We start from the raw sequence: 72,089 nt of genomic DNA, 5'->3' as shown, positions 1-72,089 counted from the left end.
TGTCTTAGAGCATCCAAACCCCTGTTCGCCTCTACTGAGTGTTAAAGCCCTACAGTCCTTCCCTTGTCAGAATAGGCAGAATTCTAGGGTTCCTGCCTTGCAAATCCCAAATCCCTGCTCTCCTTTCATCCACAACCACCCACTTTCCCAAGTCCAGGCAACTCCCCAAAGGCATGGGGATCACTTGGGGACTAGCTGACCATCCTCATTCCCCTCTGCCTCCCCCCTTCTTTGGGATGGATACAGAAATCTCATGGTGGAAGCTCTCCCTCCCTGCCCTGTAACTTTCCCAGTCCCTGCATTTCCCTGGCACATGGAACTCCTCCTCCAGCCCATCCTGCAGGCTGGCGCCAAGATCCGAAATGTCACAAGCTGTTAATAGACTTCTTGCAGGTATTTTCAGTGCATTAATAGTCTAACAAATAAACAAAATTCTAATCCAAATTGCTTTTCTCAAGCTCTAGCACTTTCCCCCCAGTATCCCTTTGACATTTCTGTAGACATAACAGTGCACAGGTTTCAGTCTTGCCTTCTCCAAATCCTTTGGATTCTAGGGCAGAATTCTAGGTTTCTCCTCATTGCTCACTCCTTCAGACTCCTCCAGACCCCTAAACCTTCTGTGTATCCTAAACCCCCAGGTCACGTCTCTCTTCCCTCCCTGTGCCCTTTCTGTTCTGTCCATCTCTGTTCTGTTCTGACCACCCCTTCAGGATCATGGCACTCAATTTCCTTCTCCAAGATGAATGAGTATCTTCTTGGCCAATTATGTGGTCCTCCTTTTGTCCTTTTTACTGATAGGTTGGGTTCCAAGTTAATAGCAAATAAGGCATTAATAGCTGTTCAGTTGAACCAAGGGCCTGGATCATATCTACCAACTCTATTAGATTGTATGCTCCTAAGCTCTATTTACATTGTTCTACACGCAGAAAGAGCTCAATGAATACTAGTGACTGATTGATTAGGAGGAGTTCATCTCCTTCATTCCTCTTTCCCTTCTTGAGTATGGGGGGGCCCACAATGTCTCTCTGAGATATTGTTCACCAGACTGTGTCCACTCTTGACTGATCCTACCAGGGCCAGTTTAATGAGTACAATTTAGAAATCAAGAAATATTTACAGCAAACAAGCAATGCATTGCCAACACACTGAAACTCTTTCGTGATGATAAGATTATGATGGAATTTCCCATCAAAAATGGTGGTTGAGCCTTAATCCCTCATGACCATGACCCTGTGAGAAGGAATTAATTATAGTATAGTGCTAGTAGCTTGAGTAGCACCACTCATGTTCTTGACAAGAGGGATGCCTTATAATAATTATGGTATTTGTGTAAGTACTTTAAGTACTTGTTTTTCTCTCCTGGGATCAATAATAATAAAGGAACTAGTAGCCAAGAAATATGCCGAAGATTAATGTTAGGAAGACTTGCAGTGAAGAGCCTGGAAAAAAGTCGTGAAACATGCTGATGCCACAAAAATACAGATTGTCAACTCTGTGGTGTTTCCAGTGACAGTGTATGGATCCAAAAGCTGGACAGTGAAAAAACAGGATAGAAAGAACATTAAGTCTTTTGAAATGTGGTGTTGGAGAAGGTTTTTGTGAATACAATGGACTGCCCAAAAGTCAAACAAATGGATTTTGGAACAAATTAAACCAAAGCGGTTTTTGGAAGGCCAAATGACTAGACTTAGATTAGCACATTTTGGACACATGATCAAGAGGACTAATTCTCTGGAGAAGACACTAATGCTAGGACGAGTCCAGGGAAAATGTGGAAGAGGCAGATCAGCAGCTAGATGGATAAAGACCATAACAATGATAACGGAAGAACCGTTAGAAAGGTTGCAGATTATGGCAGAGGATAGGATGTTCTGGAGAAAGTATATTCAGAGTTGCTATGAATCGGAAATGACTCGACAGCACTTAATTATTATTAAGTGCTTACTATGTGACAAAAACTCTTCTAAGCACTGAGGTAGATACAAGTTAATGAGGTTGGACACAGCTCCTGTCCCACATGAGGCTCACGGTCTAAGTAAGAGGGAGTAGGATTGAATCCTCATTTTAGAGATGAGGAAACTGAGGCACAGAAAAGTTAAGTGACTTACCCAAGGTCACACAGCAGACACATGACAGAGATGGGATTAGAACCCAGGTTTTCTGACTCCCAAGCCTAAGATCTTTCCACTACACCACACTGTTTCTCTTTTATCAGGTAGAGAGTTACCTTACTCAGAGGTCGGACCCCAAAGCTGAAGAGATGCATGGCTATGCCTATTGCCTTCAAACCTAGGACTTTTTTTATATCTTGAAAAGCCAAATTAGCTGAGATGCATACAGTATTCCATATCAACGAGGAGCTTAGGTAATTCCCCTTTAATCACAGGTGAGTGGGGAATCATGAAGAAATGGCACCGGTACATTATCTCTTTTCTAAATTTATCTTTCTCCTCTGAGGATGAAGTCTTACACTGTCTCTCTAGACTGTAAGCTCATTGTGGGCAGAGAATGTGTCTATTTATTGTTATACTGTACTCTCAGCACTGAATACAGCGTTCTGCACACAGTAAGTGCTTAATAAATACAATTGAGTGAACTGAATAAAGCATAGAAAGCTTGCTAACCTGTTAAAACATAGTCCTAGTTTCAGCTATCAAGGCAGTGATTACCACAGCCAGGAAGAGTGGGAAAGCTCTTGATTAAACCCCTATGAAGCCCAGTAAATTCTACAGCTAGGCTGTAGATGAAGTTGTTAAGGAAGTAATGTACAGTCACATTTCTAGAAGGAATATAATTGGAATGGAAAACTAAAGGTTATAAAGGTCTCCCTTATTCAGGAAAGATCAGGCCTTAACAAAATACGGTCTCCATACTGGATATGGGTTGATATTATGGAAGATGGTGAGAGGGAATGTGAACAATCACAGAGATGAGAGTCTATCAACTCACAAAATAATTTTAAATAAGATACCACAACCTCCCTTGATAACCCATTCTGAATTTTCACAATTCTTAATTTGTCTAATCTGAATCCTCCGCGGTGAAGTTCAAGCCTTTTGGTTCTAGTCCCTGCCAGTATCTTAATCTATAATTCCTAATGATTCAGCAGCCTCGATGCGGATTTCTTTTCTGCTTCAGGACTTCTCCATGTTCCTTTCATCCCAACCCTTGGTGTCAATACAAATTTATCTCCACTTGTGCAGTGGTGGCCATCAGAGGGCCTGATTTTTTCCTATTATAACTACGAGGATAGATGTAAAAGATGGTGAAGTTTTGAGTGGGTTGAGCAAGAATACCAATTGAGAGTCGTTAAGAGATTCTGTCTTGCACACTTGCATATGACAGCACACAGTGATGTGCTCTTCACCTAGGAGCTACTTAGTACATTACCACTGACTGTCTCCCCAGAGTTGGAGTGAGTTAGGTGCCTTTGGTGTCAGACATAAGTGTGCTACAACTGCTGTGGACAACAACATAAATGGACTTACTTTTTAGAAGTGGATGAGGAGGAAGAAGAAGAGGGTCTCTTCTATACCCATGATCCTGTAATTTTGCTTTTTAACTGCAATTTATAAAATGCAGGGATAATCAAGTATGAATCACTGGTCCTCAATATAATATAGAGGAAAATGTCATAGAACAAACTGTACCTATAATTTAAATATGCATTGTGATCTGTTTTTTATTTTGATTTTTTTTGGCCACTTAGGAAATAAGCAGCAGCAAAAAACTGTTAAGGTCACCACGTTGTGGAGATTTTGTGCCTGAACTCAAACACAAGCTAACCCTTCCTTCATGTTACTTGTTTGAATAAAACATGGATTCATGGTGGGGACAAAACTAAACAACATTCTCAACTGACTTCCCTTTTCCCCCCTAGATTAGTGAAGATAAAACAAATAAGATCTCATTCAAACACTTTAATAAGGGAATGAATAGAGATAACCCCTGAGAACAGTGTATATCCTAATAAACAAGTCAAGTATGAAAGCCTCCCTAATTTTCAAAAATACACCAAGAAAAATAAATTTATATAGGCCTAAATTCCTAGAATTCCAGAGGGAATCACTTTGAGAAAGGTAGCTACACATGTGGAGCAAACTATCAGAATATTCAGTCCCAGTTTCTCTTCCTAGTACACATTTGTAGAACCAAGATGTTTACCTGTTTTCATTTGCTCTTTTAAAAATGGAAATAGCCTTATATTGTGTGGAGTGAGGAAATTTTATTATTTGTACTAAACATTTACTTTGGGCAAACACAGTGTTGAGGAAAGGTCCATAGATATGAAATCTGATATGACCACAGGTCCTCAGGCAACTTAGTCCAAAAAGTGTTGCCCAGTGGATAGAGCTTGGACATGGGAATCAGAAGGATCTGGGTTCTAATCCTGGGTCTGCCACTTGTCTCCTGTGTGACCTTGGGCAAGTCACTTCACTTCTACTGATTCCTCTTCCTTTAAGCAGAAATAGAAAAAATGGCAAGTACCTATATTGCTTTCCGGTCATTGTGGAACAACCACCCAAACTTACAGCTTGATGGAAGTTTACTACAACAGTTACCTCATCTTTAAAATGAGGATTAAGACTGTGAACCCCATGAGGGGTGTGGACGGTGTCCAACCCGATTAGCTGGCATCTACCCCAGCATTTAGTACAGCGCCTGGAACATAGTAAGTGCTTATCAAATACCGTTAAAAACGAAACAAACAAAAACTGAGGGAGAATTGACACTTCAGGAGAGAAACAATGGTAAACTTGGTGAAAATAATGAAGTAAATAAATAAAACTTCCACACTTTAAGCACATTAATAAGAAGTAAATTAAAAAAATGCATCACTATTAGAAGAGAATTGTCCCCAGGCTACTCATCACTTCAGTAGAGGCTGCCTTTGGTCTCAACAATCACAACCTTCCCATTGAACTAAATGTTGTTTGCAAGGGCTTCTGTTTGCTCTGTTTCCACAGGGCCAGTCTTCTCCCTGGGGTGGCAGGCAGGCAAGGAAGAAGGAGGTGCTGTGATTTTAGCTGCTCCCCCAGAGCTCCATGGTGGAAAACTTGGGACTACAAGAAGTCCTCCAGTTTCATCCTTATCTTGCTGCCCTTAAAAGAAAAATTAATCTTAGCCTAAAATTACCAAGCAGGAGTCAAAACACTGTAAGTACTGTGGTTTAGAAGCAAGCACCCAGGACTGGGAGTCATAAGATCTGAGTTCTAATCCTGGCTCTGCCACTTGCCAACTGGGTAAGTCATTTAACCTCTCTGGGCCTCAGTTTCCTCAACTGTAAAATAGGGATGAAATATCTGTTCTCCCTCTTATTTAGACTGTGAGCCCCATGCAGGACAAGGACTATGTCCGGCCCGATTAACTTGTATCTGCCCCAACACTTAAAACAGTGCTTGACAAATAGTAAGAGCTCACAAATACCATAAAAAACAACAAATGAAGCAAGCAACACAAACTTATAGAGTGACAAGTGGTGGTGTTTTGATGTCTTTGTGTTCACACTATGTTCTAAGAACTGGGATCCAAACCTTGTTTTCATTTCATTTTCATTTCATTTTCAACTCCTTAGAATCATAGTATAATTTGCTCAATTAAAATAATAATTATGGTATTAAGCTCTTACCATGGACTGAACACTATGCTAAATGCTGGGGTATGTATAAGATAATCAGGTGAGATGAAGCCCCTTTCCCATATTAGGCTCATGGTCTAAGTAGAAGGGTGAATTCCCATTTTACAGTGAGGATGATGAGGCCAAGGGAAGTTAAATCACTTGCCTAAGGTCACACAGTAGCCAAGTAGTGAGTGGTCTAGTTGTAAGAACTGAAGGATCTGATTCTTTAGTTACTTCTCCCCAATTTAGAAATTTGGATTATGGATTTTTCCCCCCTGGATAGGGTTGGGGAAATTCATGGGAGAGGGAGAGAATAGGTAGTTTGTATTGTTTTTTCTTGGGGGATGGAAATAGGAAAGACTTTCTAAAATTCTGAATTTAAATTTGGCCCTGAGGTCTTTACAGGATGCTAGCATACTTCCATCAAGCTGTAAGTCTGGGTGGTTGCTCCAGAATGTTCTGTTTCTGCTTAAAGGAAGAGGAATCAATAAACCAATGTTATTGATTTATTATTCCCCTCTAGACTGTAAGCTTGTATGGGCATCAACATGTCTGCCAATTCTGTTATATTGCACTCTCCCAAGCACTTATTACAGTGCCCTGAAAATAGTAAGCACCCAATAAATGCCATTGATTGATGGATTGATTGAGTGCTTACTGAGTGCAGAGCACTGTACTAAGGGCTTGGGGGCTTGGGAGAGTATAATGCAAATAAGTCAGGAGACATGATTCCCTATGTACAAGGAGCTCACAGTATAATAATTATTGTTATTTGTTAAGTGCTTACTTATGTGCCAAGCACTGGGGTAGATACAGAGTAATCAGGTTGGGCACAATCCTCGTCACTCCTGGGGCTCATAATCTTGATCCCCATTTTACAGATGAGGTAACTGAGGCACAGAGAAGTTCAGTGAATTGCCCAAGGTCACACAGCAGACATTTGGCAGAGCCAGGATTAGAACCCATGACCTCTGCTAGCACCATTCTGATGTCCCTGGGTTTATTCATTCATTCAGTCATATTTATTGAGCACTTACCGTGTGCAGAGCACTGTACTAAGCGCTTGGGAAGTACAAATTGCTATGGAAAGGGAAGTAAGTCTTTTTCAGGGTAGAAAATTTTGTTGCATTGTAGTTGCAAACCTTGAACCTCTCTTTTTCTGGATCAAGCTCGGGAAATGTTCATTCCAACACCCCACACCGCCCAGGTCTCTTAAATCCCCAACCTTGTCCCTGTGCTACTGGAATGCTGTCCTATCTGCCAGATAATTATGTGTGAGTAATTTTAGGGGGAGTCAGCTTGAGTGCATGAATGTTAGTCCAATTTTGAGGGCACCGTGAAACCATCTGCCTTGCTCACCTCCAAAACTAGTCCTTGCAAATGACCTATGGCAATAAACTACAAGAAATTCCAATGGTAAATGTCATGGAATTTCATTAGCATTTTGTGAATCCCTAGCACCCACCCAGTGATGAGGGAAAAAAAGAAGAAACATCCTAGTACATTCAGCTATTTTGAGTTTACTTCCTAGTTGAGCTTGGTTAGATTTATTTTACTAATAAATGAACATTGTTTTCTTTTTTCCCTGAAATTGCATTGTTTATTTCCAGTGGTTTTGGCTGCAATGAATTGTTCTGTGCCCAGTAGATTTGTTTTCTATTATTTTCAGAAGTTTTGTATTACATTAATTTGTTTCTTAATGATTGTCAGAATGCTAACACCCAAAATACTGTATCTTATTTACCCCATTTGGAAACATTTCACGTAATGTCCATGAAAGATGCCCAGATCCCGTCCAAAGTGCTATAATCAAGCATTAGTTGGAGTGTGAGGGGATTGCTAAAAGAGGTAATGAGAAGGGTCCAATATTGCAGCAAGGAATTGGGTTTCTGGGTGTGTAAAGTGAACCAGATGTTTTTTGTGTGGTTTTTTTTTTAAAGATAACAGGATGCACATCAGTTTCCAATTATATTAAAAAATGATGGACCCAATTTAGAAGAAAAACATAAAGTGCAATAAAATATTTTTAAAATCAGCAAAATCTGCATATCTGTGGAAGCTCAGTATTAGTCTCCTTTCTTATATACAAATTTCTAACTTTACAGATAATATCCCCAAATCAGACCAGATTTAGGTTTCGAGAAGCCAAGGTTGGGCTGTATATCCAACCTCCTCTGTATCACATGTATCTGCTGTGTGACTTTGGACAAGTCACTTCTGTAATTCTATTTATTTATTTTGATGCCTGTTTACTTGTATTGATGTCTGCCTCACCACCTCTAGACTGTAAACCTGTTGTGGGAAGGGATTGTCTCTTTATTTGCTGTACTGTACTTTCCAAGTTCATAGTACAGTGGTCTGCACACAGTAAGCGCTCAATGAATATGATTGAATGAATGAATGAACTAGGCACTTGGCTGTGTGCCCCTTAAGCATTCTGATACTCACGCCAGCCCTGCATCACTTAATGCACATATTCTTATACACTATTTCCCTTATCTGTAATTTATTTTATTGTCCATCTCTCCCTGTAGGCTGTAAGCTTCTTGTGGGCAGGGATCACATCTTCTAACTCTCTTATATTGTACTTTCCCAATCACTTAGTACCACACTGCACAAAATAAGTGCTCAGTAAATACCATTAATTGATTGATATTACAAACTACATAATTGAAAAACATTTAGAAGGAAAGGAAAAGTCAGCCATAAGGAAGCAGCTTGGCCTAGTGGAAAGAGCATGGCCCTGGGAGTCAGGAGACCTGGGTTCTTGGTTCTGACACTTGTCTGCTGTGTGACCTTGGCAAGACATTTAACTTCTCTGGACCTCAGTTATCTCATTTGAAAATTGGGAATTAAATCCTGCTCTCTCCTACTTAGACTGCGAGCTCTATGCAGGACGGGGACTGTGCCCAACCTGATTAACTTGTCTCTAACCAAGTGCTTAGAATAGTGCTTGGCATATACTGAACACATAACAAGTACCAGAATTATTATGTTATCATAGACAAACACCATGTGTATAAGTCACTAGGGCATGCAAAAATTTTCAGTCAGTAAGATTTCTGGCCTCACATTTTGACATCTTCTTTACGTGACAAATATGGTCTTCTATGTAAGTCCATGCCACTGTCAGGTCTTGGGTGGGTTGGAAAGAGAAATCTTTTTTCCCCCCCAAAGATATTTTAGAATACAGAGGACTCTAAATAAATTAGCAACTGTTTTTGACAGTGCCTTTCTTGGAGTGTCATCCATTCCCGGTTTCAATACCCTCATTTTAACTAGACTCAGATGGCTAACAGAATGGCATGTTAATGGGAAAAGACATCATTTGGAGCAGTTATTAATTTATAAAAGGGATAATGTTCCTAAAGGGTGAACCATTAAGCAGTCTGATTCAGTAAGGCACTATTAAGATTGGGTTGCCTCTCTTCCTTGGAACTTTTATATGTGGATTTATTTAAGAGCAAAGAAGGGAGACCAATTTTTTCTGAGTACCTTGCTTGGATGATTGAAATAATTAATTTTTAACTGAGCTTTATTTTATATATCTTTCTGGTCATATTCTTAGCTTGGCTATATTTTTAGTAACAGATTACTTTTATATAATGTCAAAATAAAGGATACTCTCTCTCTTGCTCTCACAGATTATCCTCCTGATATGTTGCTGAGCCCACATTTTTGTCTTTTTTTTATGGTGTATGTAAAGTGCTCACTATGCACTGGACACTGTACTAAGTGCTGGGGTAGACAAGCTAATCAGGTTTGGACTCAGCCCAAGTCCTATATTGGGCTCACAATCTTAATCCCTATTTTACAAATGAGGCAACTGGGGCTCAGAGAAGTTAAGTGACTTGCCCAAGGTCACACAGCAGACAGTGTCAGAGCTGGGATTAGAACCCATTTCCTCTGACTCCCAAGCCAGTGATTTTGCCACTACGCCATGCTGCTTCATAAGCAGAGGAGAGGATTTGAGACATGGTAAACTTGGGGTGCCAGAGGGATATTGATGAAAACCTGTCTGGAGGCGGGAGGAAATAAGTTCTCCAAGAGAGTAGGTGTAGATGGAGAATAGACGAGGTCCCAGAAGTGAACCTTGGGGGACTCTTACAGTTACGGGGTGGGAGGCAGAGAAGGAATCCACAAAAGAGACTGAGAATGAATGGCCAGGGAGATGAGGAGATATGGGAATGGACAGAGTTAGAACACCCTTCCTCCCTTCCTCCCCAAATCTGACAGGCCACAGCTCTCCCCCCATCCAAAGCCCCCCATAAAATCTCATCTCCTTAAATGAGCTTTCCCCAGTGAATGCCCAGTCCCCTAAATTGTATAAACCCATCAGCCATCTCTAGCCTTTTAAATGTTTCTCAATCAATCAGTGTTTTATTGAATGCGTACTGTATGCAGAACACTGGAAAAGAACGTTTCAGTAGAGTTGGTAGACATGATCCTGAACCACATACCCATCCTCAGTACTTCTGTTTATCTGTTTATTCAATTATATATTCAATCATTTATCTTAACTATTCCATGGACTGCCTGAAAAACAAACAAATGGAGTAAATTAAACCAGTGTGGTCTTTGGAAGGCCAAATGACTCCACTTAGATTAGCATATTTTGGATGCATCATCAGGAGGACTAATTCTCTGGAGATGACACTACTGCTAGGAAAAATCCAGGGAAAATGTGGAAGAGGCAGACCAGCAGCTAGATAACAACAATAATGGAGGGACCGTTAGCAAGGTTATGGATTGTACCAGAAGATAGGACCTTCTGGAGAAAATACATCCATAGAGTCAACATGAATTGGAAATGACTTGAAGGCATTTGATAATAATAATACTCTATTTGTATACATTTTATGTCTAACTCTAGAGTGTAAGCTACTTATTGGAAGTGTTTTGTACTTCTCAAGTGCATCACTGCATGCATTGCATCAAATGAGCACTTAAAAATATTACTACCTCTCTCTCTCTCTCTCTCTCATTCTCTCTCCTGTCCTTTCTACATTTTTCTCCCACAAAAGAATTGATTTCCAGCATTTCAACACGGAGAGTAACATCCTGAATAGTTTATCACAAGTGGGCCTGTACTATATGTATGTTAACTAAATGCCTTATTCTTTCTCTGTCTTGACTAAGTGGTTACTATGACATTATTTAAAATATCTTCTTACGGAGCATATTTTTTGGTCTCCCCATGGGAAAAAAGAATTCCTGCAGTTGGAATGTGTTGAGAGAAAAAAGGTTTTCATTCTCAGTTCAGTTTTCAATCTCAATTAGGATCAAGCCCAAGTCAATAATTTCTTCCATACTCATCACTTTTTGATGTAAGAATTAGAAAAATTCTAATACATTGAGGAGTCTAAAATGAGTTTTAAATTATATTACAAAATAGCACTCAACTTAAAATATTTCAGAGGCATTGTTTTCAGATACATAACTTTTATTATCAATACTTCCAGGAAAATCCTTCTTGAAGGGAGCTTGAGAAGTTGACTATCCACCAGTCCGTTTTAATATGATCAAAAGGATCATGGCTTTGAATGATATTATAAATACCAATATTTGTGCTTCTGATATCCAGTTTTACAACAAAAGAGCCTTCTTCTGTGTTTGTTTCACAAATTAAAAAAAAATCAGCAACGCTTTATTCGAGTATGGAAAAAGTAATTGTCTTATTGCCAAAGTTTAAGTGCTACATTTTTCATTAGCGTTTAACAAATGTTCATCTTAAAATAGAGTGACAGTGGGTCAAACTGCTACAGTTTATCTCCTGTGAACCTAAATGCATTAGAGCCAGGGCTCATTGTGAGATCAATGTGCTTTCTCACTTCAGGATTTAATTGAATGCAAGATTATGGGGCTATCTTTTTCCTTTTAGCTGCACTGAAAACCACTGTAAATTTAATGTAATACCATTCGTAATTATTGTTCTGCAAATATGGACATGCTAACTGCAATTCCTGGTCAAGGCATAAGTAAACTATTTCACTCTGCCTAAAGTTTTGATCTTTGGGAACATCACTGTGCAGCAATGATATTTATTGTGCACTTATTGTATGTACTCATTGTACTAATCACTTGGGGATGTACAGTACAATAGAGCTAGTAGACGTGTTCCCTTCCCACAAGAAGCTCACAGTCTAGAGGATTTTTGTCAAAATTAATGATTTTGAGGGGGACTTATCTCAAATATCTTAGCAGTAGGTTCAGCAGGTTTTGCAATTCTGAGGACTTCAGAGTTTTTCTAATAAATGTTAGGTCAGGGTCAAAATAGAGCCCAGAACTTCATTTTCACTGTGCTCTTTCAAGTTGATTGCCAAAGTCAAATGGGAGGAAAAGGCTACTAAATCTCTCTCCTCTCAACCCAACAATTCTGAAATGCCATTAGAAAATTAGTTTTTTCATATCTTTTGTAAAGTAAAGTAATTAAAATGATTACTGCCACTTTTGTAATGAACTGATGCGATTTTAGAAGTCTGTCGCTGATATCTTTCATGATTTAGACATCACACAAGCTGTAATTGTGCTATTAAAGGAAAGAGAGCTAATCTTTTTGCATTTGAAGTAAGCCCTCGTCATCAGCCTCGACAAAAGCCAGACAGATCAAAAAAGAGCAAAAGAGAGCATTTAAGGAAATTAGTACAAGTGTCAGTTAAAAGGTAAAAATTAATGCACTTATTATTGAAATATGGCTGAAACCTACGTTCTTTTCATTTCTTTGATATTACTAAAGCATAAAACATTCAATTAACTTTCCATTGTGTTAAAAAAGAAAAGGGGCTAGGATTGTCAGGGAAGTGTTAGGTGTGTAGGTGATGTGCAAGGCAAAAATGATGACATGATGAGACAGAGGTGTTCTCAAGGCAAGGATTCTACATCTTGGTCTCAAAAGAAACTAGCTGCTTAAACTCCTTTAGGGTCTTCTTGTGTTCCAGTTTTTAAAGTGCTGAAGGGGCCATTTATGTTCTTATAATACATGGCACATTGTTTTAGTTGATTTAAAGAAGTATATCTAAACTTATTTCTCATTCAAAAGTAAATAGATCAATCAGTAGCTTTTCACGCTAGACTTTGAGTACCAGATCCCTTCCCCTTCACCTTACATTATAAGGATGGATCACATTTTTTTTTTCAGGCTAATACAAATAAGGAAGATTTGTAAGACCTGTTTGAGGAAACCAATTAAGGAATTAACTTTATAATGACACAGCAAAGGACAATCCTTGTCTTAAACTATGGTGTGGAAGATTGTCTGACTATCAGTCACAACTATACACATAGATAAAATCTCAATAACAGTAATATCGATTGGCACCCAATTACAATTTTATAATGGAAATTTGAGATCCATAATCATAGTTTTATTCACTATTAATTTTTCCAGACTTTGTGTGTATCAGATGGAAACAGGGAAATTTTCTTTCTAACTTTCTCGCTTCCTTCACTCCCTCCTGTTTTTTCTTTTCTTTTTCTCTTTTTTCTTTCTTCAAGCTCTATCCATGCTTTTAACAAGTGAAGACCTTGAAAATGAAACTGTCAGGGATTATGCAAATCAATTTAACTCTACTGTTAATGGAATCTTTTTTTTTCCTTGAGGATAATAATTCGGTATTTAGAAAATGCATTTGTACATGTAATATAAGTCCACACTGTACTTTCTTTAATGTAAAAATCCATTGTATTTAAAATGTCCACTTCATCAGATTATAATTTTCCAAAAGAGTGCAGTTGCCTATTTTCTTGATCTGATTCTAATCAATCAACTTTATGTAGGTTTCCAGAGTTGGAAATGATGCATTGCAGATTTGCTCCAAAGGAACATTAGAGCATGACAGAGTAATGTTCTTTTTTGGTACTTTTTACCCAAAAATGGTGCTAAGTTAGGAAATAAATCTTTAATGAGAACTCCTTTGCAATATTTGTGCTACTCCCAAGCCAACTCTCTACTGGCACTTAAGGAATATAGCTCAGTTATAAAATCCAAAAATCACTGATGTTGTGATTATTATTCCTATTAATATGCATATGATAGAACTTAATGCCAAACTGACAGATTTAGCGCTTTGCAAATGTAGTGAATCAAATCAGAAAGGTAAAAGCAGCTATTACCCTAAGACCTAAAAGTGAAAGGCTAATCGGATTTTTCCCCTATGCATGTGACTGCAAATGCAGTTTCCTTTAAACATCAAGTATAACCAGAAATAAAATAATTCACCATTGAAAAATGAGGTATCTTCATCCCTTTCCTCTACCCTGCTGAACGTTAAATAATCTTTATGGTATTTGTGCTTCCTTTGTAATAATAATAATGATGTCATTTATTTAGCGCTTACTACGTGTGAAGTACTGTTCTAAGTGCTGGGGAGGTTACAAGGCAATCAGGTTGTGCCACGGGGGGCTCACAGTCTTAATCCCCATTTTACAGATAAGGTAACTGAGGCCCAGAGAAGTTAAGTGACTTGCCCAAAGTCACACAGCTGACAATTGGCAGAGCTTGGATTTGAACCCATGATCTCTGACTCCAAAGCCTGTGCTCTTTCCACTGAGCCATGCTGCTTCGTATTAAGCACTCTACTAAACTCTACTAGATACAAGGTAATCAGGTCAGACACAATCCCTGTCCCACATGGGGCTTAGAGTCTAAAAAGGAGGGAGAACAGATATTTATATCCATTTTTAAGATGAGGAAACTGAGGCCTAGAGAAGTTTCAAGTGACTTGCCCCTTGTCGTGTAGCAGGCAAGTGGCAGAGCTGGGATCAGAATTACAATGATACTACTGATGCCTGTTTATGTGTTTTGATGTGTGTCTCCCGCCTTGTAGGCTGAGCCCGTTGTTGGCAGGGATTGTCTCTATTTGTTGCTGAATTGTATTTCCCAAGCGCTTAGTGCAGTGCTCTGCACACAGTAAGCACTCAATAAATACAATTGAATGAATGAATGAATCAGCATCCAGGTCGTCTCATCTCCTGGTCCATGCTCTTTCCACATGGCCTTGCAGCGTGGCTCAGTGGAACGAGCACAGGCTTGGGAGTCAGAGGTCATGGGTTCTAATCCCAGATCCGCCACTTATAGGCTGTGTGACTTTGGGCAAGTCACTTAACTTCTCTGTGCCTCAGTTACCTCATCTGTAAAATGGGAATTAAGACTGTGAGCCCCTCATGGGACAACCTGATCACCTTGTATCCCCCCTGCACTTAGAACAGTACTTTGCACATAGTAAGCACTGTACCTTGGCCTCAACTGTCTCTCTGCTGACTTCTCACTCACATCCTGTCTCTGGCCTGGAACGTCCTCCCTCCTCATATCCAACAATTACCTTCCCCCGCCTTAAAAGCCTTATTGAAGGTACAACTACTCCAAGATGCCTTCCCTGAAATCAGCCCTCATTTCCTCTTTTCCCACTCCCTTCCGAGTCACCCTGACTTGTTCCCAGCCCTACAAAACTTACGCACATATCTGTAATTAATTGATTTCTATCGATGTCTGTCTCCACTTCTAAACTTGTGAGCTTGTGGGCAGGTAATGAGTCTGTTATATTGCTGTGATGTACTCTCCCAAGAGCCTATTACAATGCTCTGCACGCAGAAAGCATTTATTAAGTACAGTCGATTGATTGATTGACTGTGCTTTTGATTGACTGACTGATTGACTGTGCTAATGGAGGTTTGGAAGGGAAAATGGTCTTCCACCCCACTTCTTCTAGAGAAAGTGGTTGGTTAGGCCTGTGAGTTACAAGTCTTCCCAGAGCCCTAAAGCATTTATTGCTGGCCCCCAGTCAAAAAGAGTTGTCTTTTTTTTTTTTAATAGCCAAGGCTAGAGTTGAAAGAAGTACCACACCTCTGAATTGTTTTAATTTACTTTGGAGTTCTTGAAACACAACTACTAGAAAAAAAATACCACTGAGAGACAAAATTCATTGGAGGCCTACAAATTCAGGACATGCATATTTCCATAAGCTCTCCTATGTGTCACTGTAGGTATATCCAGGAAATTTATGTGGGCTCCACACAATATATTCAAGGATGATGAAATGTGCATTCTTCAATTCACTTAGCAGTAAAATAAAAACACACATCCTGTATTGCCATTCCTGCATGTGAATGCTTGTTAAATCAGCGATCAGCCAAACTTCAAAGGAATGGAACATTATTGGAAATTATTTTAAACTGTAAAAGTTATCTGTTATTTCTGTGGATTTATCCCAGGAGCAAGACTTCAGTTTAGATACCTATTTTCTTGGAATATGGATTCTGGATTCTTATTACCATTAATTGGAATTTTCTTTTTCCATGCATAATCTGGCTTTAGGACAACTTTTTGTTCTTATTAAGACTCCCTGTTCTGTTTTAGCTGAACATGGACCTTTTTACTACTCTGAAAGTTCTGCTATTCAAGTGCAGTATTAGGCTACTGCAGAGCACAGGCTTCGGAGTCAGAGGTCATGGGTTCTAATCCTGGCTCCACCAGCTGTGTGATTTTGGGCAAGTCACTTAACTTCTCTGTGCCTCAGTTACCTTATCTGTAAAATGAGTATGTGAACCCCATGTGGGACAACCTGATTACCTTGTATCCCCCCAGCACTTAGAACAGTGCTTGGCACATAATAAGCGCTTAACAAATGCCATTATTATTATTATTATAAACTGTACATCAGCTGTTTTGTAATCTGGAGAAATGATTCCCTAGGAATAAAGTGACAGCATCTACTCTCCTTACTTTATGTCTACTTAAGAATATGAAGAAGGAAATCCCAATGTTAAAAGTAAATCAACTACTTGCTCTCTCACTCTTTTTCTATTAGTTTAATATCCAGGTTAAGGTTAGGGTTGAGTCTTTCTGCACATTAGCTCCAACTGTCTTGATTTGCAGCACACTCGAACTCTAGTGTTTTTATAAGGATTATGGCATTCATTTATTAGAATTTTAATTCAATGGAATGAGGAGGCTGAAGGGAGGATATTACAACAGGACTCTCTTGCACTTATGTAGACTACAAATTTAGAAGAGAAAGAAACGTAGTTGACAAGTCAAGTTTTAAATAAAAACAGAAAAAATAAGGACAAAGTATTTTCAGACTGTCATGTTTTCATGTTTCTAATTTTGTTAGAGTTGTGAAAGAGCTTGCAGGATGAACAAAATTACGACTTTTGGTTTTGGTGTGATTGATGAAAAACTGTTGGTTAACTTTTAGATACACAATACTGTGGGTTTCATTTCCCACTGATTTGGCTCATTTTTTTCCTCTGGGCAGTAGTCCTTTAGTGTCCTCTGTGCGATGAAAAGTTCACGTAGGTGCCACAACCAGTTCTGGTTAAGCCAGAAGCCTAGAAAGGGCATATTCCTCTGCCTTAACTTCCAGTCAGAGAAAAATAACGCACTATTTTGTGGATACAAGCATTAAGGTATTAGCAAACAAAAACCGTCCCTGCCTTTTCCAAATTCCTCGATATTAAATGGTAACGTGCTTCACTTACTAATAACATGACTAGGAACTGCCCTACATGGAATGCGTTTTTGAAATGCTTTCTGTTCTCATTCATAAGCCCCACCCACTAAGTGTCAGGAACCTCAGTTTTGTTTCGTAGTGTTCATTAATTCAAAATGTAGAACAATGTAGCCATCTACACAATACAATGGCATTGCAAATTATAAAAAGTTGTTGTCTTTTATTAGTCCTGGAAAGCTGAAAAAAGGACTAGCCGTGAGAAGTTTTAAAACATAGCAAAAATACATTAAACTATTTTAAACAACTCTGCGTTCCATAAACCTATTGATGGGATTGTTTGCAGACTCACTTTACGCAAGCATAGTCGTATTTATATCCAGTAATAGGGTTTTATAAGGCATTTTTCCCTTCTGGTTTTCCAGTTACTTGCTCTAAAAAAATGCTTTTCCTTTTCAGTTTCAGAGTCCTGCCTAAAACATTATGTAAGTCATTAGTTTACAAATGAAATGTTTGCCTTACACTTACTGGTCTTTTTAGAAACAGATGCCTGTTTCAATTTCTAAAGATTTATTTCTTAAAAGGTCAATTTGGAAGTTGTCTATTTGGCTATGTTTTAAGGAATTGAAAATATATGACTGATTCATTTAACAACTGCATTTACAAGCATATCTCATTGTAAAATACCAACTTAATTTTTTTCATTCTTGAATGTAAATATTTATCTGATAATTAGTAAATCTTTATTTTGTGTATTAAGCATAAGACAGAGGTTAGAGAAAGAAATATTGCAGTTGGAAGTAACTTAGGAGTAACGTCTTTAAAATATAAAGAAATCAGTGCTTAGCAACTTCAATATTATCAAACACCATTTTTGTCAAATAGTCAATTTTGGTAATTTTTATGTTCTACTAGTTTCTTAAAACACATGGAAAGCTAGAATTAACCTGTGATTTGTTTTATAACTTGGCCATAGTATCATTTTATTAATAATAATCATACTGTTGAGGTCATTTAGCACCTTGAGCTTTCTAGGTGGCAAAGCAATGTCATTTTTTTTCCATTCTATTTGTTTTTTGCTTACCCGTTTATGTGCTATGCCTGAACAGAGGCTGCAAATGGAAAGATGAGACCCTAATTCCTCAAGGAAAAAGAGCATTTTTTTTTCTTTGATTGCATTCTTAGATGTTTCTTGTGGACAGGGGACATACCTACCAGCTCTGCTGTATTGTACTCTCCCAAGTGCTTATTAGAGTGCTCCGCACACAGTAAGTGCTGACTAAATGTGGTTGATTGATTGATAATAGTCTCACATTTTACCTTTCATTCATTCATTCAATCATATGTATTGAGCACTTACTGTGCAAGAGCCCTGTACTAAGCGCCTGGGAGAATGCAACAATAAACAAACACATTCACATTCCCTGCCCACAGTGAGTTTATAGTCTAGACGGGGGGAGATAGGCATTATTATAAGTGAATGAATTACAGATGTGTACATAGGTTCAGTGGGGCTGAGTGGATTAATTTTCTTAATTTTAGTATTGTTAATTCTATTTTTTATTTCATTCATGAACTGTGCTGAACAATTGACAGAAGACATTTTTAAAGATGTTTCTCCTTCCCCTGAGCCAAGCATGCACAGGGAGAAATAAGAACCTTTCCAAAAGGAAAAATGAACTTCCTAGTTGAATCAATCCTGGTAGTTTAGCATTGGACATCAGAGGAGGCATATCTCCTGTCAGTTCATCTTCCTTCCACTGACTGATCCTAGGAAAGGTGTCTTTCACATATGTTACAAATGCCATTTGATTGATTGATAGTACAGTGCTCTGCACACAGTATGCGCTAAATAAATACGATTGAATGGTTGATTGCCAGACTGAAAACTTGGAGGAAGAGATTGTAGGTCGCTATGGTGACAGTCCCAAGTGGCAGCAGAGACAGGTTGCCTACTTTTTTTTTTAATGGTATTTGTTAAGCGCTTACTACGTGCCAGGCATCGTACTAAGCATTGGGGTAGGTACAAGGTAATCAGGTTGGATACAGTCCCTGCCCCACGTGGGGCTCACAGTCTTAATTCCGATTTTACAGATGAAGAAACTGCAGTACAGAGAAGCTGAGTGACTCACTCATAGTCATACAGCAGACAGCTGGTGGAGTCAGAATTAGAACCCAGGTCCTTCTGACTCCCAGGTCTGTTTTCTATTCACTAGGCCATGCTGCTTCCCACATGAAAAATAGGGTTGCTAGGGGCAGTGGATGGCAGGGTAGGTCATGATGTACACTGAAGAGGGGGACAGATCAGCACACAGGACGTAGCTGAAGGGTCGGACTCTTCAGTCTTTGTACAATGGAACAGTGTATAGTAAAGTCGAAGTTTCTGCCACAAATGAAAAATTATGAGACTCACAATAATGAAAAGCAACTGTGGCATGCGAGTCAGAAAGATCTGGATTCTAATCCCGGCTCCGCCATCTGTCTGCTGTGTGACCTCAACCAAGTCACTTAACTTCTCTGTTCCTGTTACCTCATCCCTAAAATGGGGATGAAGACTGTGAGTCCAATGTGAGACAGGGTCTGTGTCCAACCTGATTAGCTAGTGGCAAGAGCACAGATTTGGGAGTCAGAGGCCGTGGGTTCTAATCCTGGCTCCGCCACTTGTCTGCTGTGTGACCTTGGGCAAACCACTTCACTTCTCTGTGCCTCAGTTACCTCATCTGTAAAAAGGGGATTAAGACTGTGAGCCTCAGCCCACTGTTGGGTAGGGACCATCTCTATATGTTGCCAACTTGTACTTCCCAAGCACTTAGTACAGTGCTCTGCACACAGTAAGCGCTCAATAAATACGATTGAATGAATGAATGAACAGGGACTGTGTCCAATCTGATTACCTTGCATCTACCTCCATACTTAGAACAGTGCTTGGCACGTAGTAAGTGCTTAACAAATACCATAATTATTATCCCCTTTAGACTGTGAGACTGTTGTTGGGTAGGGACCATCTCTATATGTTGCTGGCTTGTACTTCCGAAGCACTTAGTACGGTGCTCTGCACACAGTAAGCGCTCAATAAATACGTTTGAATGAATGAATGAATTATTATTATTATTATGATGAGCCCCATCTGGGACAACCTTGTATCTACCCCAGTGCTTAGAACAATGCTTGGCCCATAGTAAGTGCTTAACAAATAACATAAAAAAACACAGAACACAAAACACCCAGGGGATAGGAGCCTATCATTCATTCATTCATTCATTCAATCATTTATTGAGCGCTTACTGTGTGCAGAGCACTGTACTAAGCGCTTGGGAAGTACAAGTTGGCAACATATAGAGACGGTTCCTACCCAACAGTGGGCTCACAGTCTAGAAGGGGGAGACAGTCAACAAAACATATTAACAAGATTAAATAAATAGAATAAATATGTATAAATAAAATAGAGTAATAAATATGTACAAACATATATACAGGTGCTGAGGGGAGGGGAAGGAGGTAAGGCTGGGGGGATGGGGAGGGGGAGGAGTGGGAGAGGAAGGAGGGGGCTCAGTCTGGGAAGGACTCCTGGAGGAGGTGAGCTCTCAGTAGGGCCTTGAAGGGAGGAAGAGAGCTACCTTGGCGGATAAGGGGAGGGAGGGCATTCCAGGCCAGGGGGAGACATGGGCCGGGGGTCGGTGGCGGGACAGGCGAGAACGAGGCACAGTGAGGAGGTTAGCGGCAGAGGAGCGGAGGGTGCGGGCTGGGCTGGAGAAGGAAAGAAGGGAGGTGAGGTAGGAGGGGGCGAGGTGATGGACAGCCTTGAAGCCCAGGGTGAGGAGTTTTTGCCTATCCCCCTCCCTGCCAAATCACTCTAAGCTCATTGTGGGCAGGGATGTGTCTACAAACTGTTGTACCGGCCACTCAATGCTTAGTAGAGTGTCGTTCATGCAGGGAAGCCCTCAATATGTACCACTGATTGATTGAGCACACTGAGGGGAAGAAGGGGTGAAAGGCAGAGGAAATGCCTGGCACATAGCACTTAACAAATACCATAATTATTATTATTAAATGCATTCTCACAGAAGCCCACCTAGTACTGATTAGAAAACTCATATCAAAAGTCATTGCCCTGGTTCATCACACCATCCCACACAGAACCAGGGGATGAGTCTACCTGGGTGCCACGCCACTGCCTTGAGGGAGCGGGGGAATGCGAAAGAAAGAACCAGGTTGCTGAGGGAAGAGGGGGGACTTGCTGGGAAGATGGAAGGTTTGAAGTCCTACAAGACAGCTGGGCACTACTGACTGGACGCCTGGGGCAGAAAGTGCTCCCTTTGAGCCTGGAGCCGACTACTGGGTGGCCTAGTTGAGAGGACACTGGCTTGGGAGTCAGAAGATCGTGGGTTCTAATCTTGCCTCCGCCACATGTCTGCTGTGTGACCTTGGACAAGTCACTTCACTCCTCTGGGCCTCAGTTCCCTCATCTGTAAAATGGGGATTGAGATTGTGAGTCCCACGTGGGAGAAGAGACTGTGTCCAACCAGATTTGTTCATATCCACCCCAGCATTTAGTACAGTGCCTGGCACATAGTAAGGGGTTAACAAATACCCTCATTATTATTACTTCATTTCATTGTGCCTCAGTTCCTTCATCTTTGAAATGGGGATTTGGACCTGTGAGCCCATGTGGGACAAGGGACTGTGTCCAACCGTATTTGTTGTACCCACCGCAGCACTTAATACAATGTCTGACACATAATAATAAATAACAATAATAATAATAATGGCATTTGTTAAGCACTTACTATGTGCAAAGCACAGTTCTAAGCGCTGGGGGGAGGATACAAGGTGATCAGGTTGTTCCACGTGGGGCTCACATTTTTAATCCCCATTTTACAGATGAGGTAACTGAGGCTCAGAGAAGTTAAGTGACTTGCCCAAGGTCACACAGCAGGCATGTGGCAGAGCCGGGATTCGAACCCATGAGCTCCGACTCCCAAGCCCGGGCTCTTTCCTCTGAGCCACACTGCTTCTCTCTAGCCATGCTGCTTAAGCGCTTAACAAATACCATTATGATTATTACTTCATTTCTCTGTGCTTCAGTTCCCTCATCTGTAAAATGGGGATTTGGGACTGTGAGCCCCATATGGGACAGGAACTATGTCCAAACAGATTTGCTTGTATCCTCCCCAGTGCCTAGTACAGTGCCTGACACATAGTAAGCGCTTAACAAATACCATAATAATAGCAATTATTATTATTATTCCTCAGGAGGGGCTTGGGACTGTGCAGGCCGGCTCTTCCTCTTAGGTGCGTGGGATGATGGTGTGTTTCATGAGTGACAAAAAAAAAGCCGTTAGCGCTCTCCAGGAGTGGGAAGAGCATCCTCTAAATAAGCCCATGTCCTGGCCCCCCAGAAAGAGCAGGATCCATTACACAGAAGATTGGTACTTCTGAGTAAACATTTCGGAATCAAGGGACAGGGACTGTGTCCAACCCGATTTGCTTGTATCCACCCCAGCGCTTAGTACAGTGCCTGGCACCTAGTAAGCGCTCAACAAATGCCATCATTATTATTCATCCAACTAACTGAGCCACCCAAGTTGGCCCTGAAGGTGGCTGCTGAGAGCCGGAGGGGGGTCTTGGGCTGGGTGGGGGGCGGGTGGGGTCCTCGGGGAGGGGAAACTGAGGCTGCGGGGGCCCGATTTGCCTGGGCGCGAAAAACTCATCATGCGGAGAACCGGGACATGCCGAGGCGCGCGCGCGTGCTTTTCTCTCTCTGTCTCTGTCTCTGTCTCCCTCTCTCTCTGTCTCTCTCTCTCCCTCTCTCTCTCTCCCTCCCCCCCCCCCTCCCAAGGGAGCTGCGGGGGCGACAGGGCGCGAGGGGCAACGCGGATAACAGATAAGGGATCCATGGGGGCGCCCGCTCCCTTCTCCTCCCTCGTCCCTCTTCTCCTCTTCCTCCTCCTTTCTCCTTCTCCTCCTCCCTTTCTCCCTTCTCCTTCTCCCTCCTCCCTTCTCCTCCTCATCCCCTTCCTCTTCCTCCTCCCTCCCTCTTCTCCTCCTTCTTCCTCCCTTCTCCTCCTCCTCCATTCTCCTCCCCCTCTCTTCCTCCTCCCTTCTCCTCCCCCTACCTTTTCCTCTTCCTCCTCCCTTCTCCCCCTACCTTTTCCTCTTCCTCCTCCCTTCTCCTCCCCCTACCTTTTCCTCTTCCTCCTCCTCCCTTCTCCTCCCCTACCTTTTCCTCTTCCTCCTTCCTCCTCCTCACTTTCCTCCTCCTCCTCCCTTCTCCTCCTTCCTTCTCCTCCTCCTCCCCCTCCTCTTCCCTTCTCCCGCCTCTTCCCTTCTCCCTCCTCGTCCTCCTCCTCCCCTTCACTTTTCCTCCTCCTCCCTTCTCCTCCTCCCTTCTCTTTCTCCTCCTCCCTTCTCCTCCTCTCCCTCTTCCCTTCTCCCTCCTCTCCCCTTCTCACTCCTCTTCCCTTCCCCCTCCTCTTCCCTTCCCCCTCCTCTTCCCTTCCCCCTCCTCTTCCCTTCCCCTCCTCTTCCCTTCTCCCTCCTCGTCCTCCTCCTCCTTTCTTCCTCCGCCTCCTTCTCCTCCCTCCTCTTCTTTTTCCTCCTTACTTTTCCCTTCTCCCCCTCCTCCCTCTCCTTTTTCCTCCTCCTCCCTTCTACCCCTCCTCCCTTCTTGTCTTCCTCGTCTCTCTTCTTCCTCCTCCTCCCTCTCCTTTTTCCTCCTTCTTCCTCCTCCTCCTTATACTCTACCTCCACCTCCTCATCCTCTATCTCCTCCTCCTCCTTCTCTCTACCTCCCCAGGTCACCGCTCCTTCCTCCCTTTCCCTCCCACCGGGGTAGCGTGTCCAGGCCCCCAGACCAGAGCCAGGACAATTCCTGCTTCCATCCCTCCCTTCTTCTTCTTCCCTTTTCCCCTCCAACTCCTCCACATTTCTGGAAGCTGGCTTAGATGCCAAATCCCCAGCTCGGTTCTGGCCGAGAGGCTGGAAAGACCCCATCACTCTGGGAAGAGAGGAGGGGCTCATCTCAGTTTTCTGCTCGTTGCGACATGTCCTACAGTGTTTATTAATAAGTTAATGTGTATCACCATTCCTGCATCTATTTTTTTTTGCGGGGGGGGGGGGAGGTTGGGGGAAGGCTTGTGAATTAACCTTTTTCCTTATCTTTGACTTGGAATGCTCCCCTCCTAATAATAATGATAATAATGGTATTTAAGCACTTACCATGTGCCAGGCACTGTACTCAGCGCTGGGGTGGATGCAAGCAAATCGGGTTGGACACAGTCCCTGTCCCACAGGGGGCTCACAGGCTCAATCCCCATGGTCGTCTTGAATTTTCTTCCTCTCTTGAAAGATAGGAGAGGAATTGATCTTTTTCTTTCTTTCTTTCTTTCTTTCTTTCTTTCTTTCTTTCTTTCTTTCTTTCTTTCTTTCTTTCTTTCTTTCTTTCTTTCTTTCTTTCTTTCTTTCTTTCTTTCTCTTTCTTTCTTTCTTTCTTTCTTTCTTTCTTTCTTTCTTTCTCTTTCTTTCTTTCTTTCTTTCTTTCTTTCTTTCTTTCTTTCTTTCTTTCTTTCTTTCTTTCTTTCTTTCTCTTTCTTTCTTTCTTTCTTTCTTTCTTTCTTTCTTTCTTTCTTTCTTTCTTTCTTTCTTCCTTCCTTCCTTCCTTCCTTCCTTCCTTCCTTCCTTCCTTCCTTCCTTCCTTCCTTCCTTCCTTCCTTCCTTCCTTCCTTCCTTCCTTCCTTTCTCTTTGTCTTTCTTTCTTTCTTTTTCTTTCTTTCTTTCTCTCTCTCTCTTTGTTTCTCTCTCTCTTTCTCAATCTCCTTCCTTCCTTCCTTCCTTCCTTCCTTCCTTCCTTCCTTCCTTCCTTTCTTTCTTTCTCTGTTGTCAGATTTTTCTGGGGCCAGTATTGGTGATCACATTCCACTTTAACCCACCCTTTTTCCTTTTCCACCTCCCAGTATTTTTGTTTATACTTAGTCTATTGTGGGTAGCTAAATACCTGTTAGGCCCCAAGTCAGAGGTGGCTTTACTTCCATGATCAGTCAAGTGATCCTCCTTCTAGACTATGGGGAGGGAAAATGTCTGCTAAGTCCATTATATTGAACTCTTTCAAGTGCTTAGTGCAGTTCTCTGCATTTAGTAAGCGCTCAATAAGTACTATCGATTGATTGATTCAGTGATAGTCTAGATTCTAAGCTCCTGTAGGCCTTTTGAGAGAGTTCAGCAAATTATGTATTGGTGAATGAAGATTCATCTGTCCAAGAAATAATGAATGCCAGGAGAAAAGCAGTAGCAGAAAACGAGACCACATTTCTAAAAAAAATCATCTATTTTCTCAAAACACACTTAATTATTAGTGTGTTCAATAGGCGAGCTCCTCCTGCTAGGATTAACTTGCTCCCTGAAAGTGAACGTGGTACTTCAAGTTCTGCATTATATCTTTGAGGCCACTAGGCTGTACTGTGAGTGTACTGAAGCAGGAATTAACCAAAGAGTTAATGCAATTCCAGAAGTCCCCAACTCCCAAGGAGTGGTTTGCACCCCCCTGTTCCTCACAAGAAATCAGCTCCTCAGAAGGGGTGACCTAAGACAAAGACGTATCACTTAAGGTTGAAATTATGTGATTTGGATCCCTCTGTCTTTGGCCACCTCATAATGAGGCTGTCAGTACTGGTACCTTGCATTTTCGTGACTATCCTTTATAGTTGTAGAAACCTCCCAGGTCATATGCTCTAGTAGACCCCTGAAACTTTATAGGGACATACCGGAGGACACGCTAGATGTACATTTTAGAGAATGATATATTTTTTTAGTTTAGAAGAGTCTCTATTTGAATATGGATGTGAGTTTCCTATAAATATGGACGAGAGGGTGGGCCACTATTGAATGTTAACTGCTTGTAACCTTGTCACTTCTTTGCCTCTACCGGTATCACCCACAGAAGGGTCAGCCCTGGCAGTCTTTCTGCAGAAAGCTATTAGTCATTTTTGTGTCACATATGTTTGCCCTGGAGCCTTCTTTGCCACCCTATATAATTATTAGAAGAATCTTTTAATTGTATTTGAAATTCTAAGTTGACGCCCCTGTCAGCACCATGGCACAGAATTATATTTAATTTCTTTTTTGTTCATCTCATTTTTGTCTGCTGAGGAATTAATACACAGAAGAGGATCCCTCTAATTAATTTTAATACAATGTTATAAATTAGGAGGACTGCCCATAGCAGTGCATTCATGTTATAACTTTGAGCACTTGTTTTGTAAGGATGATATACTGTATGCTTGGTCCCTGAAAGCTACATGGAGGGTTACTTTTAAGAAGCTTTTCCTTAGCCTGAATCTGAACTAAGAAATGCTAAGGCCTGATACAAAATTACAGGCTGTTTTGGCAAGAAGCACAGAGTCTTGTGTTTACAGGAATGATAAATGTTAATGAACTCCTTAATGAATCAAATATAGCTAATGGATTTTGAAAAGTAACGGTTCTACTTTGAACATTTTACAATTAGTTGTTTCTCTAACTTTGAACCTAACATGGAATGGGTGAATTCTGGGAATTTTGGTGCTTCCCTTTTTAAAGATACTATAGCTTCATTCACAATTCTCTTAGTGCCCAGATAATTTTGAATTAATAATTCTGTTTTCCGGGCTCACTTGCCACTATGCTTGTTTTCTGCGAGAGTTGTAATTGGATGGCTGTAATTTGAAAGTTCTGTTGTGCTACTTTGGAAAGTACAATTGCATTGTAGTTAAGCACTATTACATTAAGCTAAATACTTATTACGTTGTGCTAAATTTGTCATCCTTTCTCGTATTTTCTCCTTGGTGGCTAAGATATGCAGTCACTGTGCAATTTTGGAAGATTGAAAAAAAACCGGTTACGTTTTCCCTGTTACTAAAATGAGACATCATCAAATCAAATGTATTGTTTTCTGACAAGTTGTAAGAGCTGTTGTTAAAAAAACTAGGGTATGTGTGATCACCAAATAAGAATACCATTGAAGTAGTGGTTGCAAAGATTGATAAGGAAGTTCATTACCCAAAATTTAATGACAGATATAATAATGACCATATTCATCATCAGAAAGCATTGATTAAATACCTACATGTCCTTATCATTGTGTTGCATACTGTTTCAAGTTTAACAAGCATATCCCTGCCCTTTGAGGAACGAGCTGTCCTATACTTTCCTTCCTTAAAGCTGCAACCACTGAACCTGTCACTAGTCACTTGAACAAGTTTTTCATATCTCATGCCATCTGTGTTTTTAGCAGGGGGAAAAAAAACCCAACTTTCACAATTCCTTTACTTGGAGTCACCCTTACTAAATATTTTTCTTTCTGAAACGGGACATCCACCCTGGAAATGGACTGTAGAATGGACTGACAGTGAGCAGTAAAAGAAGTTACCCGAATACGGTTCTTTTGAGCATCCGTATTTCTAGGTAAAAAAAACAAAACAAGCACGCAGTTATGAAAGGGCAGAATTTTTTAATGTCATTACCCCTTATCTCCATTTGCAAATGCCACTGTAACCCTCTGACCCATTCCCTGAGGATAAGAAGACTATTGCACATAATATGATCTAGGTGCTTTGTCTCCAAATAATAATGATTATAATAATCATGACATTTAAGTGCTTACTATATACCACTATGCTAAATCCTGTGGTAGATCAAGTAATCATACTTATTGAGTGCAGAGCACTGTACTAAGTGCTTGGGAGAGTGCAATATAACTTACTAGATAATCAGTTGATGATGATTATAATAATGGTATTTGCTAAGCTCTTACTATGTGTCAAGCACTTTTCTTAGCACTGGGGTAAATACAAGTTGATCAGATTGGATACAGTCCCTGTCCCAAGTGGCACTCACAGTCTAAGTAAGAGGGAGAACAGATATTGAATCCCCTTTGTACAGATGAGGAAAATGAGGCACAGAGCAATTAAGTGACTTGCCCAAAGTCACACAGCAGACAAGTGGTGGAGCCAGGATTCAAACTCAGGTTCTCTGACTCCGGGCCTGAGCTCTTTCCACTGAGCAGTCACTTTCCCGCATGGGGCCCACAGTCTAAAGAGGAGAGAGAGCAGGTATCATTTCTAATTTACAGGTAAGGTAATAAAGGCTCAGAAAAGTGAAGCGACATGCCTAAAGTTATCCAGCAGTCAGGTGGAGGAGCCTGAATTAGAACCCAGGTCTCCTGACTCCCAGTCCTGTGTTCTTTCCACTAGACCAAGCTATGTCTCTAAACAAATTTCATATAACCATGCCCCCCACCTCAAAAAAATGTAGAAATCATAGATGACACCATTAAGCCTCCTTTAGACATCCCCTCTTTGATTCCTTTATGCCTAATTAAAATCCAGATTAAAGGGCTATAAGGAAACTATATTCAAGATCTAGCTTTGCAACTGTACAAGGAAATGAAAAAAACAGCAAAAACCCTGCAGTACCTGGGTTTCTTAACTGCTAGATATAGATAACAAGTGTCTGTCTGATTTTTCTATCAGTAAGCACACTCATTTTGGTCATTGAAAGTGTAATTTTAATTCCCATTAATATTTCAGCTCCCCTTATGTTCACTTATAGTTTGAGGGTAGTATTCATAACAAAGGATTTATTTTTCTCCTGTACATCTGTTTTTTAAGAGCCCTGTCCTTCAGTAACAGAACATACCTAGTTGTGCTCTTGCCTGTAAAGTCAACAAAGCAAATAGTTGGGTTTTTTTGTATATAAACTTCAACCATATCACCACCTTCCAGAAACTAGATTTCTACGGTCTGTTTTGGGTGGCTGACATTAAATTAGAAATTAAACGTCTATCATCATGTATTTCTTTGGAAATTTTAAATTTTAAACTACTCGATTAATGTAGTGGTTGTGAAATTAATAATCATTCATTCATTCATTCAATCGTATTTATTGAGTGCTTACTGTGTGCAGAGCACTGGACTAAGTGCTTGGGAAGTACAAGTTGGCAACATATAGAGATGGTCCCTACCCAACAGCGGGCTCGCAGTCTAAATGGGGAGACAGACAAAAAAAAAAACATAAGTAAGTAACAAAAAAAACCAAAGTAACAAAATAAAATAAATAGAATAAATATGTACAAGTAAAATAGAGTAATAAATATGTACAAACATATATACATATATACAGGTGCTGTGGGGAGGGGTAGGAGGTAAGGCGGGGGGATGGGGAGGGGGCTCGGTATGGGAAGGCCTCCAATAATTTTGGTATTTGTTAAGCGCTTACTATGTGCAAAGCACTGTTTGAAGTTCTGGGGAGGATACAAGGTGATCAGGTTGTCCCATGTGGGGCTCACAATCTTAATCCTCATTTTACAGATGAGGTAACTGAGGCACAGAGAAGTTAAGTGACTTGCCCAAAGACTTCCCAAGCGCTTAGTATGGTGCTCTGCACACAGTAAGCTTTGAATGAATGAATGAATGAATGAATGGTGCCACCCTGTGCCAGGGCTCAGCAATGGCTGCTGGCTGCCCACCTCCAGGCCTTAGGAGGCCAGGGGAAGGGCCTGGATAATGATGGTATTTGTTAAGCGCTTACAATGTGCCAAGCACTGTTCTAAGCACTGGGGAAGTTACAAGGTAATCAGTTTGTCCCAGGTGGAACTCACAGTCTTGCTCCTCATTTTACAGATGAGGTAACTGAGGCACAGAGAAGTTAAGTGATTTGCCCAAAGTCACACAGCAGATAAGTGTCCAAGTTGGGTTTAGAACCCATGACCTCTGACTCCCAAGCCTGTGCTCTTGCCACTAAGCCATGCTGCTTCCTATTTCTAGACTGTGAGCCCACTGTTGGGTAGGGACTGTCTCCAGATGTTGCCAGCTTGTACTTCCCAAGCACTTAGTACAGTGCTCTGCACACAGTAAGTGCTCAATAAATACGATTGAATGAATCTACTAATCTTTCCTCAGCAAAGGAGGTGTAATAACGGCAAAAGTACCTCCCTTCACCCCATTCCTCCTGTATGACATAATGAGAAAACGATTCAGAGTTGACGTTTCTTCAATACTTTAATTCAATCATATTTATTGAGTGCTCACTGTATGCAGAACACTGTACTAAGTGTTTAGAAAGTACAATTCAGCAACAAATAGGGACAATCCCTACCCAACAATGGGCTCACAGTCTAGAAGGGGGGAGACAATAAAACAAGGCAGACAGGCATCAATAAGGTCAGTATACAAAAATGGAATTATAACTGTAATACTTTGACTAGTAGAAGTAACAGTGACAATAAATGTGCCAGTTAATACAAGATAATGATAATGCTGAATTCTGTCCACAAGCTATCACAATTTCTTAAAACACAGCCCAGTAGACAACTTCCAAACTCAGGTCCCAGAGTCATAAAGATACAAAAGGTTTCCAAAGATAAATGGAACAGAAGCTCAGTAATATATCTGTCGGTGCGGCAGTCGAGCTTGAAGCAACCAGACAGCACTTCCTCTTTCAGGCAGAGATTTACATTCGTAACCCAGTTGCATCCATAGGCACTTCGTTCATTTACAGTACTTGGTGGTACTGATTCCTAAGGTACTCTACTTATTCATTTGTTCAATCATATTTATTAAGCACTTACTATGTGCAGAGCACTGTACTAAGTGCTTGGGGAAGTACAATGTAACAATAAGCAGACACATATGTATATATGCTTGTACATATTTATTACTCTATTTATTTTACTTGTACTTATCTATTCTATTTACTTTATTTTGTTAATATGTTTGGTTTTGTTCTCTGTCTCCCCCTTCTAGACTGTGAGCCCACTGTTGGGTAGGGACTGTCTCTATATGTTGCCAACTTGTACTTCCCAAGTGCTTAGTACAGTGCTCTGCACACAGTAAGCACTCAATAAATACGATTGATTGATTGATTCCCTGCCCATGACGAGCTTATAGTCTAGATGGGGCGAGACAGTCATCAATACAAATGAATAAATTACAGATATGTACGTAAGTGCTGTGGGGCAGGGATGGGGGGAGAACAAAGGGAGCAAGTCGGGGGATTCAGAAGGGAGTGGGAGAAGATAAAAGAGGGGACTGTCAGTGAAGGCCTCCTGGAGGAGATGTGCCTTCAATAAGGCTTGAAAGGAAGGAAGAGTAACTCTCTGTCAGATTTGAGGAGAGAGAGTATTCCAGGCCAGAGGCAGGACACGGGTGAGGAGTCGGTGGTGAGACAGATGAGACTGAGGCACCGTGAGCAGGTTAGCATTAGAGAAGCCAAGGGTGCAGGTTGGTTTGTAGTAGGAGAATAGCGAGGTGAGGCAGGAGGGGGCAAGGTGGTGGAGTGCTCTGAAGCCAATGTTGAGGAGTTTTTGTTTGATGTGGAGGTGGATGCGCAACCACTGAAGTTTTTTAAGGACTGGGGAAACATATCCTGAACAATTTTGTAGAGAAAATGTAGAAAAAAGAACATTAGAGTAGTGGTGGAGCTGGAATTAGAACCCATGACCTTCTGACTCCTAGGCCCATTGCTACGCCATGCTGCTTCCCATAATAGTAAGCACTTAACAAGTGTCATTAAAAAAACTGAGTGGGGAGGATACAGTGGTTGAGAGAGTATGGAATTAGAGAATGGAGTTACTACATCATCAATTTCCGAAAAATGTGATAGCTCTGGCCCTTTAATCAATCAATCATTCAATCATATTTATTGAGCGCTTACTGTGTGCAGAGCACTGTACTAAGCGCTTGGGAAGTACAAGTTGGCTACATATAGAGAAAGTCCCTACCCAACAGTGGGCTCACAGTCTAAAAGGGGGAGACAGAGAACAAAACCAAACATACTAACAAAATAAAATAAATAGAATAGATATGTACAAGTAAAATAAATAAATAGAGTAATAAATATGCACAAACATATATACATATATACAGGTGCTGTGGGGAAGGGAAGGAGGTAAGATGAGGGGGATGGAGAGGGGGACGAGGGGGAGAGGAAGGAAGGGGCACAGTCTGGGAAGGCCTCCTGGAGGAGGTGAGCTCTCAGTAGGGCTTTGAAGGGAGGAAGAGAGCTAGCTTGGCGGATGGGCAGAGGGAGGGCATTCCAGGCCTGGGGGATGACGTGGGCCAGGGGTCGATGGCGGGACAGGTGAGAACAAGGCACGGTGAGGAGATTAGCAGCAGAGGAGTGGAGGGCGCGGGCTGGTCTGTAGAAGGAGAACAGGGAGGTGAGGTAGGAGGGGGCGAGGTGATGGACAGCCTTGAAGCCCAGGGTGAGGAGTTTCTGCCTGATGCACAGATTGATTGGTAGCCACTGGAGATTTTTGAGGAGGGGAGTAACATGCCCAGAGCGTTTCTGGACAGAGACAATCCGGGCAGCAGCATGAAGTATGGATTGAAGTGGGGAGAGACATGAGGATGGGAGATCAGAGAGAAGGCTGATGCAGTAGTCCAGACGGGATAGGATGAGAGCTTGAACGAGCAGGGTAGAGGTTTGGATGGAGAGGAAAGGGCGGATCTTGGCAATGTTCTTGTTCAGGGCCCTGAGGTGACTGGGGTGATTCTGGCCAAGTGGGAACTGACCAAATACCCAGACTAAATTGACAATCTTCTTTGTTTTTTAAATGGCATTTTTCAAGTGCTTTCTATGTGCCAGGCACTGTACTAAACACAGGGGTAGATGCAAGCTAATCAGGTTGGACAGTCCCTGTCTACTTGTTTTGCCTGCCTACTTGTTTTCTTTTCCTGTCTGTCTCCCCCTTCTAGACTGTGAGCCCATTGTCAGGGATTGTCTCTATCTGTTGCCGAACTGTACTTTCTGTACAAAGTAAGCATTCAATAAATATGAATGAATGAATGAATGAACATGGAGCCTCACAGTCTTAATCTCCGTTTTAGAAATGAGACGAGGCACAGAGAAGTTAACTGACTTGCCCAAGACCACACAGCAGACAAGTGGCAGAGCAGGGATTAGAACCAGGTCCTCTGATTCCCAGGCCCACGCTCTTTCCACTAGGCCATGCTGCTTCTCAATTAATTCGTTCAATCAATAATCAATCAGTGGTATTTATGGAGCACTTACTAAGTGTTCGGAGAGTACAGTAGAGGAAGTGGAAACAATACCTGCCCTCAAGGAGTTGTTAATAATGGTGGCATTTGTTAAAAGCTTACTATGTGCCAGGCACTGTTCTAAGCACTGGGGTACATACAAGATTATCAGGTTGTCCCACGTGGGGCTTGCAGTCTTAACCCTCATTTTACAGATGAGCTAACTGAGGCCCAGAGAAGTGAAGTGACTTGCCCAGAATCACCCAGCTGACAAGTGGTGGAACTGGGATTAGAACCCACGACCTCTGACTCCCAAGCCCGTGCTCTTTCCACTAAACCACACTGCTTCTCAATGCTTTGCTAACAGTTGAACACATTGTGGCCCTGGGTGTTAGTCTCAGTGCTGCCCTGGGGAAAATTCTCACAGTCAATTCATCCACCTTTGGAAGTAGGATTGCAATAGTTGCTCTCTAATTTGTATGGAAGGCTGAACCATTAGAAATAATTCATCATTGTCCATAGTATTAATTGTGTGACTCAGTGGAAAGAGCACGGGCTTTGGAGTCAGAGGTCATGGGTTCAAATTCCACTGCCAATTAGCTGTGTGACTTTGGGCAAATCACTTAACTTCTCTGTGCCTCAGTTACCTCATATGTAAAATGGGGATTTAGACTGTGAGCCCCCTGTGGGACAACCTGATCACCTTGTAACCTCCCCAGAGCATAGAACAGTGCTTTGTACATAGTAAGCACTTAATAAATGCCATTATTATTATTACTATTACTATTACTGTGGGCTGAGCATAGTGCTAAGTGTTAGGGGAGAGTTCAATAGACATCACATCCTCTGCCCTCAAGTAGTTTACAGTATAACAATTGTGAGATTAACTTCTCTGTGCTTCAGTTACCTCATCTGTAAAATGGGGATTAAGACTGTGAGTCCCATGAGGGACACGGACTATGTCCAACCTGATTAGCTTGTATCTACTCCAATGCCTGGCACATAGTAAGCGCTTAACAAATACCATAAAAAAATTGATCCATTTTCAGCCTTAACCAAGGACTTCCACTTGTTTTACACACACTATTTTCATTCCTCTCTAGATGCCACTATGCAGTATACTGGGGTTAATATCATTCTCCCCATTTAAAAAGTATACTGGTACTTACACATTTTCCTAATTTGCTTCTGGTGGAACCAGGGTTGAAACTAAAATTTAGAGCTGCAGGCATCATTTTCTTATCAGAATGTGTAGCCACCTTATGCTAGCACATTTTTCTAATAAAGGACTCCATAATGTTTATTGCCCTTATTACAATAAAACTCCTTTTTATTTGTTCTATTTCATGTATTTGAAGAACAGATGCAAACCATGACCTTTTATTTCAAATATGTGATCTAATGTAGAGATGAAACCTTTTGTCTCATTAGCTGTCCTTTGAATTATTTTGTTTCATAGAACACCCCAGTTCATTATTTAAAGGCTCACTAGACATCATTGATATTTGGTGAACGTTAACGTGAGGTCAAATTTTTGCGCCCCCATCTTTGCTCTCCTCTTTCCCCTCGGCCTTGCTTCCTCTCACCCACAAGCCTATACTTTCTGAATGCGGTTCAGGCCATTATTTTCCTTCAAGTAATTCTCTAGTTGTGAAATAGTAGTCCTGCCATTTTTCTCATTGCTTTCACCAATCTATAGCCACTCCCATTTCCTTTGAAAATGCAGATGAACCCTGGCCCCCTCTTGTAATCTGGGATTTCCCTGACTTGGCTTTAGTTAATTGAGCTGAATTACTAGTATGACCTTGGGCAAGTCACTTCATTTCTCTGTGCCTCAGTTACCTCATCTGTAAAATGGGGAGTAAGAGTGTGAGCCCCATGTGGGACAGGGACTGTATCCAACCTAATTAACTTGTATCTGCCCCAGTGCTTGGCACATAGTAAGTGCTTAACAAATACCATCATTATTATTACTATTAGTCCTAAGTATTCACAATTCCCTTTAGGCCCTTATTGTTCTTATTTGTTTGCTTTGACTTTGGTTCATAACTAGACCTCACCTCGGTATTCACTAAGAAGAAAACTGAATAATCCAGACCCCAACAAATACACTTTGGCTTCATCTAGATATTTCATACTTAAAACAGTATTATCTAAGGGGCTTTTTTGATGGTCTATGTGGATAACTGAGCCCAAGCTATTTTTTTTTTAGAGGAATTAGAACCAGTATGCTTTCCTGGGAATTTTTTATTGTAGAAAGGACACTGTACAGTGAGTAGTGTTCATGTAGAAATTAGCATTCTTTGTACCTCTTAGTATTTGTCAAAATTGGACAATCATCCCAATTTCCTAGAATTGTAAACAGATAGATAAAAGCTCAAACAATTTTTAAAAATAGCACTGAGGCTATGCACCAAACCAAGCGGGTTAGATCTCAGTACATCTTTCTTATCTAGCCTATATTTTACATCACTTTAGGTTTCTCTTTAGTTGTTTTATTATTTGTCTTGAGATGTTCAAATTCATAATGTCTGTGATCAGAAAACACTGTATAAATTCTTCTCTTCCAGAGAAATAATAAAAGGAGGGTCAGAAATTGGGCTCTCTTGGCAGGCAAATACATACGTATTCTTTTGAGGCTTCCAGTGAGTGAGCTACATCCCTGAAGTGAGAACTGTAATTCTGTAATTCTATTTTTATTGAAAGGTTCAGAAATTTAAAATGACCAGAGTAACCATGTTTTGCTCTCCTCTCTCCATCTTTGTGGAGCTATAGGATTTTTGAGAGAGAAGGAAGAAGAGGAGAGATGGCAACCAAAATAGTATATGGAAAAAAAAATCTGAGCAAGGGCATTAGCAGTGTTAAAACAGAATGTTAATTGAAATCTAACTGTGCCAACGGGAACTTTGGAAAGAGACCAGTCAGGATTAGACTAATTAAGATATCTTTAAAATTGAACAGGTTGGACCGTCTTAAAGAGGAATCTAACCAAATAAAAATGAGATGGTAAAGAATATAAGTCTGGAGATTTGCAATTCAAAAAATAAGACAAAGGAAAGATGAAGGCCATAGGTTAGACTAGCAACATCTAACCCAGTAAAAATAATGTAATATGACTAATAATTGCAAACTATTTTAATGCTGCATTTATTATTGAACATTTCAAAAAAATAATTGGTAGTGGACGGCTACCTCCTACAGATCATTGTGAAAATTCAGCCCATTTGATTTATTTTGCTGTATTTTTTGATAAAAATAATACATCTTTTCCTATTTTAAGAGAAGAAAGATTGAAAAGTTTTAATTATTACCTATGTCTTTTAAAGACTTTCCATAATATGGTATTTGCCCTAAAGAACAAATTTATTTTTCCACCCATTATGCTGTATGTTTGTCTCCCAATTAAAAAGGTGATTTAAATTTGTAGGCACTTTCAACCTAGTAGTAAATGAAGTAGTTTTACAGCCAAAATCCCCACAGAAGCCTCATTTTTAAGAATGGATAAATTGCTGAATGAGCCTGACAAGCTGTATTTAGTGTAATGATTTATTTATTCTTTACTAAGCTAACAACTTACTATCAATTTTTAGACATGAAAGATTAGGTTATTATTACACAGTATAATCAATAGTAAACTCTTAATCAGAAGAAATTTCAGCCCCACCAACAATATTTTGACAAGGCTTAAAATGGTTAAAACTTAATATTATTTGCTTATTGTGGGAGATAGCAGTATGCATGCTGACTATTATTATAAATATTTCTGTGATTAGGAAACTTTTTATAGTCCAACAACAAGTTTGTTCAAGACTTAAATTATTTTCTTAATCTGTAAATAATATTGACATTACTTTGGCATTACTATAAATATTAAGGCCATTTGGAAATGAGCAAGCTAGTTTAGATGCCTGTTTCAAAAAACAAACTTATTTATATTATTGGCACATAAGATAAGGAAACATTACAGTTTTCTGCATTTGGCAAAACAGGCTGACATATTTCATATTTATCATTACATTTGTTACAGGGTCTAAGAATCATATACTTGTCATAGTAATAAAGTTTTCCCTATAGTTTCAAGTTCATGACAAAATGCTTTCCAGAGCAACATAATAGTTACAGGATTTAGTACCTCATAATGGCAATTGATAATAAGATGGTTACTGAAGTACATAATGTAGTTATATACAATGCACATGCAGTCTTAAAATAGTTGACGAACAAAATTAAACGAAATAATGAAGGGAGAAAATAGGTGTTTCAGATTAAAATTTGCCAAGTGATAAAATGGGAGGCATAGGAAATGGAATTCAGGTTATGAGAAAGGATTAGAAGCAGATGTTGTCTCTACAGTAGGTTGGAACAAATTATAACATCTTCTTGTTTTCAAGCAGAACTCCACCTAAACCAACTCAGGGAAAACCATCTAACTCTTAAACATTCCCCGAGAATCAGGGAGTAATGTTTACTTTGAGTGGTTTCGGTCAGCCCCAAAATGTTTAGACAAAGTTTACCCTTTGGTAATTCCTTTTAGTTTGTGTGAAAAGGAAGCAGGACACAGTTACCCTATTAATAAGAAACACGTGGGGGTGTATATTTTTGTTTTAATGAGGGTTGATTTATCACATGCACACTCAACCAATATGTTTCAGTCCCACAGGAAGTTCTAACAAATGTCTAGCATCAATCCTTTGTGCTGCAATTTAAGACAGTTTCCTTTTGCTATTTGAACTGATTTGAACAAAAAACGAGATGGTTATTAAAAGAAAAGAGTAAAAATCTTACTAATGAACTAGGTGGGAGCCAGGAGGGAGGTTTGAGGATTTAAAATGTTAAGTTTCTAATAATAATAATCATATTGATGGAATTTGTTAAGCACTTACTATGTGCCAAGCACTGTTCTAAGTGCTGGAGTAAATACAAGGTAATCAGGTTGTCCCAAGTGGGGCTCACAGTCTTCATCCCCATTTTACAGATGAAGCAACTGAGGCCCAGGGAAGTTAAGTGATTTGCCCGAGGTCACACGGCAGACAAATGGCAGAGTCAGGATTAGAACCCACATCCTCAGACTCCCAAACCCATATTCTTTCCACTAAGCCACACTGCTTCTCTAGCCACGCCGCTTCTTCTAGAATACAAAGGTACTGTTTTAATGTATTTTGAGGAGTGCCTATTAAAGTGTGTTGCAATTATGAAAATACATTGAAATCTCACTAATTCAGACTAAGAGCAAACTCCAGTCTGATTTGGGAAGAAGTTGGGGGAATGGCAATGTATTTACAAAAAGCTGGTTTGCTCTAGAAACTAATGAAGGAATTTGCGGAGTACTTACTAAGTGCTAAGCACTGGGGTAGATACAGTAGAATCAGATCAAGCATTGTCCCTGTCCCCCATTGTGCTCATAGTCTAGGAAAGAAGTCATGTTTGTAATCCCCATTTTACAGATGAGAAAACTGAGGCACAGAGAAGCTAAATAACTTGCCCAAGGTCATAGAGCAGGCTGTGGGTGAATGTACATTGTGTACATCCTTGTGTGGATTGGTGTATCTGAGTGTATGTCTTTATGTACTTTTTCTTTTCTGGATTTCAACTGATCTGCATCTCAAAATCAGCCATTTGGGCTGTCTATATGCAAGTAGTGATTGCAGGGAAGAATTGTACTTTCTCTGAACAGCAAAGTGTTTCATTTCAGCTCTGGTTTTGGTTATTTATTATTAAGTGTCATCAAGTCGCTTCCGATTCATAGCGACTCCATGGATGTACTTTCTCCAGAAAGTCTTGTCCTCTTCCATTATCTGTAAACTTTTGGATGGTTCTTCCACTATCATTGTTATGGTCTCTATCCATCTGGCTGCTGGTCTGCCTTTTCCACATTTTCCCTGGACCTGCCCTAGCATTAGTGTCTTCTCCAGAGAATTAGTCCTCCTGATTTTGTGGCCAAAATATGCTAATCTAAGTCGAGTCATTTGGCCTTCCAAAGACCACTTTGGTTTAATTTCCTCTAAAATCCATTTGTTTGTTTTTCGATCAGTCCATGGTTTTCACAAAAGCCTTCTCCAACACCACATTTCAAAAGAATCGATGCTCTTTCTATCCTGTTTTTTCACTGTCCAGCTTTCAGATCCATACATTGTCAGTGAAAACGCCATAGAGTTGACAATTTATATTTTTGTGGCAATTGTTACATCAGCACACTTCATGACTTTTTCCAGCTCTTCATAGCAAGTCTTCCTAACATTAATCTTGAGCGTATTTCTTGGCTACTAGTTCCTTTATTATTGATTATCGATCCCAGGAGAGAAAAAAAATGTCAACTATTTCATTCTTCTCTCCATCCACTACAAATGTGTTAACACTTCCAGTTGTCATGATCTTTGATTTCTTGACTTTCAGGTGTAGGCCCCTATATTTGCTCTGTTCCTTAATTTTTAATAATAAGCCCTTCAAATCTTCTTCACTTTCTTCTCTTAGAGTTCTATCATCAGCATAATGAAGGTTATTTATATTCCTTCCTCCAAACTTTACTTCCCGGTCGTCTTCATCCAATCCGACTTCTCTCATTAGGTATTTGATGTAAAGGATGAACAGTTAAGGTGATAACGTACAACCTAGTCTTACACCCTTACTAATGGGAAACCAATCTGTTTCTCCATATTCTGTCTTATTGTAGCCTCCCTTTTGTCATACAACTTCTGTATTGATACAATTAAGTGGCCCGGCATGCGCACTTTTGTTAATGTGCTCCAGAGTTTTTCATGATCCATGCACTAGATTTTTACCTGCTGGTATTGTTAACTGAAATTTTATTCAACCCAGTGTAGTCTGAAAATGTCCTGCTTTGTATCATTTGACAATGAAAGAGAAAAGAGGATCATAGATAAGCACCTTGGCCAAAGTGTCTGGGATTTCAGATTAGTTGGGCTTGATTTAATGAGGCTTTATTGGATGATGACACTGATGTCATACATGTTCATGTTACATGCTTCATCTGGACTGTGAGCCCACTTCTAGACTGTGAGCCCACTGTTGGGTAGGGACCGTCTCTATATGTTGCCAATTTGTACTTCCCAAACGCTTAGTACAGTGCTCTGCACACAGTAAGCACTCAATAAATACGATTGATTGATTGGGTCCTTCCACAATCTGGAAGGGTAAGTGGCTAGCTGGAACCAGGATATCAATAAGCTATTGATGAAAATAATCTTAGCATGCTTCTCTATTCTTCTTTACCCACAACATGGGAACATCCTACCTATAGTTAGCCTTCATTTTATTGTCTATTCTGGACTCTATGTGTTAGCAGGAGCTGCCATAATTATGGTATTAAGCATTTACTATGTGCCAAGCACTGTCCAATCAATCAATCAATCATCATCATCATCATCATCAATCGTATTTATTGAGCGCTTACTGTGTGCAGAGCACTGTACTAAGTGCTTGGGAAGTACAAGTTGGCAACATATAGGGACAGTCCCTACCCAACAGTGGGCTCACAAAGTACTGGGGTTGATACAAGACAATCAGGTTGGATACAGTACCTGTCCTACGTAAGGCACATGGTCTAAGGGAGAAAAACAGGTATTTAGTTTCATTTTACAGATGAGGAAACTGAGGTACAGAGAAGTTAAATGATTTGCTCAAGTTCACACAGCAGGTAACTGGCATAACCCGGATGAGAACCCAGGTCTCCTGATTCCCAGACCTGTGTTCTTCTCATTAGGCCACATGGCTTCCCAAGTCAGGAAGGTAAGGGGACTGTAGGATCTGGTTGGGAAGAGGCAACTGCAGCGTGGCTTATTGGAAAGGGCACGGGCTTGGAAATCAGAGGTTGTGGGTTCTAATCCCGGCTCTGCCACTTGTCAGCTGTGTGACTTTGGGCAGGTCACTTAACTTATCTGTGCCTCAGTTCCCTCATCTGTAAAATGGGGATTAAGACTGTGAGCCCCAAGTGGGACAACCTAATTATTTCGTATCTACCCCAGTGCTTAGAACAGTGCTTGACACACAGTAAGCGCTTAACAAATACCATTTTTATTATTATTCCAAATCTCATTTCAGCATTTTCCAGAGAGCTGGTGATAAGTAGGAGGGAGTAGGGTTTAATCCCCATTTTAAAGATGAGGAACCAGGCGCAGAGAAGTTAACTCTCACACAAAGTCAAAGTCTCACACAAAAGTGACATGTGGATTAGAACCCAGGTCCTCTGACAAAATCTGGAGATAATCCCAAACCTGGATCTTTAATCCGTAGTTCCAATTATTTCTCTCACCAGGCATTTGACTAGAGACATAGGCAGATAGAAAAACAAACTGCTTTGGATCCTCCCATCGCATGGTGTGGGAGTGAAATGGCCAGAACGGGAAGGAAGAGAAGCAAGGAAACTGGATGATCCAAAGGTTTTATGATTGGCCCTGGAGAAACAATAATTGTTTGAATGAATGGCTTTTCTTTATTATCTTTCTTCCCCTTTGACTTAAAATTTGTAAGAATTAATGGCTCTTCATTAACTCACAGTTAGACTGAATTTACCTATTTCTTAGTTGGAGAGCTATAGGAGCTGATGGGAAAGAGTACTTTTCTTGACCCTGCCCATTAGGACATAATAATAATTGTGGTAGTTCTTAAGCACTTAGTGTATGTCAAGCACTGTACACTAAGCACTGGGTGGCAGAGGGGAGACATACAAGTTAATCAGGTTGGACACGGTCTCTGTCCCACATGGGGCTCACAGTCAAACTGGGAGGGAGACAGGTATTGAATCCCCATTTTACAGTTGAGGAAACTGAGGCACAGAAAATTTAAGTGACTTTCACAAGGTCATCAAGCAGGCACATTCTCAAGTACCTGAACTTTTCTAATACAGACTGGCATATAGCCCAACCTGACTTCTTATTTTTGCTGTCCAGTACACAGGGATGGTCAGTCTTCATCCCCATCGGCCCTTGAGGAGAAGCTATTTGTGGATCTATCTCCCCTTCATCTTTGGAAGTGACAGGTTTGCTCACCACCATACTACAGGCTGTAAGCTCATTGTGTGCAGGGAATGTGTTTGTTTATTGTTTTGTACTCTCCTGAGGGCTTTGTACAGTGCTCTGCACACAGTAAGTGTTCAATAACTATGTTTGAATGAATGAATCAGGTATCAATCAGTCATATTTGCTGAGTGCTTACTGTGTGCAAAGCCCTGCACTAAGTGCTTAGGAGAATACAATACAGCAGAGCTGGTAGGCATGTTCCCTGCTACAAGGAGCTTAAGCAGTTGTTCATTCATCATCATCATCATCAATCGTATTTATTGAGCGCTTACTGTGTGCAGAGCACTGTACTAAGCGCTTGGGAAGTACCAGTTGGCAGCATATAGAGACAGTCCCTACCCAACAGTGGGTTCACAGTTTAGAAGGGGGAGACAGATAACAAAACAAAACATGTAGACAGGTGTCAAAATCATCAGAACAAATAGAATTAGCACATAGTAAGTGCTTAACAAATACCATTATTATTATTATTCCAAATTTCATTTCAGCATTTTCCAGCGTGGCTTAGTTCAAAGAGCACGAGCTTTGGAGTCAGAGGTCATGGGTTCAAATCTTGGGTCTGCCAATTGTCAGCTGTGTGACTTTGGGCAAGTCACTTAACTTCTCTGGGCCTCAGTTACCTCATCTATAAACTGGGGATTAAGACTGTGAGCCCCCCTGTGGGACAACCTGATCACCTTGTAACCTCCCCAGCACTTAGAACAGTGCTTTGCACATAGTAAGTGCTTAAAAAAGGCCATCGTCAATTATAGCTTTAGCTATCATCAGACACATTTGAGGAGATATTCATTTGAGGAGTGATGTCCAGGAAGCATGGCAGGAGATGGTCTGGCTGGCTCAGCATCCTGGAATTCCACCAACCCACATTGGCAGGGGTGTCCCAGAATGTCACAGACTCATTTGTGAATGACAAGGGGTTAGGACAAGGGGAAGGGAAAGGGACAAGGGACAATGGGTTAGGACAAGGGAAAGACAAAGGATCTTTCCTTTGGGGAACAGTTCCCTGAAGCCATGCCAAGGGGAGGTGGGCAGAGAAGAGCTGGAGGCATTCTGGACTTGAAATCTTGTTTTCTAATGTTCCATCTCCAGTAGCAGCCCTTCTCTCAGATTCAAGAAGGGAGTGGGGTGACTTTATTCTACTGATACCAGTTTCCCGTCAGTAGATTGATGGAGCTTCCAGTCCTAAAAGAGCCAAACTAAAGGCCAGTTAGGAAGATTTCAGGATCCAGAGCCTGCACAACGTAATTTGGTATAGTGCTAGTTATATGCATAGTGCCACTCACACACTTTTATTCCTGCTGGTCATGTTTGTGCAGGGGCAGTGGATGCAAGTGAGAAGGGGTGTAATACCATTATTAATAATAATAATTATGGTACTCATTAAACGCTTACCGTGGGCCAAGCACTATACTATTGTATCTGTCCCAGCGCTGAGAACAGTGTTTTGCACATAGTAAGCACTTAACAATTACTATCATCATTATTATTATTATTCTAAGCACTGGATAGATATAAGTTAATCGGTTTGGACACAGTCCCTGTTCCACATGGGGCTCACTCTCTTAATCCCAATTTTACAGATGAGGTAACGGAAGCCCAGAGAAGTGAAGTGACTTGTCCCAAGTCGCCCAGCAGAGATGTGGTGGGGCAACCCTGGTCCTTCTGGCTCCCAGGCCCGGGCTCTATCAACTAAGCCCCGACTCTAATTGCACACAGTACTTTTATGTATTCAACCCTTTTAGGGCCCCAGTGGCCACAGAAGATGCCGCTGTGGTACCCATCACCAGAGGTCAGCAGGGGATTTCCAGGATAGTTGTCCTGGTAGATGCAGCGCGTGGCTCAGTGGAAAGAGCACGGGCTTGGGAGTCAGAGGTCATGGGTTCTAATCCCGGCTCTGCCACATGGCTGCTGTGTGACCTTGGGAAAGTCACTTAACTTCTCTGAGCCTCAGTTACCTCATCTGTAAAATGGGGATTGACTGTGAGCCCCACGTGGGACAACCTAATGACCTTGTATTCCCCTCAGTGCTCAGAACAGTGCTTTGCACATAGTAAGCGCTTAACGAATACCATCATTATTATTATTATTATTATTATACACCTCCCACAGTTGCCCACAATTTTCAGGACTCCTGCTGAGCAGATTCACCATGCGAGAGGCCCAGGTGGCTCTGTAATAATAATAATAATAATGGTATTTGTTAAGCGCTTACTATGTGCCAAGCACTGTTCTAAGCACTGGGGAGGTTACAAGGTGATCAGGTTGTCCCACGGGGGGCTCACCGTCTTCATCCCCATTTTACAGATGAGGGAACTGAGGCACAGAGAAGTTAAGTGACTTGATCAAAGTCACACAGCTGACAGTTGGCGGAGCCTGGATTTTTAACCCATGACCTCTGACTCCAAAGCCCATGCTGTTTCCACTGAGCCACGCTGCTTCTCCACCAAGAGTAGTTTCTCACTGATGGCAAAGCCCCAGCAGGCATTTCCCTACTTTGGCTGTTTCCCTTGCTTCCACCATGATGAGACGTGGGTTGGACTTTTGGGGAGGCTCTAGACTGTTAGCTTCTTGTGGGCAGGGAACATGTCTATCAACTCTGTTGTACTGTACTCTCCCAAGCATTGAATCCTGTGCTTTGCAAACCCGATTTTCTTTTTTCCACCCCAGTGCTTAGTACAGTGTTTGGCACATAGCACTTAACAAATGCCGTGGTCAATGGAAAGAGCCCGGGCTTTGGAGTCAGAGGTCATGGGTTCAAATCTCGGCTCTACCAATTGTCAGCTGTGTGACTTTGGGCAAGTCACTTCATTTCTCTGTGCCTCAGTTCCCTCACTTGTAAAATGGGGATGAAGACTGTGAGCCCCCCATGGGACAACCTGATCACCTTGTAATCTCCCCAGCGCTTAGAACAATGCTTTGCACATAGTAAGCGCTTAATAAATGCCATTATTATTATTATTAAATATGATTGATTAAAGCAGGAGGTGTTAGTACATAAATAGGGCATCAAATTGAGTTCTTTTCCACCAGATTTCCCACTAGTTATTTCCAAGGTTGAAGAGTTGCCCATGGAACGCCCATCTCATGTGTGATTTCTTTTACCTTTTGAAATACTGTATACTGTTTCATGAAGGTTCTTTTAAATCTCACACATCTTCTCCTATTAAATGTCATAAACTGAGTTTATCCTATGTATTTAAGGAAACATCTCATCTTAGAAAAATAAGGGTGATATCCTTGAGAAGCAGTATGGTCTAGTGGGGCCCGACCTGGGAATCAAAGGACCTGGATTCCCTGCTTCACCACTTCTATGCTGTGTGACCTTGGGCAAATCACTTAATTTCACTGTACCTCAGTTACCTCATCTGTAAAAGGGGGATTAAGCCTGTGTGCGCAGTGTGGGACAGGGACTGTGTCCATCCTGATGATCTTGTATCTACCCCAGTGCTTAATACAGTGCTGGCACATAGTCATTGCTTAACAAATACCATTAAAAAAAAATAGATGTTATCCTCGGCCAAGTAAATGTGTGGAAACAGGAAGAGCAGCACAAAACGGCAAGGCAGCAAGGTGCAGAGATGCAATATTCAAGAGGCTTTTCATCTGCTTCTGGAAAAGAAATCTGAACACATTTTAGTAAGTGCTGTAAATTTCACTAAGCTACAATGTTTCCCTCAGAAGTCTAGGACATATGGTTAGTCTTCCAGTGTTACTAGTAACAAAGTCTTGAAAAATATTAACTATTTCACTGTTTTAAGGCTACGCTGGTGTTAAATTATTCTCTTTTTTTTGTTGTTTTTTTGCCTCCCACTTTGGTTTTAACAAAAACTAGACATTCCTATTATAAGTAATTACACCCCTTCTTTTACCGGCTTTCAGCTCCATAAGACGAGCTATTGTACTAAATAATTAGCACATGCCATTCAGAATATCCTAAGAATTATATGCAACATCAAGCAGGAACTATACACTGACACATGGCCACATTCTCTATCAAACTGCAAAATGAAAATTAGGTGTTGGCAACAAGTGCTTTTAAAACAAGTTATTAATTGTAAAACACATAACATTTTAATGTTAACATGCTCAAATATTTTAAAGTTTCAAATTGTCTGTACTCTGACTGGTTGAATGCACTTTTTGATGCATTTCTATCTGTTATTAGGTCATTGAAGAGAATCTCAAATTTGGATTTTATGACACTTCACTTATAGTCCATTGAAAATGTTATGATAAGAGAACCTAAGACAATTATTCACTTCTAGATTGTTCGGAAAGAAAATGAACAAAAGCAATGGAGTGCTGAAGTCCATGGATAGAATAGAATGGGATAGAATGTTTGAGATATTTCCTGCCTTTGGAAAAAGCACATAATAATAATAATGTTGGTATTTATTAAGTGCTTACTATGTTCCAAGCACTGTTCTAAGCATTGGGGTAGATACAAGGTATCAGGTTGTCCCATGTGGGCCTCACAGTCTTCATCCCCATTTTACAGATGAGGTAACTGAGGCCCAGAGAATAATAATAATAATAATAATAATGGTATTTAAGCACTTACTATGTGCCCGCAACCTTGGTGTCATCCTCGACTCCACTCTCTCATTCACCCCTCACATCCAATCTGTCACCAAAACCTGCTGGTCTCACCTCCGCAACATCACCTAGAGCCATCCTTTCCTCTCCATCCAAACCGCTACCTTGCTGGTTCAATCTCTCATCTTATTCCAACTGGATTACTGTATCAACTTCCTCTCTGATCTCCCATCTTCCTGTCTCTGCCCACTTCAGTCTGTACTTCATGCTGCTGCCCAGATCATCTTTCTGCAGAAATGCTCTGGGCATGTTACTCCCCTCAAAAATCACCAGTGGCTGTCTGTCAATGTATGAATCAAGCAAAAACTCCTCACCCTGGGCTTCAAGGCTGTCCATCACCTCGCCCCCTCCTACCTCACCTCCCTTCTGTCCTTCTCCAGCCCAGCCCGCACCCTCCGCTCCTCTGCTGCTAATCTCCTCACCGTGCCTCGTTCTCGCCTGTCCCACTGTCGACCCCCGACCCACGTCCTCCCCCTGTCCTGGAATGCCCTCCCTCGACACATCCGCCAAGCTAGCTCTCTTCCTCCCTTTAAAGCCCTACTGAGAGCTCACCTCCTCCAAGAGGACTTCCCAGACTGAGCCCCATTTTTCCTCTCCTCCTCCCCATCCCCCCTGCCCTACCTCCTTCCCCTCCCCACGGCACCTGTACATATGTTTGTATAGATTTATTACTCTATTTATTTTACTTGTACATATTTACTATTCTATTTATTTTGTTAGATGTGCATTTAGTTTTAATTCTATTTGTTCTGACAACTTGACACCTGTCCACATATTTTGTTTTGTTGTCTGTCTCCCTCTTCTAGACTGTGAGCCCGTTGTTGGGTAAGGACCATCTCTATATGTTGCCAACTTGTACTTCCCAAGTGCTTAGTACAGTGTCCGGCACACAGTAAGCACTCAATCGATTGAATGAATGAATGGATGTGCAAAGCACTGTTCTAAGCACTCGGGGAGGTACAAGGTAACAGGTTGTCCCACGTGTGGCTCACAGTCTTCATCCCCATTTTACAGATGAGGTAACTGAGGTCCAGAGAATAATAATAATAATAATGATGATATTTGTTAAGTGCTTACTATGTGCAAAGCACTGTTCTAAGAGCTGGGGAGGTTACAAGGTGATCAGGTTGTCCCATGGGAGGCTCACAGTCTTCATCCCCATTTTACAGATGAGGTAACTGAGTCCCAGATAAGTTAAGTGACTTGCTCAAGGTCACACAACTGACAAGTGGTGGAGCTGAGATTAGTACCCAGGACCTCCAACTCCCAAGCCCGGGCTCTTGCCACTAAGCCACACTGCTCCTCTAAGCACATGTATAAGACATGTAGTTTAAACTGTCCTGTACGCATTTTTTGGTGCAAGGATTTTTCACATGCTCTAGTTTGCCTGCAGATTGGTTATTCTGAAACTGCTTCCACACAACCAGATCTGCAGACAATAACTGGGTCAGGTTTTGAAAGATATTTTTGGAAATCTTTCTTGTGCCTTCTCAAACACTCACTCATTCTTATAGTTATGAGCTAGCATTCCAATGGCAGACAATGCCAATTTTTTCCCCTTTTAAACTAGCATATGAAAAGGAAAACAAAATTAAAAACCCTGTCTTTTTTTTAAAAAAAAAAAACTTCACCTCCTCAGGGGATTGTAATAGTTTTCTACTCAACTCAACTTTAAGCAACTATGTTTTATGCATCTGCAGATGTAGTCTGATTGACTAACTTCGTTTAGATTTTATTACGTTTTGCTTCTGAGAAGATAGGTTAGCATAAATTTGTCATATACTGATTTTCAAGCCAGTGATATGAACAACGGCAAATCTGATGTGGCAGGGCTAGTTACTGTTATAATGGCTTTGGATTATTTCAGAATGAAAGGGGGAGTACCATTTAAAGTTCTTTCTCCCTGCTTCAGTTTTGGCCGTGTTAATACCAACAGATGCCTTGTTTGCATTGTTAGGAAAACCTGCATTTAGCACATTTGAGGACTGTTGTTTCAAAGAGAAATCAGGGGATACTTCCAACTCCTTCCACTAAATGCCTTATTGCCTTCATATCATTATTATTACTATTATTATGGTATTTAAGTGCTTACTATTTATCAAGCATGCCATATGTTTGTGTATTTATCATGTGGATGCAATTAGATGGTAAGCGCCTCCATTAGATTACGGATCCCTGACTCCTTGGGGATACAAATTGTGTCTTCTACATCTATTGTACCCTCCCAAATGCCTATTACAGGGTGTTGCACACAATAGGTACTCAATAAATACTGTGCTTAGGGCAGTGCTCTGCACAGGATGAATGTTCAATAAATATCACAGATCAATTAATAATGATTATGATATGATAATGATTATGCTAGTGCTCGATCCATTGATGTTTTTTTTTTAATGCTACTGTGCAGCACACTGTATGAACAAATCACTTGGGAAAGTATAGTAGTAGTAATAATAAAAATGGTATTTGTTAAATGCTTACTATGTGTCGGGCACTGTACTGAGTGCTGGACAACAGTTGGTGCTATCCCCTCCCTTCAAGTAGCTACAGGTTGTCATAGTGCTGCTTTAAAGGGTGACATCCTTGGGCCTACCTAGCTTCTTTTAACTTTGTTTTCATAATTTGTCATAAACTGTCATCAGTTTATTCTCTTTATCTTCCCTACTAGAATGTGAATTTCTCAAGGCCAGAAATTGCAATTTGCATCTGCTCCGTGGCTTTGGGCAAGTCACTTAACTTTCCTAAGCCTCGGTTGCCTCACCTGTAAAATGGGGATTAAGACTGTGAGCCCCATGTAGGACACGGACTGTGCCCAACCTGATTGGCTTGCATTCATTCCAGCGTTTAGCACAGCACATAGTAAGAACTTCACAAATACCATAATGATTATTATTATTACTGTGGATTTCTTCCCCAAGTGTCAAGCATAGGGATTCAGCCAGTAGGTTCTCTGTCAAAACTAATGATGATGATGATGAAGATAACTGCAAATTGGACCACCTGCCACAAAGCCAGGATCTTTGGTTTTCTGTCTTACTTGGGTCTGTATTATTATATATCTTCATTACTTGGGTCTGTGACTTCTTCACCTGGCTGTTAGTAGGGAATATATTTTAAAAAATGCATTCTGGTTGAGGTTCCACCATTTCTGTGTAGACTGTAAGCCCCCTCTAGTCTGTAAGCTCATTGTACAGGGAAAGTGTCTACCAACTCTGCTATATCGTACTCCCCCAACCACTAAGTACAGTGCTCTACACAAAGTAAGTGCTCAATAAATACCATTGATTTATTTATGACACACTGATTTCACTGAACTGAGCTCCTTTGCTCCCTAAAGGTCTGGAAACCAGGTCTAAAGCATGTACTCACTTGATAGTTCTGGAACTAATGCCATGCATTCCCAAATTGACAGCAGCAGAATTCCAGTTGGGAAGATTTTCGAATGGGGATTTAAAAGTAAATTTCCAACGAAAGCGACATAGCTGCATGCTTGATAAGAGACAAGGGCATTCTGTGACTTTGGAATTATGCAGTCTTCTACAGGGTCATGAGTTTCAGGCAGAACTTGCAGTCCTCAGCAAAATGTCATAGGCTTTCACAGTTCTGCTGCAGGACAAATGTCTATCAGTCAAATACATGTCATTCTTTAAACTGTTGTAAACTATTCAACTCAGAGAATGGATTGAAGTAACTGTGGTGGTTTTAAGAGGGGATATCTATTTATAATTGCTTCTTTGATAGTGCCTTCCAAGGGTTTTTCCGAAACTGAAATCTATTTGTTGAAAGAGCACTTGTTACATATTTTGTTTACTTTTTTTCTTTTGGGGCAAAGAAGACTAGAATGAAGGGTGCTAAATTATAATTTAGTTTTAGGTACCCTTGCAACATCACAGACCATGAAGTTCCAAATGGCTTTACTGATGCTTTAAAAATATTTGAAAAGAAATAATGGTCTGTCACTCTCTATGCACATGCTTTGTTTTCTTTCACATTCTCCTGTCAAAATTTATAAACTTAAGTTAGGACTCAGTGTACTGGTTGGCCTGGCAGGTTTAATGACACATATTAGCACTTCTGGAAAGAAATGTTTGGAAAATCCTGATAAAATATATCTTCTGGATTTGGGCACATAAAGTGGTTCAAGGTGGTTTATTCCGTACAATAACAGCTGTGGGCCAAACTACGTGTGCAGCATACAAACTTTGTCAAAAGTAAAAACATCTTTCATTTGTAGGGAAGTTTAGTCAAGCTAAATCATCTACATATGTAACACCAGAAGATTTTCAAAGTGGTGCATTTCTTATCTAAAAAGTATTAAAATTGGTAACTATTTTATGCCTTTCTTTTTTTTCTCCACCCATTTTAGTTTCTATTAACATTCAGAGATAACAAGAACCTTTAAGGTAGTGACACATGCACAAAATTGAAATTCAAGTTTGATGTCTCACCCTACGGCCTGATTTCTACTCATAAGGAGTTTTGCTGTTTTGATTTTCTCTGAGTCACTTTTCCCAAACATAGTAGAGAAAGTAAAGTTAGAGATCTTTTTATTTCCCGAGGGACTATCACTGTTAGAGATTTCCAGAAACTTTTTTCTTATGTACTTGCTTTTTGTGGAATGCTTACTTAATTCCTTACAGGACTTGGGGTTAAGCACCAGTGGTTCTATGTTTCAACATAGATTAGTTGGTCTTTTCCATTTTCAAATCTGATTTGGAATAGTATGTCATTCTAATGGAATCTGACATCGCTGGAGGTATGGGCTAGAGTACAAAGATGCAACCCCAAATTTGAAAACATCTTTACTAAGACAGTTTTGTTATTCAGTATTAGTTCCTTGTGAAATACTTAACTGTAGGTAACTTGTCCTGTTCCCCCTCAGAGACTCCTGATCTTTTGACCACCATTAAACTTCCCAAACTACCTTTTCTTGACATACAAAATGATGCCCTCGATATGTCCCTCTCCACTCAACTCAAGTCACTAGCTCCCTGTCTCTTTGCCAATCTTGTACCACTAACCCATGGCCCCGGGTCACCTCCACAGTCCGCTTCCTCTGTGCTTGTGTACAAGCTGTGGAATGCTGCTGGCAGAAATCCAGATATCAGGCTGACCTTGCCCACTTCAAATTCAACTTCACCTGCATTAGCTCTGCCCTGTCCTCCTCCCAGCAACATTATTTTTCCATTCTTATCGACTTTCATGTCTACTGCCCTCATCAGTTGTTGCAGGTGATTAAGACCCTCCTCAAAACTCTTATTCCCCTGTCCCCCCATCTCTTGCCCCTAATGACCTGGCCATGTACTTTATCTCCACAATTAAAATTATTAGGTGTGCTTTCCCTAAAATCTCCCTTGTACCTCTCCACTCCCTGCCTCCTCCTACTTCTTTAACTCTCCCATCTTTCCAAACAGTATCTCAAGAGGAGATCTTCCACCTCCTCTCAAAATCCACCCCCTCTGTCTGCGCCTCTGACCCTATCCCTTTGTACCTTATCAAAACACTTCCCTCCCTGACCACCATCTTCAACTGTTCACTTTTCAGTGGGCTCTTCTCAGTTGCTTTCAAACATGCTCATGTATCCCCTATCCTAACTGCCCCCTTAGACCACACAGTTCCAGAGATAAGGTATGAGGGGCGAGCTAATGGAGTGCTTTTAAAAGCAATAGTTCATTCTGTTTGATGTGGAGATGTTAAGACAACTATTGGAGGTTCTTGAGGAGTGGGGAGACATGGACTGAATTTTTTCTTAGGAGAATGATGTGGGCAGCAGAGTGCGTAATAATTATTATGGTACTGTATGCCAGGCACTGTATTAAGTGCAGGGGTACATACAAATCGGGTTAGATGCAGTTCCTTGTCCCACATGGGGCTCACAATCCACCATATGTGGGTGGAATGAGAGAGATGAGTTGAGGAGAACACTAGAGTTAAGGGGTGTAAACCAGAATAGAGGGGATCAATGTTAACTCCTTTCCCAAGACCCAGATCCAAAATCTTCCCTGAAAATCTATCAAAAAAGAAAGAGTCTGCCCATCCTGGATTAGGAAGGAGGATGGCCCCCACCCAAAATGTGCATAGTTCCTTTCAGCCCTATAGTCATTAACTTACACTGGTGTATTTCCTGTCACCCCAAATGACTTTGAAGGCTATCACAAACTCAGTCTGCTATTTTACGGCTTACAAGGCTAATTCCAGGTGTGACTCTGAGGAAGTCATTTATAGGGTTAAGTATGACAGACAGACAATGCAGCAACACTATTCGAGTGGTTAGGATGAGAAATGAAAAATCCCTTTTCCAACTAAAATTACGGGAGAGTTTAGACTGGCAAAATATAAATACCCTCAGAAGGGAACAGAACCAGCATGGTTCAGGTAAACTCTGCACATCTTATGAAAAGTACCATGAAATCTTTAATGACTTTAAGTGGGTAGGATCTGAGTCTTAAAGATGATCACTTCAGCATCCTGATGAACCTGCTATTTCCTAGGGACGTAGAGTATTAATAGAAGAGGGAGAATTATTAGCTTTCTCTGCCCCTGGAACTTGTGGTTTTCATTGAGGCTTTGCTGTTTCTCCTAAATATGTAGAAAAGGCAACCTTGAAATCTATCATCACCATTCTTTTAAAATCCAGAATAAAAATATTAAAAGATAAAGCCCCCTGCTTTTTTAAAAAAATGGAAGATTGTTTTAGAAATTAATTTTCAGCAACTTTTATTTAACTTCAAATACAGTTTTTTCATTTGTTTATTGCATCTTAGGTAAGACACATAAGCACTCAGGAAATACCACTGATTGATTGAAATCAATTGATTAGCATTGGGGAGGAGGGACAATTGTCACTGTCCTCCGATGTTACAGTCACTCTAGGCTCTGGGGATAGAACTGCTGAATTTGTAACCAGCTGATTGAGGCCCGTCTTGACTGTAAGTGGATTTGATTCAACCATTAAAAGATATCCCTCTTTCCTAAAAGTCTGACACCCAAATCTCCTGGGTTTGATGGAGTTTTCAGTGTGGTAAGAATTCAGTTTAGAAATTTCTAATTCTTTTCAGCCGACAGACAGAGAATGAAGATTGCAATCCTGAGGGGACAGGGCTACGTTTCAAGAGTGCATAAAAATACCTTTTTATAATTTTTTTAACCCATTTACACCTTTCTCATTTGACAAATTTTCCTTCTTTTAATCTGCAGTCTGTGTAGGTGTCGTTGCTTTATTGAATAATAAACCACTTGAGGAGCTAATTGTTTTATATTTATAGCCCATAGAGGTGGTTCCCATTTCGGATCAGGACTTTCCTTGGTAATGTACTAATAACCACAGGTTTCAATAGGCTAAACTGAGACAAAAGCAGAAGAATTCAAAGCAAAACTTGCAGGGGTTCCACATAAAAGCACTGAATGGAACAGACGGACGACAGAAAAAAAAATACAGTCACTGTTTTCCCTTCCTGTTTTTTTTTTGTTTTTTGTTTTGTGTTTTAATTTGAAAAACTGTCATCTTAAATTACACCGGAAACAGTCTTTGGGCTTTTGGACAGCTAGTATAAATGGGGCCACACTTGCCCCTATTTGATTCTTGTTAGTCTGAAATGAGGAGTATATTTGCATTTAAAGTCAAAACTGAAAATGTTTTCTCTGTTTAATGTTTTTCTCACTTAGGGATCCTATTTGAAGAAGCTTTTTAGTTTTTTATGCTTTTATTAATTCAAGTCCCAATTCTCAATATTTAATTAGTTTACTTCATACGTATTTATTGGGCACGAAGGTGCTCACCTCTCAACAATGCTGGGGATAGTTGTGTGTGAACTTTCATTTCTTTTTTTTTATGGCATTTGTTAAGTGCTCACTATATATCAGGCAGTGTACTAAGCCCCGGGTTAGATATAATCATCATCATCATCAATCGTATTTATTGAGCGCTTACTGTGTGCAGAGCACTGTACTAAGCGCTTGGGAAGTACAAGTTGGCAACATATAGAGACAGTCCCTACCCAACAGTGGGCTCACAGTCTAAAAGGAGGAGACAGAGAACAAAACCAAACATACTAACAAAATAAAATAAATAGAATAGATATGTACAAGTAAAATAAATAAATAAATAAATAAATAAATGGAGTAATAAATATGTACAAACATATATAATCAGATAGGTCACAAGTCCCCGCCCCACATGGGGCTCACAGGCTAAGTAGGAGGGAATAGGATTTAATCCCCCATTTTACAGATGAGGTAACTGAAGCACAGAGAAGTGAAATCACTTGCCCCCAGTCACATAGCAGATAAGCCATAGAGCCAGGATTTGAACCCTGGTCCACTGACTCCCGGTCCTGTGGTCTTTCTGCTAATTATGCTGCTTCTACTCCTCTGGAACTTCTAGTTCCAGATATAAGTAAATTAAGGAACTGTACTAGAACAGTGCTTGGCACATAGTAAGTACTTAACAAATACCATCATTATTATACCCCCCAGATGAGGCCGGATCAAACATCATGGGGGCCTGTGGCTTGACGGTCTAACGAGGCCACCTTCCCCACCACCCACTGGAGTCACCTTTCATTTTCCTCAGGTAGAGAAGGGAGCTGTGGCAGGAGGGGTCAGCGAGGGGAGCAGGAACCATGATGAGAGGAAAGGGCAAGACTTTAAAGATGGCAACCCCCCAGTGAGGGCCCAGATCCTCAGCTTCCTGCTCCTGTCCGCTGTGGCTAGATTCCCACTCTGATCCTGACCAGGGATAGGATAGGACAGTGTGAGCCCCTTTTAGACTGTGAGCCCACTGTTGGGTAGGGACTGTCTCTATATATTGCCAATTTGTACTTCCCAAGTGCTTAGTACAGTGCTCTGCACACAGTAAGAGCTCAATAAATACGATTGATGATGATGATGACAGTGAGCAAGCATGTGCAAACTAATTAGCATCCAAACGCAGCTCTGGTGATTCAGGGGTACACTGGTTGGGCTTGAATTCTCCCACTTTTGTTCACTGATTCCAGGTGTGGCAGAGAACCCCTGCTTTGAACCTGGCTGGGGGTGGGGGAGTGAGAGAGCACACAGATAATAATAATAATATTGGTATTTGTGAAATGCTTACTATGTGCCAAGCACTGTTATAAGGACTGGGTGATCTTTGTGCTGGTAAAAGCTACATCTGCCCCCACTCTCCTCCCACCCAGGACCTCTCCCTCCAACAACAGATTTTACTGGGACTTAGGGTGGGCTGGGGAGAGTATGCAGAAGGGATCCATAGTCATACTTCCTCTGCTGGCTCAGGACACATGGTCTCCTCTCCCATGTACCAAATCGGAGCTCAACCACTTACAAAGCAACACCCCTGCCCCCCTGTATGAATCGGCCATACCAGCACCAGCTGTGCTCGACTGGAAGGATGTGTGGGACAGTGATGGTGGTGGCAGAGATGATCTCCAAGAGTACAGCTCCTCACATTCCCTACATTTCCCCAGGCATTAACTTCCCTTTTATTCAGTGGGGAAATTTAAAATAGGTCCCTGCATATTCAGTATAAAGGTGGGTGTGGTCAGCTAATGAAATTGCAGGCCAACACCAAGGTTGCTTTAATAATAATAATAATTATTGTTCTTGTTGAGCACTTACTATATAGCACTGTTCTAAGCATTGGTATAGATGAAGTTCATCAGGTTGGACACAGGCCCTGCCTTACATGGGGCTCACACTCTTAATCCCCATTTTACAGATGAGGGAACTGAGGCCCAGAGAAGTGAAGTGACTTACCCAAGGTCACACAGCAGAAAAGTGGCAGTGTGCAGATGAGAACCCTGGTTCTTCTGACTCTCAGGCCCCATGCTCTAACCACTAGTCAGCATGGCTCAGTGGAAAGAGCACAGGCTTTGGAGTCAGAGGTCATGGGTTCAAATCCCGGCTCCGCCAATTGTCAGCTGTGTGACTTTGGGCAAGTCACTTCACTTCTCGGGGCCAGAGTTCCCTCATCTGTAAAATGGGGATTAAGACTGTGAGCCCTATGTGGGACAACCTGATCACCTTGTATCCCCCCAGTGCTTAGAACACTGCTTTGCACATAGTAAGTGCTTAACAAATACCATCATCATTATTATTATTATTAGTCCGTGCTGTTTTTCCCCCATAATGCCATGTGTGATGTTGGCCATTTTAGGAAGATTTCTTTTGGGCCCCAGTTTCATAATGTTCCAAATGAAGGCCCCGTTGCTATGGTCAGGTGGTGCATATTTACCATCTGAAGTGGCAGCCACTTGAATCATATTTTTCTGGGTATTAGACACTTGGGGCCCCCCTTACCCCATGCCCTTGGGGAATCCAGCCCTGCTGACAGTAATTGCCAGAGCCAGAGAGGTGTGGAAAGAGCATGGGAGTCAGAGAGAGGACCTGGGTTTTAATTCCTGCTCTACCACTTATCTGCTGTGTGACCTTGGGCAAGCCACTTAACCTTTCTGTGTCTCCATTTCCTCGTTGGCAAAATGGGGATTTAAAACCTGTTTTTCCTCCTACTTTCAGTAAATTGTATTTATTGAGCACTTGCTTTGTGCAAAGCACTGTTCAAAATGCTTGGACTACTTAGACTGTGAGCCCCATGTGGGACCTGAAGATCTTGTTTCTATCCCAGTGCTTAGTACAGAGCTTGGTAGACAGTAAGCGCTTAACAAAAACCACAATTATTTTAGAGGGTTTTTTATACATAAGGACAGTAAATTGTGGCTCTTTCAGTATTGGGTGTAAGGAAATTCAGAGTCAAGAGCCTTCGCAGCAAACACAATCCTCCATTATGTTGTGTCTATACTGTGGCTCTAATCTCAGAGATCTGGCAACTTTTTCCTGCTGTCGAGGTGCATAAGATCATTTCTGAGGCCACCTGGTCCCCAACCCTCTGATACTTCACAGATAGAGCTGAATTCTTCAAATTGGAATTGTATAAGAATAAATTGCTAATTTGGGGTTTAGACTTCAGGTTCTTCCTAACTGGGATGAAGGGAGTTTTTTGCTTATTTTGTTTTGTTTTCTGTTTTTATGATATTTGTTAGGCACTTACTATGTGCCAGTCTTTGTACTAAGTACTGGGGAAGACACAAGCTAATCAGTTTGGACACAATCTCTGTCCCATGTGGGGCTCACAGTCTCAATCCCCATTTTATTGATGAGGTAACTGAGACCCAAAGATGTGAAGTGGCATGCCCAAGGTCACACAGAAGACAAATGACTGATCCTGGATTAGAACCCAGGTCCTTCCAACTCCCAGGCCCATGCTCTGTCTACTAGGCAGTTCTGCTTCTCTGGTGGAGGGAGACGGGGTCACCATGTGCTCCCTGCAATCACTTGCCTACCTCTAGCATTCAACCTGAATTCAACCTCAGTTCATGATTTTGCTCAGAACATCTCCATTGGTGTACAGCATGAAGCCTGATAAGTAGCATGATATCCAATTATCCACAGCTGACTTTCAATTTAGCTCGTGGTCAGAGAAAGAGTATGTTATATTGTACTTTCCCCAGCGCTTAGTACAGTGTGCTGCACCTGGTAAGTGCTCAATAAATACGATTGACTGACAGATGTTTATGTCCTTCTGGTTGTCTTTTGTCAAACAATCAGTGGTACTTATTCATTCATTCAATTGTATTTATTGAGCACTTACTGCGTGCAAAGCACTGTATTAAGTGCTTACTTACTGAGCATCTATCATATGCAGAGTGCTGTAATAAGCCCTTGGGAGAGTACAATAGATATGATCCCCGCCCTCAATCAATCAGTGGTATTTACTGAGATCTTACTGAGTGCAGATCACTGTATGCCATAAAATTGTAATTTAAGGAGAGGAGGGGTGGAAGCAGAGTCAGGAAATTGGAAAATCACAATTTAAAGCAAAATAAATGCACCACCAGTCATAACAATAGACTAGAAAGATGGATGGAGTGAATAGGTAAGTGCTTAAATAATTGGGTGCACCAATCAGTAAATACTTAAGTGCTGCATGTCCTTGTGAGCACTAATGGCCCAGGCGGTAGTTAGGAGAAAGTGATCTGGAAAAAAGAAAATCAATCAGGGAATGTGTCCTGAAGGAGGTGAAACTGGGGAGAATTGTGATTTGGCATATTTGAACAGACATCTTCATCAGATGCCCTGAGGGGAAATTAACTAGGCAACTTTGTAGACCCGAGAGCTTGTTGTGGGCAGGGAATGTGTCTGTCTGTGGCTACAGTGTATTCTCCCAAGTGCTTAGTATAGTGCTTTCCACACAGTTAGAGAAACAGCATGGCCTACTGGAAAGTGAATGGGCCTGGGAATCAGAGGTCCCGAGTTCTAATCCTACTCTGCCACATGTCTGCTCTGTGACCTTGGACAAATCACTTAACTTCACTTTGCTTCAATTACCTCATCTGTAAAATGGGGATCAAGATTGTGAGCCCCTTAAGGGACTTGAACTGTGTCCAATCTGTTTACCTTGTATCTATTCCAGTGCTTAGAACAGTGTTTAGCAGATTATTATTATTATTATTATTATTAAGTGCTCAATAAATATGATTGAATGAATGGATAGATGGGAAGTGTGTGTGAGGTGTGTATTTGAGAGAGAGACAGAGCGAGTGAAAAGAAAAAGAACCCCAGGCCAATATGACGTTTTGAGTTACCTGTGGTTCTCACTTCTCCTTGAAAAGCCATCCCTATATTAGCATGGGGTGTGTGTCATAAAGCAGGTCTATTCTGGTACTGAGACAGTTTAAATATTTTATGAGTTTTTAAGATTGAGAGAAATTAAAGCTAGTATGTAATCTTCCCCTGTGTGTGTGTAAATATAAACACATACAAAATTTAAATATACTCACACAAAATCAAGAGAATCTCATAAACCTAAAAAAGATAGAGAGGCTAAAAAAAAAAACCTACCCATATGTAAACATAATATGAAAATGTATTCAGTGTTAATTTCTGAATTTATTGCAATCTGCAGTACAGCTTAACAATTGCACATACCCTGTACTCAGAGGGAGAATGAATTTTAAAAAATGAAATATTTTGCATAAAATATTTTGATATTTAAAAAACCAATATAACTTTAAAAACCACAAAAGAATTCCAATGCTTAGCAGTGCCGGTTTGAGAGTAATTCATAGAAGGCTTGAAGCTATCGTTCCATGTCTAAAAAATGAGAATAAAATACAAGATAATTATATACTTTCAGTCATTAAAAGAATGTTAGCAAAGATTTTATCCAGTATTCAAATAGGAATGTATATAAATGAGTAATTTTTTGCAGTTAATTATAATTTTTGTGAATTAGAGTAACTAGGCACATCTCCAGGGGGGTAAAAAAAAATGAAGACAATACCACTATCAGTATTGATATCTTGATTTTTAAAAAAAAATTGGATATCAGCAATTTATTTTATTTAATCATTATTAAAAACAGATATCTAAGTTAAATTTCACTTAATTTAATTTTATTTAATTAGAGAGTGGTTTAGGTTTATTAAATATTTCAGAGGGCCATTTTAAAGCAGAGGAGTACATTTCCTTGTTCAGTTCATATTATACATATTTTATTACATTGTCATACCTTCAAATTCCTTTTGAAAGGCCAATGACTCTTCAAGAATGAACAAGTATATATTTAATTATGTCTTATGCTCTGAAATCCTGGAAAACCATAGAAATGAAAGTAATTGTACTTTACAGGGTATTTTTAGGTTTCAAAGTTGTTTGTCATTTAGTTTATTTTGTTGGATCATCATTATTTGATCTAGTCGCAGTTATTGTAAAATGTCTCCATGATGTGCTTGTAAATGAACCTTTTGACTCATGTGATCTCTTCAAAATATGCTTCTGGGCTTTCCATTAAAATATAACTTGGTTGTCTTTAATCAAATAGAGTAAGTTCCGCTTGAGCGCTTAAGATTCATGAAGGTTTCAATGAACCTTCATGTCTGAAAATGATGAGACTCCCTACACAAAACACTTGGGAGATACAATATAGCAGAGTTGATAGACACATTCCCTGCCCACAACGAGCTTACAGTCTAGAGGGAGAGAAGGACATTCAAACAAGTTAATTACAGCTGTGTACATAAGCACTTTGGGGATGAGGGAGGGATGAATAAAGAGTGCAAATCCAAATGCAAAGGAGATGCAGAAGGGAATGGGAGAAGAAGAAATGAAAATCTAGTCAGGGAAGTCCTCTTGGAGGGGAGGTGCTTATAAGACCATGATGTAACTATGTGTAACTGTTGTGCAAAAGGTTATCAGGTAGGCCTTTGACATAACAATACATTTGTAATAGTTGTTCCTTGTAAAGCTAAGGAATACTGTAGGCCACCATGAGGGTAAGTTGACGGTTGAGTGTGTCCGAATGAAAAGTGCTTCTGGGAAGCATTCACAGGCATTTGGAACCTGAGTATTGGTCAGGTGGAAAAAAATCACTTGAACCAATGGGGTGCCAACTTTTCATTTTGAGTTTGGGGGCCAATTTAGGGCCTACATTTATGGATCTGGGATTTAAGTGAGTGAGGGAAGAACAGAGGGAAAGATAGGAAAAATGGAGAGGCTGGGAAGAAGTCCCTTTAGTTTCTTTTGTCTTCTACTATAGATCCCCATAAACAGTAGGTGCTCAGGAAATTTGTTTACCTTACCTAACCTAGTGCCTTCTCCTAACTGAATACCACATACAAGTTAGTTTGCTGCCCTCCTGGAGCTGAATTCTTTGTTCCCCATCCCATTCATCTTGCCACCTTGCCCCTTGTAAAACCATCTGGTGCAATCCAGTGGCATTTGTCCTTCCATGCTGACCATCCTAGTGTGTGACCTGACACTAATAGAGCTAACTTTGCAGATCTGACAAAACTTTTCAGGCTGAGCCAGGATGGAATTGAAGCTGACCAGATGGAGTGTTAAGAATGAGAATATTTCTGAAGGTTCACATATGCACGTAAGGTTGTATTTCTGCTACATTATTGCAGCAAGGGTATGGATTGGGCATTAAAGATTCCTGGGGATCCATCACAAATTTCTGGCCAATTCACTCTGATGGCAAGGGGACAGATCTCTCATTGACTTTCTTCTCTCTTCTTCCCAACATCCCATTCTGCCTCCCACTGTCAGACTCTTCTAGAGATTTTTTTTTCCCACAGGGGCATTTCATCTTGACAACAGAGGCCATAAAAGCTGAAAAAAAGGAAACCAAATTTGGGTTGAAGAGCTGGAAAATTGGTTAAAATTGTCAGCCTGGGGCTATTTACCAAATTTTTTTAGGTATACAGTGGAACATCAGTCCCCTTTAGACTGTGAGCCCACTGTTGGGTAGGGACTGTTTCTATATGTTGCCAACTTGTACTTCCCAAGTGCTTAGTACAGTGCTCTGCACACAGTAAGCGCTCAATAAATACGATTGATTGATTGACTGATCAGTATGTGATCATTCAGTGATTGTGTCCAGCCGAAGGCGGGGACCAATACTGTTGGGAAAAATGTTGTTCTATAAGATGCTCCAGTAACTGGTTAGCTAGTTATCAGTGACGAAACGCTTTGAAGCATTTGCTTTTGGTCATTTTCTGAAGTGAATATGTGCTTATAAGGGTAGATAATGTAGGTCTTTATGCATCCTGGTGTGCGTCTTTGCGGAGACAAAATTAGAGGCCCAGATAGGCAAAATTAAGTCAGTTATGTCATTGGAGATGAGAATAGAATAAGAAATTGCTCAGTCGTGGTTGTCTTTCTCCTCCCCTCAAATAATTTTGACCAGGTATTGACGGCAGTGAAAATGATAGGATCATCCAGAGAAGCAGCATGGTGTAGTGACTAGAGCACGGGCCTAGGAGTAAGAAGGTCATGGATTCTAATTCCGACTCTGCCACTTGTCTGCTGTGTGACCTTGGCCAAGTCACTTCTCTTTGCTTCAGTTACCTCATCTCTAAAATGGAGATTGAGGCTGTTAGCCCCATGTGGGACAGGGACCGTTTCCTACCTGATTTGCTTGTATTCATCCCAGTACTTAGAACAAACAGTGCTTGGCACAAAGTAAGTGCTTAACAAATACCATAATTATTATTATCCTTGCCTTTATTTATCATCCCAAATCTTCACTCTTCAATTATTTTTGGTTCGTTTAAGGACCTCTAGAACTCTTGTTGAAACCAACTTTGTTTATTTCCTACTTGACTTTACTACAGCCGTACTAGAGTCAATTCTCATTGGTCTCTGATTATTCTTCCCCAGAAATAGGTGAGGGAATTCACCATAAGTTGTAATTAAAAATGCAGGCTAAGTAAGATTATTATTTTCAAAGCAGTATATTCTCATTTTCCTCAAACATTCAGGGGGACACTGGGACATAGAGTTTGAATGTGGGATGCCCCACATGGAACATCTGGTCACCTTATAGTTAAATGACCCAAGGGTGAGATATTCTGCTGGAAATTTGATGTCTAGAATGCTTTATTGTGTAATGATGGAACTAGAGAAAAGATAAGGGAAGGCAGAGCCCAGGCATTTACTAAGCACTTCAGATACAACAATGAGTTCCCATTTTGGGGGCATTAAAATTTTGAGGCAAAGAGCATTGAGAATAAAGACCGCAGGCCTCATTTATATAGAGTAAAGGAATCTAGTGCCAATTAATCTACTTCCACCTTTGAATGATGTAGTGTTTTGCCTAGAACTAATAGTGATAGTATAATTCTACGCTTTGCAAATATGTTGAATTAATTGCAGAAAATGTGAAGTAGCTATTGGAAAGCAGATCATGTCATAAAATGAGTATTTTTAAAAGTTATTTTCTCTCTCTAAAAAAAATTTATCTATATGAATCTTTTCTAGCGTGAACATGGTTAAGTCACATGTAAAAAAACCCTTTAAATAAACAGAACTGTGCTCTTACTCTTTTGCTCCAGAAACCAGGTTAAAGGGGAAAGATTTTCATTATATGAAATGAAACGGAAACATCGTTCACTTATTCAGTTCCATGGTCCAGCTATTATTTCATAAGGTATTTTTAAGAGACCTACGTGCGTCTTACATAATGTTGCCTTTTATATAAACCTACTTACGCCATATTGAAATCATTACCATTGTGGGTTGGTGATTAACCATGTTACTTTGAATCAAACTTCTTCCTATTAAAGAATAATGTTAATTGGTTAGTGTACATAAAGGAAGGTGATATGGCCCATTGAGTTTCCATAGATTGAAATGCTAAGCAGGGCTAAGTAGCAGCATCAGTAGGGAATCTAGGGGAAGCACTCATCAGTTTTATGCCCTCTTTCCTATTTACTGCTTACCCCTGACAGTGCTTTACAAGATAAACAAAGTTTGCTTTAGTGTTTGTAAAAAAAAAAAAAAAAGAATAGACCCCTCTTCTTAAATTCCTATTAGACCAGCTTCCTACTTAGAAGCAGCATGACCAAATGGCCTGGAGTCAGAGGCCTTGGCTTCTATTCCCTGCTCCACCACCTCCCGGCTGAATGACCTTGGGCAAGTGACTTAACTTCCCTATGCCTCATCTGTAAAATGGGGATTAATGCCTGTTCTCCCTCTTGCTTAGACTGTGATCCGCGTGGCAGACAGGGACTTAGTCTGACTTGAGTATCTTGAATCAACTCCAGGGTGTATTATAGTGCTTGGCACAGACTTGACAAATGCCATTATTATTATTACTATTACCAAAGACTTTGATTTTCCCCTTCACAAATTGGGATTATGATGCAAAATTGATATGGTGGTCTTGGACAGGACTTCCTTGGGAGTATCCCCTCATCTGGAAGTTTCAGGAGCCAAGCTCATTCACGATTTCCAAGGGGGACTTACAAAAATCCGTGCGATTAGTGGCGGATTCCTTTTCAGCCTTCATAGGAAACTGCTCCCAAGACTACCTGTGTAAATTAAGATGGTTCTCGCTTTAGTTTCAGGTGAACTGGAAGCCTGCCCCCCAAGAAAAAAACCCAAACAAGGGAATGATAATCCCTGCCAGTCTCTGATTTATTTTATTTATTTTTTTAAGATTTTGACCAGAGGGGAAACACTCTTGTAGACAGACTTTGACTATTGTTCTGTAGCAGGACCCATGAAAGAACATATTTATAGGTTCTTAATCACACATTTTCCTGTTAGTGAAGGGTGAAGCAGAAGCCCATAATGCCAGTAGAAAAATAGAGCTCAAGCACTCACTTCCTAGCCTGGAGTCATATTTCAGTGGGTAGAGCAGGAATGGCCAAAGTAACTTCCACACTCCTGAAGCAGCCTGCCATCTAGTTTAATCCACCTCACAGACACAAAGGTAAGAGAGCCTGTCTTTCCTGGTGAGTGGCATAGAAGCCACAGAAACCGTCCATAATCCATAGAATCATTGAATGTAATCTCCTTGAGGGCAGGGCCTGCCTTTCCTGCTGACTTGTTCCCTTTATTGTTCCCTGCTCCCAGTCCCATACCACTAATGTACATATCTGTACTTTGTTTATATTGATGTCTGTCTCCTCCCATGTAGATTTTGTGAGAAGCAGCGTGGCTCAGTGGAAAGAGCACGGGCTTTGGAGTCACAGGTCATGGGTTCTAATCCTGGCTCCGCCAATTGTCAGCTGTGTGACTTTGGGCAAGTCACTTAACTTCTCTGGGCCTCAGTTATCTCATCTGTAAAATGGGGATTAAGACTGGTGAGTCCCCCATGGGACAACCTGATCACCTTGTAACTTTCCCAGTGCTTAAGAACAGTGCTTTGCACATAGTAAGCGCTTAATAAATGTCATTATTATTATTATTTTAAGCTCCTTGTGTGCAGGGAATGTGTCTGTTTATTGTTGTATTGTACTCTCCCAAGCTTTTAGTACAGTGTTCTGCACACAGTAAGGGTTCAATAAACATGATTAAATGAATGAATGAGTGGGAGAATCACAAACCATAGAATCATAGATTGTAATCTCCTTGAGGGCAGAAATTGCTTATCTACCAACTCTAGTGTATTATACTTCTCCAAATGCTCAGCACAGTGCTCTGCATAAAGTAAGCATTCAGTGAATAACATTGATTAATTGATTGGCTTACTTATTCTACTTCATCCTACTTCATTCATTCATTCATTGAGCACTTACTGTGTGCAGAGCACTGTACAAAGCGCTTGGGAAGTACAAGTTGGCAACATATAGAGACGGTCCCTACCCAACAGTGGGCTCACAGTCTTCTAGAGAAGCAGCATGGCTTACTGGAAAGAGCCCCAGCTTGGGAGTCAGAGTTCATGGGTTCTAATCTTGGCTTTGCCACTTGTCAGCTGTGTGATTCTGTGCCTCAGTTCCCTCATCTGTAAAATGGGGATTGTGACTGTGAGCCCCACCCGGGACAACCTGATAACCTTGTATCTCCCCCAGCACTTAGAACAGTGCTTGGCACATAGTAAGTGCTTAACAAATGCCATTATTATTATTACTTCTCTACTTTATCTTACTACTAATAAATAATTGTGGCATTTGTTCAGTGCCAATCATTCTACTGGAGTTCAAGGGAGGTAGCTGCAGTAAAATCAGATCAGTCTGTCTATGATTTCCTATGACAACCCAGCCTGCACACTTCACTCCCCTTATTCCAACCTATTCACTGTACCTCAATCTCATCTATCTTGCTGCTGACCTCTCACCCATGCCCTGCCTCTGGCTTGGAACCCCCTCTCTCTGCATATCTGACAGATGACCACTCTCCCCACCTTCAAAGCCTTATTAAATCAATCAATCAATCAATCAACGTATTTATTGAGCAATTACTGTGTGCAGAGCACTGTACTAAGCGCTTGGGAAGTACAAGTTGGCACCATATAGACACAGTCCCTACCCAGCAGTGGGCTCACAGTCTAGAAGGTGGAAGCACATCTTCTCCAAGAGGCCTTCCCTGACTCAGCCTTCAGCTCTTCCTCTCCCACTCCCTTCTGTGTCATGCTTGCACTTGGCTTTTCACCCTTATTCACCCCTCCCTCAGTCCGGGGCACTTATGTGCCTATCCATAGTTCATTCACTTATATTAAATGCCTTTATCCCCCTCCAAGAAATTTGTCTATCAACTCTGTTATATTGTACTCTCCCAAGTGCTTAATACAGTGCTCCGCACACAAGTGCTCAATAAATATGATTGATTGATTGATTAATTGATCTGTCATCCACAAGACTCAAGGTTTAAATAGAGAGAATAGGTATTGAGTCCCCATGTTACAGATGAGGAAACTGACACCCAAAGAAGTTATGTGACTTACCCAATGCCACCCAGTAGGCAATGGCAGAGCTGAGATTAGAACCCAAGTCTCTGACTCCTATGCCTGTGCTCCCTCCACTAAGTCACATTTCTGTACTGTGGGCGGTTGCACTATTAGTACAGTGCTCAGAACTGTACTTATTCATTCATTCAATCGTATTTATTGAGCACTTACTGTGTACAGAGCACTGCACTAAGCGCTTGAGAAGTACAAGTTGGCAACATATAGAGACAGTCCTTACCCAACAGCGGGCTCACAGTCTAGAAGGGGGAGACAGGCAACAAAACCAAACATATTAACAAAATAAAATAAATAGAATAAATATGTACAAGTAAAATAAATAGAGTAATAAATATGTACAAACATAATACATATATACAGATGCTGTGGGGAGGGGAAGGAGGTAAGGTCGGGGGATGGTGAGGAGGAGGAGGAGGGGGAGAGGAAGGAGGGGGCTCAGTCTGGGAAGACCTCCTGGAGGAGGTGAGCTCTCAGTAGGGCTTTGAAGGGAGGAAGAGAGCTAGCTTGGTGGATGTGCCAGAGGGAGGGCATTCCAGGCCAGGGGGAGGACGTGGGCCGGGGGTCGACAGCGGGACAGGCAAGAACAAGGCACAGTGAGGAGATTAGCGGCAGAGAAGTGGAGGGTGCGGGCTGGGCTGTAGGAGGGGGCGAGGTGATGGAGAGACTGAAGCCGAGAGTGAGGAGTTTTTGCCTGATGTGTAGGTTGATTGGTAGCCACTGGAGATTTTTGAGGAGCGGAGTAACATGCCCAGAGCGTTTCTGGACAAAGATGACCCAGGCGGCAGCATGAAGTATGGATTGAAGTGGGGAGAGACAGGAGCATGGGAGATTGGAGAGGAGGCTGATGCAGTAATCCAGTTGGGTTAGGATGAGAGATTGAATGAGCAGGGTAGTGGGTTGGATGGAGAGGAAAGGGTGGATCTAGGCGATGTTGTGGAGGTGAGACTGGCAGGTTTTGGTGATGGTTTGGAAGTGAGGGGTGAACAAGAGAGTGGAGATGAGGATGACACCAAGGTTGCGAGCTTGTGAGACGGGAAGGATGGTAGTGCCATCAACAGTGATGGGAAAGTCAGGGAGAGGGCAGGGTTTGGGAGGGAAGATAAGGAGTTCAGTCTTGGACATGTTGAGTTTTAGGTGGCGGGCAGACATCCAGATGGAGATGTCCTGAAAGCAGGAGGAGATGCGAGCCTGGAGAGAGGGAGAGAGAGCAGGGGCAGAGATGTAGATCTGGGTGTCATCAGCGTAGAGATGATAGTTGAAGCCGTGTGAGCGAATGAGTTCGCCAAGGGAGTGAGTGTAGATAGAGAACAGAAGGGGACCAAGAACTGACCCTTGAGGAACCCCTACAGTAGGGGATGGGAGGGGGAGGAGGAGCCCGCAAAAGAGACTGAGAATGAATGGCCGGAGAGATAAGAGGAGAACCAGGAGAGGACAGAGTCTGTGAAGCCAAGGTTGAATAGCGTGTTGAGGAGAGAGGGGTGGTCCACAGTGTCGAAGGCAGCTGAGAGGTCGAGGAGGATTAGGATAGAATAGGAGCCATTGGATTTGGCAAGCAGGAGATCATTGGTGACCTTTGAGAGGGCAGTTTCCGTGGAATGTAGGGGATGGAAGCCAGACTGGAGGGGGTCGAGGAGAGAGTTGACATTGAGGAATTCGGGGCAGCACATGTAGATGACTCATTTAAGGAGTTTGGAAAGGAATGGTAGGAGGGAGATAGGGTGATAACTAGAAGGTGAGGTGGGGTCAAGAGAGGGTTTTTTTTAGGATGGGAGAGACGTGGGCATGTTTGAAGGCAGAGGGGAAGGAACCAGTGGAGAGTGAGCGGTTGAAGATGGGAGACTAAGGAGGAGAGAAGGGACGGACTGGGAGATTTCATAAAATGAGAGCGAATGGGGTCAGAAGCACAGGTGGCCGGAGTAGCACTTGAGAGGAGGGAGTACAGATGTACAGGCACTTAGTACAGTGTCTGTACATAGCAAGTACTCCAATCAATCAAATTTTTTGAGCATATACTGTGTGCAGAACACTGTACTAAAGCTCTTGGGAGAGTACAAATGACAGAGTTTGTAAATATATTCCCTGCCCACAATGAGCTTACAGTCTAGAAAGGTATAATAATAATAATAGTGGCATTTATTATCATCATCATCATCATCAATCGTATTTACTGAGCGCTTACTATGAGCAGAGCACTGTACTAAGCGCTTGGGAAGTACAAATTGGCAACATATAGAGACAGTCCCTACCCAACAGTGGGCTCACAGTCTAAAAGGGGGAGACAGAGAACAAAACCAAAAATACTAACAAAATATAATAAATAGAATAGATATCTACAAATAAATTAAATAAATAAATACATAGAGTAAAAAAAATATGTACAAACATATATACATATATTTATTAAGCACTTACTATGTGCAAAGCACTGTTCTAAGCACTGGGGAGGTTACAAGGTGATCATATTGTCCCACGGGGGGCTCACAGTCTTAATCCCCATTTTACAGATGAGGTAACTGAGGCCCAGAGAAGTTAAGTGACTTGCCCAAAGTCACACAGCTGACAATTAGCAGAGCCAGAATTTGAACCCATGACCTCTGACTCCAAAGCCTGGGCTCTTTTCCACTAAACCACGCTGCTTCTCTGTAGGTATACAGACGTTACTATAAATAAGTGAATTAAAGATATGTACGTAAGTGCTGTGGGAGGGAGGGGATAAATAAATGGTGCAAATGCAAGTGCAGAGGTGACACAGAGTGAGTGGGAGAAGAGGAAATGAGGGTTTATTCAGAGAAGGTCTCTTGGAGGAAAAGTATTTTTAATGAGGCTTTGAAGGCAGGGAGAGTGAACATCTGTCAGATATGAGGAGGGAGAGTGTTTAAGGCCAGTGGCAGGAAATGGGCAAGAGGTTGGCAGAGACATAGATGAAGTTTGAGGTAAGGGAGCAGCTTGGCATTAGAAGAGTGAAGCTTGCACGTAGGATTGTAGTAGGAAATCAGGGAGATAAAATAAGAGGTGGCAAAGTGATTGAGTGCTCTAGAGTCTATGGTTAGGAATTTCTGTTCGATGCAGTAGTAGATGGACAACCACTGGAGGTTCTTGAGAGGAGAAACATGGACTGACCATTTTTGTAGACAAATGATCTGGGCAGCAGAGTGAAGTATGGACTGGAGTAGGGAGAGATAGGAGGCCAGGAGGTCAGTAAGGAGGCTGATACAATTAAGTGGGTTAGGATAAATGCTTGGATTAAGAGGGTAGCAGTTTGCATGGCAAGGAAAGGGTGGATCTTAGCGATGTTGTGAAAGTTGAACTGACAGGATTTGGTGACAGACTGAATATGTGGGTTGAATGAGAGAGATGACTCAAGTATGAGTCAATAATGAATGAGAGAGATGAGTCAGGTACAATCGACTGCCCATATAACCAATATTTCCAGGGGCCCATTCTGGGGGGAGCAATTTTAATAATAATAATAATAATGATGATAATGATGATGGTATTTGTTAAGTGCCTACTGTGTGTGAAGCACTGTTCTAAGCACTGGGGGGATACAAGGTGATCAGGTTGTCCCACGTGGGGCTCACAGTCTTAATCCCCATTTTACAGACGAGGTAACTGAGGCACAGAGAATTTAAGTGGCTTGCCCAAGGTCACAAAGCTGACAAGTAGTGGAGTCATGACCTCTGACTCCCAAGCCTGTGCTCTTTCCACTGAGCCATGCTGCTTCTCTAATCAATCAATAGAATTTATTGAGGGCGTACTGTGTGCATAGGACTGTAGTAAGTGCTTATTTTAAGTGGAAACTACTGTATCACGAAAGTAATTCTGCCCGTAGGCATTTTCAACCCTCTCCCCTTCCCGCCACCATTGTATTGTCAATACTGAGCCCTTATTCCCATTGATTTCTCAGCCTTTCAAGAAGAAAGTGTACACACCCCTGGGACAGAGCATTTTACTGAAGCAGCTTGGGGAAGCAGCGAGGCTTAATGGAAAGAGCCCCGGCTTGGGAGTCAGAGGTCATGGGTTCTAATTCTGACCACCACTTGTCAGCTGTGTGACTTTGGGGAAGTCACTTCACTTCTCTGTGCCTGTTACCTCATCTGTAAAAGGGGGATTAAGACTGTGAGCCCCCCGTGGCACAACCTGATTACTTTGTATCTCCCCCAGTGCTTAGAACAGTGCTTGGCGCATAGTAAGCGCTAACAAATACCCTTATCATTGTTATTATTATTGAAATATCTACATCACTGTTTTACACTTCCTTGAGTAATTGTGTCCCTGAAGGAAGTATGGGTGGTGAATTAAAGGATGGTTATGCCCAGGCAGAGTTTTGAAATTAGAATAAACTTATTTTAACTCCTCAGAAAAACCCATATTGCAGTCTAAACTCAGTTTTTGTTAGGTAGCTTATGATTTTTAAATTGTTCTTTTTTTGTGCCAAGGTTCAAGTTGAATTCTGTAATCCCCAAATTCTTTAGGATTTGGGGGCATCCTTTTAAAATGTCCTATATCATTATAAAAGGACTTTCATCTGTCACTATTTCATATTGAAACATTATTTCTCTAATTATAATGTACATCAAATATATAAAATATGATTCACTGTGTTTAATGTTTTATTCTTCCCCTGAAACATTTGGTGGAAAAAAACGTCAATACTCTTCTAGTAATTGACAGTTCCTTCTGACATCTATTTCAGAGGAAGGAATGAAATATCAATTAAAAGATGATGATACAACACTTCACTATATTTTGCCTGGGTGTAAAATTGAAGGGGAATTGTATCAAACTGGGAGATGGATAGTTATTTCCCTTGTTAAAATACAACAAAATGAGCTCGGTATATATGAAAGCAGAAGCTTCAAAATTCATTTTTTACTTATTAAAAGAAATTCAGCCCACCCCAACATTTAATATGTGATTTTTAAAGAAGCATTCATTCATGTCTGAAGGATGTAACCAGAGTAGCTTGCACAGTAGAGTAGCTTCCTCTTTATTTTACCAAGAGCCCTCCCATTTACTTCAACCCAGAGAACTCCTTCCTTTGACTTTCCAGCTCTACACTCTGTAGGGTCATTCCAACTGAAGACTAATCCTTGTGGACTTTTGATGGCAAATACTCTCCTGCCATAAATGATT

This window comes from Tachyglossus aculeatus, chromosome 1, assembly GCF_015852505.1.
Source record: "Tachyglossus aculeatus isolate mTacAcu1 chromosome 1, mTacAcu1.pri, whole genome shotgun sequence".
Classification (NCBI taxonomy): domain Eukaryota; kingdom Metazoa; phylum Chordata; class Mammalia; order Monotremata; family Tachyglossidae; genus Tachyglossus; species Tachyglossus aculeatus.
The sequence above is the reverse complement of the archived record's forward strand: the minus strand, read 5'-3'. Positions refer to the sequence as shown.